The 72089-nt window shown below is 42.0% G+C and overlaps 2 protein-coding genes across 2 annotated transcripts in view; both read left to right on the forward strand.

Moving 5' to 3' along the window:
* Positions 1 to 1151: 1151 nt before the first annotated feature.
* On the forward strand, positions 1152 to 53015 carry tbca (tubulin cofactor a). The gene is made up of 4 exons (XM_078397103.1): positions 1152 to 1308; positions 25518 to 25623; positions 49841 to 49927; positions 52718 to 53015. Exons 1-4 carry the CDS (start codon positions 1256 to 1258, stop codon positions 52796 to 52798), a joined length of 327 nt encoding a protein of 108 aa, XP_078253229.1. The 5' UTR covers positions 1152 to 1255; the 3' UTR covers positions 52799 to 53015.
* A 16723-nt stretch (positions 53016 to 69738) lies between these two features.
* otpa (orthopedia homeobox a) overlaps positions 69739 to 72089 on the forward strand; it is a 9328-nt gene continuing 6977 nt past the window's right edge. The window contains exons 1-2 of the mRNA XM_078397104.1: positions 69739 to 69874; positions 70229 to 70641. Coding sequence (XP_078253230.1) covers positions 69838 to 69874; positions 70229 to 70641 — 450 coding nt within the window. The 5' untranslated portion in view covers positions 69739 to 69837. The remainder of the gene's footprint in view (positions 69875 to 70228; positions 70642 to 72089) is intronic.

The raw sequence follows: 72089 nt of genomic DNA on the forward strand, positions 1-72089 counted from the left end.
ACATTTATCCACATTATACTGCCATGTGCCATGCTTCTGCCCACTCGCCCAACCTATCCAAGTCACCCTGCAGCCTCATAGCATCCTCCTCACAGCTCACACTGCCACCCAGCTTTGTGTCATCCACAAACTTAGAGATGTTACATTTAATTCCCTCGTCTAAATCGTTAATATATATTGTAAACAACTGGGGTCCCAGCACCACGCCTTGCTACACCCCACTAGTCACTGCCTGCCATTCAGAAAAGGACCAGTTAATTCCTACTCTTTGCTTTCTGTCTGCCAACCAGTTCTCTATCCGTCAATTCCATAGCCCCCCCATTACCGTGTGCTCTAATTTTGCCCACAAATCTCTTGTGTGGGACCTTGTCAAAGGCTTTTTGAAGAGAGCTACATTGTTAGACTTTACGAATGAGGCATTAAACTGAGGTTTGGATCAGTTTTTCACCAGTCTGAAGAAGGGTCTCGACCCGAAACGTCACCCATTCCTTCTCTCCTGAGATGCTGCCTGACCTGCTGAGTTACTCCAGCATTTTGTGAATAAATACCTTCGATTTGTACCAGCATCTGCAGTTATTTTCTTACATTATACTGCGGTTGTGCGTATTATCTAGCCTGAGATAACCAAGGCCACTCTTTTAAAAAGTTAACCCATTGTTTTTGCGTACACTCACACACACGGATGACTTAAAGCACATTGTGGTGGGGTGCACACTGTACAGCTGCCCGTAGTATAAGGTGAGCAATGCTACACTGGTGAGGTAACTGTATTATCTAGCCTGAGAAACCAAGGCCACTCTTTTAAAGAGTTAACCGATTGTTTTTGCGTACACTCACACACACTGAGATGACTTAAAGCACATTGTGGTATAGGGTGAGCAATGCTACACTAGTGAGATAACTGTATTATCTAGCCTGAGATAACCAAGGCCACTCTTTTAACGAGTTAACCCATTGTTTTTGCGTACACTCACACACTCAGATGACTTAAAGCACATTGTGGTGGGGTGCACAGCTGCCTGTAGTATAGGGTGAGCAATGCTACACTGGTGAGGTAACTGTATTATCCAGCCTGAGATAACCAATGCTACACTGGTGAGTGTGTGTGTGGTTGCCACTGGTGCCGTGCAGGGGCGCATGGCGCATGCGCCAGCCCGTCTCCCGGCGTTGCTAGGGGAGGTGGCGACGTTTGAGCGCAGGTCGTAGCCGGGTTTCCTGCTCACGCTTTCCTTCTCTTGTTCACCGAACCACAAGCATGGCCGATCCCAGGACTCGGCAGATCAAGATCAAGACCGGCGTGGTGAAGCGGTAAGCGGGGAAAGAGAGGGAGGGGGGAGGTAGTGGGTGGGTTGTTTGCCGGTCGGGGACTCTCTATGTTGCCGCCCCCGCCGCCGCTACTACTCCTACTCCAGGCTCGGGCCTGCTGAGGTCTGACTCAGACTCGAGTGCTGATTCACCGCCCCCCCCCCGCCTCTGCTCTCTGCGGAATCCACCGGGTTGTTCATGACAGAAATATGGGAGGGGGAGGGGGAGGGGGGACACACAGGCCTGACCTGATGAGCTGGTTTACCAACTTACTTTAACGAGAATGAATTCAAATGTAAACCAAATCATTGTGAACGCATTGAAGGACGACAATAAAACACTCGTTTGACGCTTGGTGCAGACACACTGCACCAACAATGTCTGGGTTTCTCTTCTCTTTCTGCCTGGAGTCTGTTCCCACTCCTACTAAACATTAATAGGGTATTGTAGACACAACGTTGCTCAGCGGGACAGGCAGCATCTCGAGAGAAAAGGAATAGGCAATAGACAGACAATAGACAATAGACAGACAATAGACAGACAATAGACAATAGACAGACAATAGACAATAGACAGACAATAGACAATAGACAATAGACAGACAATAGGTGCAGGAGGAGGCCATTCGGCCCTTCGAGCCAGCACCACCATTCAATGTGATCATGGCTGATCATTCTCAATCACTACCCCGTTCCTGCCTTCTCTCCATACCCCCTGATCCCTTTAGCCACAAGAGCCACATCTAAATCCCTCTTAAATATAGCCAATGAACTGGCCTCAACTACCTTCTGTGGCAGAGAATTTCACAGATTCACCACTCTGTGTGAAAATGATTATGGCTGATCATTCTCAAATCAGTACCCCGTTCCTGCCTTCTCCCCATACCCCCTGACTCCTCTATCCTTAAGAGTTCCATCTAGCTCTCTCTTGAATGCATTCAGAGAATTGGCCTCCACTGCCTTCTGAGGCAGTGAATTCAACAGATTTACAGCTCTCTGACTGAAAATGCTTTTCCTCATCTCTGTTCTAAATGGCCTACCCCTTATTCTTAAACTGTGGCCCCTGGCTCTGGACTCCCCCAACATTGGGACCATGTTTCCTGCCTCTAACGTGTCCAACCCCTTAATAATCTTATATGTTTCGATAAGATCCCCTCTCATCCTTCTGAATTCATGTGTATACAAGCCTGGCCGCTCCAGTCTTTCAATATACGACAGTCCCGCCATTCTGGGAATTAACCTAGTAAACCTACGCTGCATGCCCTCAATAGCAAGAATATCCTTCCTCAAATTTGGAGACCAAAACTGCACACAGTACTCCAGGTGCGGTCTCACTAGGGCCCTGTACAACTACCAAAACCTATCCTATCCATGCGTCTGTCTAAATGCCGCAAAAGTATCTGCATCTTTCTCCACGGCAAGTTGTTCCAAACATCCCCCACCTTTTGTGTGAAATGGTTACCCGTCAGGTTCCCATTAAACCTTTTCCCCCTCATCATAAACCTACGTCTCTGGTTCTCGATTCATCTCAGTCCTGACAACATCCTCATAAATATTCTCTCCGTCCTTTCCACGTTGGCAACATCTTTCCTATAACAATGGGGACCAAAACTGAACACAATACTCTAAATGTGTAGGAAGAAACTGCAGATAGGCACAAAAAGTTGGAGTTACTCAACGGGTCATGCAGCATCTTTGGAGAAAAGGAATAGGAGAAAAATAAATGTCTGAAGAAGGGTCTCGACCCAAAACCTCACCAGATCACATTGAATGGTGGTGCTGGCACGAAGGGCCAAATAGCCTACTCCTGCACCTATTGTCTATTGTGGGATTTGAGCCAAACGCGGGCAGGTGGAACGAGTGTAGATTGGGCATGTTGGCTGGCATTAATAAATTGGACCAATGGGCCTTTTTCTACATGGTATGACTCTATCTGGTATGACAAAGGCAAATGTGTTGAGAGGATAAAAACCCAAAATGAGCCAATTGATAGCAATTAAAGTGGAACCAACCAACAAGTTGGGTATTGACTGCTCACTCTAGTACAGAGCTCAACAACAATTCCACCTTTCAATAACTAAATATTGTCTCAAATTATGCATGGCAGGCTTTCAGGATGTTAATAGATTCAAAATTTAAAACCCAAATAGAAAAGAGCAACAAACAATTGGCTGGAGTAACTCAGCGGGTCGAGCAGCATCTGTGGGGCAAATGGGGTTGCCAACGTTTCGGATTGAAGGCTTGGGCTTTATATTAAACTTGCTTTATTATTTCAACACTTCAAGTATTTTCTTAATTCTGATTGCATTTTAAAGCTTTTATTCATGTGCAATACTTCCACGAATGTAACATTATAAGTGAACAGATCATTTGTTTTAGTGATGTGTACGTGTGTGTGTAAAACGCTGGCTTAATTCTTAAAAACGGTGTCCTTGGTTTCTCACACAAGTCAATGCATGAAGCCTCAGTTTAACGTCTCATCCTATGGTCTATCAAAGTAGCTCGCTTCTTCATTGATGTTTCAGCCCAGTCTTTTCCACTCAAGTCTCGTAAGTGGGACTTGAACCTGCAAATTTCTGGCTCTGTAGTGATAATACTACTAGCTTGAACTATTAGCTTTCTGGAAGACTGTTCTATGTGTAGTTCTTTTATGTTCACAAGTTTGTTACTTTGGACCAGTTGGGCCAAAGGCCTGTTTCCATGCTGTATGACTCTGTGACTCTGACTCTCAAGTTGTTCTGATCCAACCACATTGAATGTATGGGCAGCTTGACATGGCAATTGCTCTGCCTCAGACTGCAAAAAATTGCAGAGTTGTGATTGCAGTCCAGTCCATCACAAAAAACAGCCTCCCTCATAAGGCTCCATCTATACTTCACAATGTCTTGGGAAAGAAGACCACATAATCAAGGGCCATTAATACCACGGTCAATCCCACTTCACCTGTTGGGAAGAAGATCAAAAAGCTTGAAAACATATATCACCAGATGCAAGAACAACTTCTTCCCCAGTTATCAGTTTTGAATGGGCTGCTCATATTGTTACCGATGAATTCTCAATCTTCCAATCTACCTTGTTGTGGCCCTTGAGCATTTTTAAAAATCTGCATTGATTGTAGCTGTAACACTATTTCCTGCAGTGTTTTCTCTTTTGCACTACCTGATGAGTATGTATGATATGATTTCCCAGGATAGTATGCAAAACAAAGTTTTCTTCTGTATCTCGGTATACATGATAATAATAATCGTTTGTGTTATAGCTGTAAAATAGTGATATGCAATGATTTTAAATATTAATGGATTAATACAATGTGTTATTTTTGTGTTGCTCTGGAAAGGTAAACTAACCAGTGAAGTATAGTGGAAATTAGTTTAGTTTTAGTTTCGAGATACAGCGCGGAAACAGGCCCTTCGATCCCGGCATATTAACACTTTCCCAGAGACATTTTGTTGGGCTAAGAATATCTTGGACGATCTGGGCTAGTGAAGGGAGATTGAGAAGATTATGACATTTTATAAATTTAATAAACTTAGTTCCCAGCTTAATTAATTTAGGGTAACAGAAATAAACATTGAATCATCAATAGAAAGCCACAACATCTTGTGTTGTATAGAATTGTTAACAAACAAAATGTGTCAAGGAACTTCTTGGAAATAATATCCAACAAAAATTGGATATGTAGTCACAGAGGGAGATGATATACCAGATGTTGATTTCAACTATAATAAAAGGGGGGAAAGCAGGGCAAGGCTTGGAGAGAGAGGACAGTAGAGCATTGAGACCAGACAGTTAAAGGAGTGAAGACAGAAAATCCTGGAAATATGCAGCACATGTGGAGAGAGAAATGTAGTTCTGATTTTGGGTTGGTGACCTTTCATCCGAATCGGTTGTTAACCTGAAACGTTAACTCGGTTTCTTTATGAGATACTGTCTGACCTGCTAGGTGTTTCCAGCATCTATATTTTGCTTTTTGACAGGTGATGGACCGGGTGTTAGTGGTGGAACTATTAGAATCAATGTAGGCCAAATGCCAGTGTTGGAAGAGGGTAACAGAATAGGAGAAGGTGGTCAGGATGGTGGGGGTGGAAATGGTAACAAGGGGAAGATTTTACAATCAATAAGTCACCTGTAAAGGCTATTTGGTGCAAGTCTGAGATAAATGGTAGCAGAGCTTTGGGTGTTCATGTTATGGCACCCTAGCCAGGATAATCAAATCTTGATGTTACATGAGCATGGTTAAGGGTTTCAGCAATGCACACAATCTTGAAATTCCACGGAATAAAGGGAAATTATGCAAGAAATTGTTTCTTAATATTGTTTGATATGTGCCATTTTCCTTTTTCGCCATAGGTTTAAGACTGTTAATATTTTTGAAGGCTGGTTTTATGTTCACATTTCATATCTATGCCGATATTTCTTTTTTTTTCTCTTGTTCCTCCTTTTTTTAAAATGAGTTTTGATTAGCAAGTGGATAGAGAGACGGCATGATAACATATTCAATGAGTTAAGAGAAGTAGAAACAAATTTTAAATCTTTAATAGTTGCGAGGTGACTTTAAGCTCATTTTTTAAGTTGTTTGAAAGGCCACAGGTTGTGTCCTGGTTGTGTATAGTTGGGATCAGTTTTAATTGATCTGGAAAGATTTGGGAATCTATATTGTACACACAAGGCTAAGAATCTGTCAGCCTGGTGCTAATTTAGGCTGATAGTTTAGTGTTGATTAAACCAAACTGACACCAATAGATTAGAATAAGCCTAAAACAATTCACAGTGCAATCCTTTTAGTTTATCTACAACATTCTTTTAACACTCATATTTAAATGTTGTTGGCATACTATAATTACACATCTGAGCCTAGACTATGAAAGAACCTTGCAATACCACTAGTGGGGAGAATGTATTGATTTATAATACAGAACCTTTTGCTATTTGTACCATTATTGCAAGAAATAGGCTTATTTCCTTCAGTCTTTTAGGGGATTACATTTTGCCTCTTTGCAAAGGACATTAACATTGTGTCGTGTGATGCAATCAATAGAAAAGATTAGACTGCTGCAGCAAATCATAACTATCCACAACCATGAGGTGTTGTATAGATCTGCATATCAATTTGCAACATTATGGCTTGGCTTATCTCATACTCTTCTATCTTCAATTTCAAACACGCTAAAGTTATGGAGCTCTACTAAACATGCTTGTCAGTAGCATTAGCCCAATACAGTCAGTTGACAATAACTGTCACTTCCAAAGGTGTCACTTCCACTGTTTCCTTCTCAGTGGGTCTATAACCTTAAATGGTTGGCCACACTTTTGCCATCCATTGTTGTCGAGCTGGATTGAACTGCACTTGACTAGTTCAACTTTCTAGTTTTATCCATGGTTTCTCTTCTTGCTCCAAAACCTTAACTGATAGGTCCCTGAAATTATGATGGTGGCCTGCTACTGCTTCTAATATACATGCTGTTCCTTGCAACATAATCTGAAAGCAAAAAATCCTTTTCTGTATGTGGGTAGATTAAAATGTTGCTCCTGCTTTTGACTTTACCGTTATCTTTCAATGTTGCTTTCTAATGCTGTCCAAATTAAAAATGGAAAGACCAAAATCATTGACTTTGATTCTTATCACGAACATAATTTTCTCTTCACTGACTCCATTTGAATGGATTAAAACCGAACTAAAATGTGCTAACTTAGTAGCACGTTTGACTTTGAGATAAGTTGCAGACGACAACTCCCAATCCATTATTGAGAATGCTTACATTGTTTAAAACTCCACTCGTGTCATGTCATAATATTTATTCATCGGTTTATGCTTGCTGACCTTCATTTTCGACTCTGGACTGTTAAAGTAGGCACAGCCAGACACAAAAACAGCTTTTTTTTCCCACGAGTGGTAGTTCTACTCAATAACCAAAGTCTGTAATCTCTTTTTGGCCCTGGTTTATTTTCACCCACGTGTTTAGACCGTAATGTTGTATCCTTATTGTTTTGATGTGTTTATGCTTTATTCTTAATTGTTAACTGTATGTTTGTGTTGTCATTTGTGAGCGAAGCACCAAGGCACATTCCTTGTATATGCACATACTTGGCCAATAAACTCATTCATTCAAATCTCTCTGGTACACCATTTCAGTCTTATCCAGCACTATAACATTCTGGAAACATGTGCTGTTCTACTTTTGTCATTGAAGTTAACCATGCTATTGTAGGCTGATGTGCTTTAGCTGCCAAGGTCCCAGACTCTGGAATTCCCCTTTTACTTCCTTTAAGATGCTTTCTTTAAAATTGGTATTGTCATGTGTACAAAGGTACAGTAGAAAAATGTTTGACATGTTATCCAGGCAAATCACGTCGTACATGAGTACATCAGAAAGTGCAAAATAAAATAAAAGACAGAGTGCTACAGCTATAGAGAAAGTGGAGATTAAAAAATGGGAAGGGCCACAACAGGGTTGATTGGCAGTGCATGTCTTTATCCTTCAAAGCATCCATCATCGTTCCTTTCCAAAGAAACCAGTAACCTCCTGTTTAAATGACTACCGTCCTGTCGCACTGACATCAGTCATCATGAAGTGCTTCGAGCGACTAGTCAAAACTCACATCGGCTCCTCTCTCCCTGACACCTTGGACCCTCTTCAGTTTGCATATAGACCAAACGGCCAGGGACGATGCCATCGCCATGGCAATACATACTGCGCTCACCCATCTGGACAAAGGAAATACACATGTGAGAATGCTCTTTATTGACTACAGCTCGGCATTCAACACTATTATTCCCTCAAAACTCATCCCCAAGCTCCTTGATCTTGGACTGGAGACCTCCATCTGCGGATGGATATTCGATTTCCTGACGGGCAGGCCCCAGGTGGTGAGAATTGACAGCCACACCTCTTCCTCACTGATCCTCAACACAGGCACACCACAGGGCTGTGTGCTCAGTCCTTTCCTGTACTCCCTGTTCACGCACGACTGTACTGCTAAGTACAGCTCAAACAGCATCCTAAAGTTTGCTGACGACATGACCATCTTGGGCCTCATCACAGACAACAATGAGACGGCCTACAGAGAGGAGGTAAAGGCACTAAACAGCTGGTGCCAGGAAAATAACCTCTCAATGTCAGCAAAACTAAAGAGATGATCGTGGACTACAGGAGGCAGCGGGGGAGTGGACACCTCCCCATCCACATCGGTGATGCTGAGGTTGAAAGGGTCAGCAGCTTTAAGTTCCTCGGTGTGCACATCACTGAGGACCTTTCCTGGACACTGCACACGGACACAATAACAAAGAAGGCCTGCCAGCGGCTCTTTTTCCTGAGAAGACTGAGGAAGTTTGGCATGAAAGCCAGCATCCTCACAAACTTCTACAGATGCACCATCGAGAGCCTGCTGATGGGCTGCATTACAGTCTGGTACGGGAACTGTTCTGCCCACAGCCACAAATCACTACAGAGAGTGGTGAAGACGGCACAGCACATCACTGGCAACTGTCTCCCGGCCATTCAGGACATTTTCTACCGGCGGTGCCTGCGGAAGGCACGCAGCATCATCAAGGACCACAGCCATCCAGCATGCAGGCTATTTTCCTTGTTACTGTCAGGCAGACGATACAGGAGTATGGCTGCCCGTACCAGCAGACTTAAGAACAGTTTCTACCATCAGGCCATCAGGCTTCTGAACTCATAAACACATTTCACATCATATATGTTGATTATTTTAATATTGTTTTTTATCTTATTTATCCTTGGAATATTACTGCTGAGGTGACCCGCTGTCTTGTCAAATACATTTCATTGTACCGTTGACCCTGTGCCAACCTACATATGACAAATAAAATTAAAAATTAAAATTAAAATTAGAATTAAATTAATTATCCATAACATTTGCGAGGTTCAGGAGTTTGAGTGGGGAAGAAGCTGTTCTTGTATCTGGTGGTGTACATTTTCAAGGCTCTTTACCTTCTGAATTTTGTCTTCTCTATATTAACTTTAATTTATATGCTGTAACTGTAATTCTTTTTTTGCACAATCCGCAGGCATTGCCACTTTCATTTCACTGCACATCGTGTATGTGAATGTGACAAATAAACTTGACTTGACTTGACTTGAGAGAGAATGATCATTGTGCGAGCTTCCTTCGTAATGTTTTCTTGACGTGTCAGCTCGAAGAGTAGATGGAGTCATTGGGGAGAGGACTGGGAAGGAAGAGGCTGGATTCTGAGACGTAGGCTGGGTTCAAATCTCTGCAATTTCATGGGTTTCATTAAGAGAAAATCTGGTTTAAAAGATGATTGTAGTTCAACTCATTAAATTACCATTGGGGCACTTTCTGGCGTAACTTCTGGGTAAACACCATTGCTGTCTTAGTTCCGATGTAAACTTGAGTGATTGTACAGTGTTTTGGAAATTACAAATGGACTTGCTTGCACTAGGGACTGAGCACAGAATTGTTTAGTAGGTAAGTTCCTTTTTTTCGTAAGTCATCTATTGTGTACGTCAGGAGTATTGTGTACCACAGAATGAGTCAACGAGACAGGGTTAAATAGCCGTTTCTCAGTCTTTTTTTAATCTCTATTCATTGAGCTTGGAAAATGTTTAATATTGAATTATATTTTCAGGCTATTTTCCATTGATGGGCTGCCATTATTGGTATGTTGCTAGAGAGTACAAATACTTTGGAGTGTACCTGTACATTAAACTGGACTTGTCTAGGAATGCTGAGGCCCTGTACAAGAAGGGACAGAGCGGCTGTACTTTTTGAGAAGGCTCTGCTCCTTCAACGTCTGCAGTGAGATGCTGCAGATGTTCTGCCAATCGGTGGTAGCCAGTGCCATCTTTGCTGCCGTGTGATGGGACAGCAGGGCGAAGGCTGCGCACGCCAATAGGATCAACAAACTCATCAGGAAGGCTGGCTCCGTCCTGGGGGCGAAGTTGGATTCATGGGAGGTGGTCTTGGAGGGGAGGATGTTCCTCAAACTGCGGAGCATCCTTGAAAATACAGCTCACCCCCTCCATGACACTGGTCAACCTGAGGAGTATCTTCAGCAACAGACTGGTTCCACCGAGATGCAGGATAGAATGCCACAGGAAATCCTTCTTCCCAGTGGCTATCAAAATGTACAACTCCTCCCTCTGTCGTGGGGTAGACTGAGACTGATTTTCTCCCTTCCTCCCCCCCCCCCCCCCCCACACAAACCAATCCTTTCCACTCGTCACTTTAATTTCATGTTACTGAGGGAGTTTTAAAATGGCATTTAATCGGTAATATAATGATTTTCACTCCAACCATCACTACAAGGCTGCCACAATTAAGCAATTAAAAAAAAAAGAGTTGTACATAAATTTAGTTAAATGCATATGCCTGCAGAAAGAATAAGTAATGCATTTCACCTTGCTGCTGATAAGCATAGGTTAAAAGAAGCAAACTTTTATAATTTGAATTTGGGACTCTGAAAAATTCTCATTTGCTTGCATGTAAAGTTTTTGAAATTGTTTTGAGAATTAACGCTTGAATGCTGCAGTGGGGATCATTTAAAAGATAGTGGAAAATATTAAATTACATGTTAAATTTAGCATTTTAAATGTTGGAGCCAGTGTTGCTGGTGGCATTCACTTTTGCCGTTCTTCTCTCAAACACCTTGATAAGTTATTTGTCATAGCTTTGTACATCTATTAAATCTTTTAATGTGATTAAGTAGACTTTTGACACTCTCCATCACTGGTATGCCATTGAACTTCTTGAATATTGCCTGAATTGCATTCATTCCAAGCAGGTAGTTCTTGTCTTTGACAGTCAAGAGCTGTAGTAAATCATGCAGAATACCTAACCTCTGTCATATTCTTGCTGTTACAGTCACATTTGTCGTAAAATTTCTTGTGTTAGAAGGTAAAGACGAGTATTGGTTGGCTTGTGTGTGGAAACTGATCTCAGACTTGCAAATAATGTCAGCAAAGGACATCATATACCTGAGTTATTCCTGCAGTATAACATTTTTGTTGGAAATCAGAATTAATGGTGCAATGCAGTAAGCGGAGCTATTACTGGAAATGCTATGATTACATTTTATAGATCAGCTGGAAAGTTGAGCAGAGTGATGGCAGATGGAATTTAATCCAGGCATGGAGGTAATGCATTTGAGTCATAGAGTTATATAGCACGGAAACAGGCCCTTCAACCCAACACGTCCGTGGTGATCAAGATGTCTATCTCCCTGCGTTTGGCCCATTTACCTCTGAGCCTTTTCTATCCAAGTACCTATTCAAATATCTTTTTAACATTGTAATTATATCACCCTCAAAAGCTTCCTCTGGCAGCTTGTTCCATGTACCCACCATGTTCTATGTAAGGTTCCTTTTAAATCTTTCCCCTCTTATCTTACGTCTGTGTCCGCTAATTTTAAATTCCCCTGCCCTGGGGGAAAAAAACTGATCATCCATCTTATCTATGCTCCTCATTCTTTTATGTACTCTGAGATCATCTCTCAGCCTCCCAAGCTCCAGGGAAAACAGATCAAACCTGTCCAGCCTCTCCGTATAACTCAAACTCTGCATCCTGGTTGCAACTTTGTGAATCTTTTCTGCACCCTCTCCAGTTTACATAAGGTCCCAACTCCTACACTCAATGCCCATATGGTAAGGGCCAGACAAAAACAGACAGGGATCTTAGAAGCTTTGATGTGCAGAGGGTGTACATTCATAGCACCCTGGAAATGTTGACAGTTGGATAGGATAGTGAAGAAGGTTCATAGCTTGCTTCCCTCATAGGCAGGGGTAGTCAGAATAAGAATTGGGACATTATGTTGCATCCTTACAGGACACTAATCAGGCCACTATTCACAAAATGCTGGAGTAACTCAGCAGGTCAGGCAGCATCTCGGGAGAGAAGGAATGGGTGACGTTTCGGGTCGAGACCCCTCTTCAGACTGCACTCCACAGTCCACACATGCCACACTCCACACATGCAGTTCTGGTCATCATGTTATAGACAGGATGTGGTAGTGCTAGAAACAGTGCAGAAGAAATTCACCATGATGTTACCTGGAATGACAGCCTTTCGTTGCAAGGAGCGATTGGATTGGCTGGAATTCCTCTGACTGGAGTAATGTAGACTGAGGGGTGACTCTCAGTCCTTCAAAGTGTAAGGGTATATGAAACAAGCCGTCAGAGGAAGTGGAGAGGCAGGTTCAATTTTTGAAAAGCATTTGGGATGGTACATGGATGGAAAAGGAGTAGAGGGATGTGAAAAATAATGCAGGAAAGTGGGGTTAGTATGGATAGGCATCTTGCTTGGCATGGATGAATCCAGCTGAGGGGCTTGTTTTGTACTGTATGTCTCGATGATTCTGAAGAATTAAAAGTAGAATCAAATAAAAGAGTCCATCTCATTCAGCTGGGCGACAAAGGAGGAGTGCTATAGAATGATGTTGACTGCTGAAGGGTATAGAGAGCCAACAAAGAATCTCGGATAGTACATCACGGTTATAGAGGTTATCAATTCTGATTTTGATATATGTTGCTGAAGTGGTGTGAAAGAGTGGGAATCCTGATTGGGTTGATTTAACAAGGAATGATGAGTCTGGAAATCAAAATCAAAGAACTGCAGAAATCTGAAATAAAACAGAAAATATTGGAAAAAGCAAGTCAGGCAGTATCTGAGGAAAGGGAAACAGAGTTGATGTTTCAGCTCCAAGATCTTTCATCATGCATCCCTGGAAGAGAATTGACAGTGAATTCAACAGTAAATGAAAGATCTTGGACTTATAACATCGACACTGTTTCTCTTTCCACAGATGTTGTCAGATCTGCTAAGTTTACAACGTTTTCTGTTTCATTTCATGGCTAGCCTAGTGTCATTTAGTTTGTTGTCGGGTGTAACGCGATCCAGTTAAAGGTTTTTTTTGTTGCTGACTATCTAGTCAGTGGAAAGACTACATGATGACAATCAAGCCATCCACAGTTTACAGATACAAAACATAGGGAATAATGTTTAATGCATGATAACGTCTGATTAAAGATAGTCTGAGAGTCTCCAATGAGGTACATGGTAGGTCAGGACTGCTCTCCAGTTGGTGATAGGATGGTTCAGTTGCCTGCTTAAAAACTAGGAAGAAACTGTCCCTGAGTCTGTAGGTATGCATTTTTCACACTTCTGTACCTCTTGCCTGATGGGAGAGGGGCAAAGAGGGAGTGTCCGGTGTGAGACTCATCCTTGATTATGCTGGTGACCTTGTCGAGGCAGCGTGTAGTGTAGATGGCCAATGGAAGTGAGGTTAGTATACGTGATGGTCTGTGGTCTTGGATGGAGCTGTTCCCAAACCATGTTCTGATGCATCCCGGTAAAAAGGTTTCTATGGTGCATCTGTAGACGTTGGTGAGAGTTGTTGGGGACATGTTGAACTTCCTAAGCCTAAGGAAGTAGAGGTGTTGGTGTGCTTTCTTGGCCATTGCATCAATATGGCTGGTCCAGGACCAGTTGTGTGAAATATTTACTCCTAGGAACTTGAAGCTTTCAACCATCTCTAGTTTGGTTTAGGTTAGAGATACAGTGCGGAAACAGGCCCTTTTCACTCAGGAAAAAGAATCGAATTTCAATTGCATCATGCTGAAAAAACAGTGTTATGCAATTGAATTTCCAGTTGCTGATGTTTGCAAATTTAATCTGACATTTCATTAAATTATATTGCTGCATATGTAACACAATTGATATCAGCAAATCTATTGGACTGGTTTGTAAGATGAAATGGTTTCCATCATATATTTCAATGATGCACTGTTGCAAATGTCTGTTGCTTGAGGTGCATTGGAAGGCTCTTCCACAGATGAGTCTTCACACTGAGGACACGCTCTGTTGTGTGATGTAACATTACAACTGCTCTAGATGGAATGGAATCGAAACAAATCCAACAAATTAAAACTGAGGTGATAGCTGTAGATGTTCCACTGCAGTTTGAAACTTTATACCCTTGGATATTGCTCGCTCTTCAATTATCGACAAGCCATGGGACCTACCCTGATTCTAAGTGTAGAAGACCATCCCAAAAGCTCTATATTAGAAGCATGTATAAAATGTGATTCAATTTTCTGAAGCTACAGCATAGGAATTCATGATTGGCAAACCCCAGAAGTCTTTTGGATATGCATTCTGACAAAAATAACCACTGTACCGTTTAAACTTCTATAGCAGGGGGCAGCACAATGGCGTAGCAAAAGAGTTGCTGCCTTACAGTGCCAGAGACCCAGGTACGATCCTGACTAAGGATGTCTGTATGGAGTTTGTATGTTCTCCCTGTGACTGTGGGTTTTCTGCCGATGCTCTAGTTTCCTCCCACATTCTAAAGACTAAAGGTTTGTCGGTTAATTGGATTTGGTAAAAAAAATTGTTAATTGTTCATAGTGTGAAGAATAGTGTTAGTGTATTGGGGCTGGTTGGCGTGGACTCGGTGTGCCTAAGGCATTTTACCGTGCTGTATCTCTAAAGTATAAATAGCATAAGCCCGTAAACAGTTGTAAATCATGGTGCACAACTAAATGTTGAGGATACTTTGTGCCCATAATCTGTCTTGATAATGATGGTGCTTAGCATATAGTTGGTTGTAGATGATTGCATCTCAACTTCCTCCTGCAGTCAGCATCAACACAGGATTAGTCTTCAGCCAATTCAAGTTAAACCTGATTATCTTAAAAATGGTTGAGAACCTGAAGAGCAGTCAAAGTATGGGTATCAACAATGTCCACGTGGAGATTTATGCTTCTGAACTATTTGCACTTAACAACTATTATCTTTTCAGTTTGGGAGCATCGTTGCAAAGTTAATGAATGAATTGTCCACAGCCCAATCATGTGTTTCATTCAGACTTGGATTGATAATGGCAATAATTATTCCACACAATTGTCAAGAGTGTAATTACCTTATCATGCTTCCAATGGCATTACCGTCGTCAACATTCTGGGAGGCACCGTTGACCAGAAACTGAACTGTGACTTTAAGAATAGGTAATTCGGAATGAGCAGTAAATTCTGGGTTTTGGTGATGGTGTTCACGTGCTGTGAATGAGTGAAAAAATGTCATAAATCTGGTTTAACAGCCTTTTGTGCACATTTATACAGTTACAGAATACACTTTTAAGATCACTTTGTTCAATGTACCTAACAAGTCATAATGACAATTGGTGGTTGATTCCTTTGACTGGATAGTTACTATTGTTGATGAGTCATGGAAATAGCTTAACCCAAAATAAATGCCCCATTTCTAACAGTTACTTAATAGGTTTAAAGAGCAGCTTTATTTTTTAACACATGGTCAACTTTGGTATAAGTATGTATAATCAATATGTAAAAATTAAAATAATTTCTTGCTTTACTAGTTTCAGTAACATGAATGAATCCTATTAATTGGCAGGTTAATTGGCCACTGTAAATTGCCCTTAATGTGCAGGTGAAATGGTAGAATCTGGGGGAAATTGATGAGAATATGGGGAAAATGGAAAAATAGGATTAATAAAAGATTAACGTAAATTGGTGGTTGATGGCCGGTGCGGATATGTTGGGCCGAAGGGCCTGTTTTTGTGCGGTGTCGCTCAATGTTCTGTAACAGAATTAACACATGCTGATATGGCAGAAATGTCAGATCTGGATCCCTGTTCATGATGTACACAACTGATTTTTAGTTTAACAGTTAATTTTGTAGTTACACCTTGCTGCATTAAAAGACCTGTGCGATTACACAATTTTGTCACGTATTATCATTAAATATTCATAATTGTAATGAAATAGTTTATACTTATGATTTACATTCATATTCATGTAAGCTGGTTGGGAAAATTTATGCTATAAATCCATCTTTGTGTCAGTTAGTGCTGTGGTGTTTCAATTTAATGTGTGCAAGCTTCACAGTACCCATGAGAGAACATTGTGAACTCCAAACCTATTCTAGTTTTTACATTGTCATCCATTTTGCTTTTCAACTTCATAATTACATCAACTAAAAATATGCGTCTTAAATGTTGTAATATTTGTAAACATTTTGTCCCTATAATTAAATTATTTTGCGTTATTCATTTATTTGTCATAGCTCAGCTGATAGCAATCTTATTTCTGAGAGAGGAATTTGCAGATTCAGGTCTCTATTCAGAAATACAAACACACACAAAATGATTTCTATCTGACACATCAGGGATGACAGGAATAGGTTACTGTTTTCTGGTGAGATCACATCAGTTCCCTCAGATAGAATGTAGATGAACGCCAAGGTACCATTTCAAAGAACACAGGATTCATCTTTGGTGTTTCCACAAATATATACCCCGACCACTTTTCATAAACGGGTTACCAGTTCATTAGCACTTTGCTGTTCATGGGAAATTGCTGTGCCTAAATTGGCTACCTTTTTCCCTTCCAAACAACGATACACTCTCATTGGATACAAGATGCTTCTGGATGCCCTGAAGTTGAGAGAGGTTTCATTCTGAAATGAAAGTCTTTCTGAGTTTTGAATTTGTTATTTTGAATTTTTGTAAAAAAAGACATATTGGCAACAACTGGAGTAAAAGTCATAGGAGCAAAATTACGCTATTCGGCCCATCGTCTATTCCGTCATTCAATCATGGCTGATCTATCTCTCCCTCCTAAACCCATTCTCCTGCCTTCTCCCCATAACCCCTGACACCTGTACTAATCAAGAATCTACCTATCTCTACTTTAAAAATAGCAATTAACTTGGCCTCCACAATCTTCTGTGGCAAAGAATTCCACAGATTCACCACTTTCTGACTAAACAAATTGCTCCCCATCTTCCTAAAGGAACAACCTTTTATTCTGAGGCTATGACCTCTAGTCCTAGACTCTCGCACTAATGGTAACATCCTCTCCAAATCAACTCTATCCAAGCCTTTCACTATTCCGTAGGTTTCAATTAGGTCCCTCCTCATTCTTTTAAACTCCAGCAGGTACATTCCCAGTGCTGTCAAACGCTCATCATATGTTAATCCACTCATTCCTGGGGTCATTCTTGTAAGCCTCCTCTGGACCCTCTCCAGGGCCAGCACCTCCTTCCTCAGATATGGTGCCCAAAATTGCTCACAATATTCCAAATGCAGCCTGACCAACATCTTATAGAGCCTCAGCATTAGATCCCTGTTTTTGTATTCTAGCCCTCTTGAAATAAATACTAGCATTGCGCTTGCCTTATTTACTACCGATTCGACATGTACCTTAACATTATGGGAATCCTGCACCAGCACTCCCAAGTCCCTTTGCATCTCCGATTTCTGGATTTTTTCCCCATTTAGAAAATAGTCTACGCCTTTATTCCTACTGCCAAAATGCGTAACTCCACCTTTGCTACACTATATTCCATCTGCCCACTCTCCCAACCTGTCCAAGTCCTTCTGCAGAGTCCCTGCCTTCTCTGCACTATTTCCCCCTCCACCGATTTTCGTATCATCTGCAAATTTGGCCACAAAGCTTTCAATCCTCATCCAAATCACTAATGTACAACGTGAAGAGTACGTGCGGTCCCAGCACGGAACCCCTGCAGAACTCCGCTAGTCACTGGCAGCCAACCAGAAAAAGCCCCCTTTATTGCCACTCTTTGCTTTCTGCCATCCATGCTAGTATCTGCCCTTTGATACCATGGGCTCTCATCTTCCTTAGCAGCCTCGCATTTGGCACCTTATCAAAGGCTTTCTGAAAGGGCCAATTCTAGCTACTCCACTTACGACCACAGAGAGTGTGAAGAAAGGATTTTATTTAACTTCAAGTAGCCCTTGCTCTCTCTTCATCCCTCTCTCTCTCTCCATCCCCTCCTCCTTCCCAGTTTTCCCACCAGTCTTACTGTCTCCGACTACATTCTATCTCTGTACCGCCCACTCCCCTGACATCAGTCTGAAGAAGGGTCTCGACCTGAAACGTCACCCATTCCTTCTCTCCAGTGATGCTGCCTGTCCCGCTGAGTTACTCCAGCATTTTGTGTCTACCATCCAGGGTTGATCGCTTTGGTTTTCCCGCTCAGTCCCAAGGGGCTCGCTCTATCATCAGCATGAAGCCGGTCATCTCCCCCAGACCAAAATTTTAACGCCCTTCTTCCACGTATACGCTTTAGGATAATTACTTCCAGTTCCCTCGACATTTACTAAGCACGTTCCAAACATTTGAAGAAAGGATTTGCCAGATTGACAGGTGGGTTGAGGACTTTATGTGGATAGACTGGAGAAACTATTGATTATTTGCCTTGAAGCAGAAAAGATTGAAATATGAGAAGGGCCAAGAATTAGAAGACATTGGTTTAAGGTGATTTGGAAATGAACTGAAGGTGACCCCTACGTCACAGTGGGATTGTGCTACACGAAAACAGTTTGGATCACAATTTTCGGTAACATGAAACCCAAATTCCCATTGTATATCCTATTATATATAATTATATATCCCATTCTCTAAGTGGAGCTTCTGTGGGATGTTTTCTCTCAGCAGTAATGATGCTAGTACTACAACTGCTGACTCGCTGTGGAGGGCTGCTTGTGAGATTTCCTTGACAGTTTCCAAAGTGACTGGAAAAACAAACGAAGATGATAGATAGATAAGAAATTCACCAATCTCTTGTTCCATTTATCACCTTCCTTACCTTTCAGATTAGAGCATCTGCAGCCTTTTGTGTCTCCACTTCCGGTACTGTATTCTCTTTAGGTTTACAACTTGCACTTAAACTTGTTGGCCCTGTTTCAGACATCTTGATGGTAAATAAATGGGAAACTCCTGAAGAAAAACTGCGAGATAACAAAATGAACTTGCTGCGCTACAAACGTCTGCAACATAGTGTATGCCCCCAGAAATGCTAATTGGAAAAAAGTTGACAACATTTGTTTGTTTGGCATTTCGTTTATTTAATTATTAGCCTTGCATGGATTTCTTTATAGTAAATTTTATTCTATATCTCAGATTTTTGGGTAGTGATTTCTGCTTGGATGATATTTTGTATCCCAAATGGCTGTAGTACAGATCACCTGTACGCAGAACAACACCTTCTATGCAGTGAAAGACAAACTGCTGGAATAACGCAGTGAGTCAGGCAGCATCTGGAGAAAAGGAACAGGTGACGTTTCGGTTCAGGAAACTGGTTGAGTCTGAAGAAGGGTCTCGACCCAAAACGTCACCTATTCCTTTTCTCCAGAGTTGCTGCCTGACCCGCTGAGTTACTCCTGCTTTTTGAGTCTGTCTTCAGATGATAAGAAACATGGGTAATAGAAAGATGCAGATTATGTTGTGCTGTTTTTGGATGACTCATGCTTCCTATTTCCAGTACATTTTCTTATTTCAGATTTCTACCATTTGCATTGTTTTAACCTCATTGTCATTGCATACTAGAGGAAAGACTATGGATGAGAATGAGTTGGAATGATTTGGTGTGCTGTGCCAAAGACGGTAGAGGGATCAAAAATCATGAGAGGGGACATTTTATTGCAGTCCCATCATTTGTGCTATGATATGGGATATTTGATCTGTAGGACAATGAAACAGAAGCATTTTTGCTCATGGTGGCATTTCTGGTTGGGATTCTTCTCCTAGACTGATTGTGATGGAGAGGGAGAAAGCTGGAAGAGGTGGAGGCAGGACAAAGCCTGGCGAGTGATAGGTGGACACAAGCGATGGGGGGTTTGATAGGCAAATGTTTGGACAAAGGCCAGAGATGAAAAGATAAAAGGTGTAAGAGGCTTTGTCCTGCCCCCCCATCTCTTTCAACTTTTTTTGTCCCCCCCAATAAACAGTGTGAAGAAAAGTCCCATTCCAAAACGTTACCTATTCATGTTCTCCAAAGATGCTACCTGACCCACAGAGTTACTCCAGCACTTTGTCTATTTTTTTGTAAACCTGCATCTGCAGTTTCTTGTATTCACTTCTGTGCAGTGGGTAGTTATAATTGGAAATTCATTGCATGGGATAATGCTGACAACAGAGTTAGGAATAATTTGATGAATGAATTAGATAAGAGCGTAAAAGAAAACAAATGCAGGGCTTCAGTGAAGGCCAGAGGTTGGGCCTAATTGGCACATCTTGAATGGGCCACATGATTATAATTGGTGTTGTAAATATTTGTTTATATCTGAGCTCTATATGTGAGGTTTATGGATACATTTGTAATTAAATTTATGGATCTGCAAACGCTAAATATTTTAATATTGTACATTCTTTGAGCTGGACGAGAATTGAATATAAATAAAGAAGAAATCTTTCTCAATGTAAAAGTGTAATGAGAAAGATGAGTACCATTTAGATCATAGTTGGTGTAGGGCATTTGAATAGAATGCATGGAATTTATAATATTGGTGAATTACAATCTGGCAAATTATCTTACTCAAATCATCAGTAAAGTGATAGAAGATGTGGTCAACAGTGGAATTTACTCATCGTAGTTTGAGTTATTTTCATGTTGATACAACAGGTCACAGGTTGCCGCAGTTCCAGTGTGGCAACAGTGTCTTTCAGTGACAGTGTCACAGCCACCAAACCCTGTTTGGAGGAATGTGATGATCTTGAATACATGGATTCAAGAAGAAGTTTTAAAAAGGATTAGGGTAATGCCCTGGAAAGATTTGAAAACAAGATTTAGAATTTTTTAAATGAGAGAGGCTATCGTAAGCAATCAATAATTGTAATTAAATTGCACTTTCATTGCCCAAGTCCTATCTGAAAAAAATACAGAGCATATTTTCTCCCATGTTCTTAATTTTTTTGAAGTTTGAGATCGCAGTCTGGTTTTGTGGACTTGGGTAATAAGAATCAGCAGCCCCTGTGGATGTTTTGCCATTTGGTTAATTTTAATGAAGGCATTTTCTTCAAATGTCTACGTGGGATTTTTCTCCTCCATTGCCACTGCTTGCTGAGTATCACTAACGTAAAAAAACAAGGTTGCATAATTTGAGAATCCTCGCCAATGTGTGTAAACTAGCTGGTTACCTATTGTGTTGACGACATATAATCCCGGCCAAGAATCTTCAGTTTGTGCAACATTAAAAGACGGGGAAAATAACTTAAGTGGATGAAGAAAGTGGAGAGGTGTTTGGAGCAGGTGTAGGATAACTGAAAAATGGTGAGAGTTGCTTCAATAGGATAAGGGGGAGCGGTGGAGACCATGAGGTGGAGGAACTTGGTGACGTGAGAAAGGAATGAGAATAACAATCTTGAACATGCATTGATAAAAATGCCTTTCATGTCCTCTGACATATCAAAAAGCTGCAGTCGTCTTAACTATTTTCAGCATAATCTAAATATTCTAACAAATGTTTAGTAACCATTTGTGGCTTAATCCTGTGGTGAGAGCTGTGATCATAATAACCAGGTGTTCTGTTTCAGCAGTGCTGGACTGATGGTGATTCTGAGAGAATATTCCCTTCATATCCAATTGAGAGGGCAGAGAGACTTTGGTTTAACATCTCATTCTAAATGCAACACTTATTGGTAGCCTAAATTTAATGTACTGCTAAATCTGGAACACGTAACTGAAATAATGGACCAGATCATTGTTGATATCCTTTGCCCTGTGTTCTCACGCTTATCTTTTGTGACCTTGTGGTTCCCAGCAGCCTCAAACCTTGCTGCTGCAGCTGTTCTGTGCGATGCTTGGGCAGATCACACTGGCCTGTTGGCAAAGTTCATCCAGGCCTGACAGGACCAAACTACATGTGTCACACGTGGGGTTGGGCTATCTGTGGATGAAAATTAAGTCCTCAGGCTTCCGTCAGATTGGGTCAGGCCTGCTGTTTATCAATGAAGCTGCATGATTTCATTGTTGGGTAAGATTGTGTCCTAGGTAGGGGCTCTTTGCACTGATAAGCTGGAAGGGAACATAAAGAAACTGAAGGCGGAATGCAGATCTGAGCCAGGCACACTGAGAGTGGCAGTGGTGGCCGTCCAAGAGGCCAGTGCCCAGTAAGACACGTGGAAAGCTGAAGAATTGCTGAGCATGAGCCTATCCCTGAGGGCCTGGCTGCCCAACTCCAACACTTTATATTTCTGAAGTTGTATATCAAAAAAAAAATTAAGTCCTAGGAATCACGTTTGGCTTGGCTAGTTGGATTCAAAACAGTTTTAATATTCTAAATTTTAGACTTTAGAGATACAGTGTGGAAACAGGCCCTTCAGCCCACTGAGTCCCTGCTGACCAGTGATCATCCCCTACACTAGCAATATCCTACACTTTAGGGGCTATTTACAATTTTACCAAAGCCAGTTAACCCACAAACCTGTACATCCGTGGAGTGTGGGAGGAAACTGGAGAAAACCCACGCGGTCTTAGGGAGAACGTGCAAATTCCATACAGACAACACCCGTGGTCAGGACGGAAGCCGCGTCTCTAGTGCTTTGAGGCAACAACTCTACAGCTGTGCCTCCCTGCCACCCCAAACAATAGAATATTTCCACTGATTCTAAGAGACATTTAGAAACGGTGGAAATACATTCAAATATAAATTACCAAAGGGAAAATTAATTGAAAACAGCATGAATGTTTTAAAAGTACCTTCACTTACCTTTTTTAATGAAGGTATACAATGCAATTCAAATGAATGAGACTGCACTGCATGTGGCAGGCCTGGCTCTTGTAAAGCTAAAGAGCCATATGTAAGTTGTTCTGTAGCTCAGTAAACTTGGGTATCAGCTGTGAATTCTGTCTTGAGAACAAAGTGGAGTTAAGTGTCCTAGTATCAGACCTTCAGTGCATTCCAAGTGGCAGTGCACAGGTGCTGAAGGCTAAAATGTGGGGACATTAGGAGCAGGGATCCAGCAGGAGAATGCTGTGTGTTAATGTCAGGCAGCACCACGCGGTCTGATGAACATTCTCTAAAGGTTTTCTGGGAGACATCTGAGATATGGCCTCAGCCTTTGGATTCTTTGGGTAGGCGAGTGGTGGGTGTGTGAGTGGTCTCCTTGCAGATAGCAAGGAGCTAATGGGTGGAGATTGGGGAGCTGTGGGAGGATTGAGTGATGGGGAATCAAGAGGTTGAAGGAAGAGGAAACAGGCAAACTGAGAAAGAGATGAGCAAAGAAGGGAGGAAGCTGAGGAAATGCACCGTGAGGCAGGGAGGCAGTCGAGAAAAGGGGTCGGAGGGAGGGGGGGGCTCAGTGTGAAGGGTTTGAATGAGGGAGGGGAGCCCATGCATGAGTGAGTGTAACTTCTTATCATTGGATCATATCCTCGCTCTGTCGAATCACTGTGGTAGCTAGTGTGCAACACCTATCCCATGTTGGAAGAAATCACACATGGATATGTTACACTCCTCAATGGAAGCTAATCAGCCTGCATCTTAGTGATATATATTGTTCCTGCACGATCTCCCTGTTTTTAATTCTTTACCATATCTCCTTATCAACTTGCCCAACCTACTCGTGTACTAGGAACCTCCTACCTTTTATTGAATATTCCTTGCCTTGTTTATCCAACCCAAATGAATTACTTTCATTAAATTAAATGGATTAAATTTTACTTGCCACTTTTCTGCCGACATCAATGCACTCATTTAACTTTTCCTCGTAATATTCTCGTCATTTTGTAGTATCCATTTTTCCCTTTTATTTCTGTTTAGAGCCTTGGGATATTTTATCATATTAAAGGTCTTGCTCTCTCTCATTATTTTATTGTATGGTTGCTGTCCCAATCCTCAAGGTAATTTAGCGTGTGGAGCTGTCATTTACAAAGGTTACGTCCAATGATCGAAAATTTGGTGAATACTGACGCTGACTTTAGAGTATCAGTTTGCTTTGAAAGTTTAATTCCGAGATAATCCAAAGTGCAGAACTATCAATGCGTGTGTGGCTTGCCCAAGGCATGCAGTCATAGTGCAAAGTAAAATTAAGCGTTGCTGCACTTTCCTGTAGCTGTTTGGTCACTGAAAATACTGTGCATGGTTTTCCTGCGATTTTGCACATTTGAGTCCGTGCCAGATACAGCGGATGCTCTTAATAAAATGACAACAGTAATTTAGTTTTGTCATTTGAACTGGCACTAGCTGCATGGCTCAAAAATACAGTATTAAAGCAGTTGAGTGTGTGTCGAGTCTAATTCTTTTTCCCATTTTCCACAAAGCTGCATTTCCATTAACTTTGGGGAAAATACACTGGCAGATTCATTTAAAATAAGTTCAGCTCCACCCTTCATATGAGTGGCTTATCCTTCCAAATACAAATTAAGGCCACGGGATGGCTTTTCATTAGCTTGATGTTTATTTATATCTTTGCACTCCTAAGACAGCATGACCGAACACAAGCATAACTGTAAGTCAAATGATCTCAAAGAAACTAAAATTTCTCGCTGCAGCATATGCTAACCATTACAAGATGCTTTGATGGAAGGATATTAAAATTACTGGTAATTGACATAAAATATGACAAAGTGTTTTAAGCTTTCTGAGCAAAGCAACACACATTACGGAGGAGCGGCCCCATAATGTAACTGATTAATGAAGAATTGCTCAGGCACATGCAGTTGATGTTATGAAAAATGAATTCTTTGTTGTCTTGCCGACTACCAGGCAACAGCAGCCGGAAGAAACTATTAATGGGAATCATTATCAATAGCAATATTTTCAAACTCTATTATGGCAATCAGGCAGGAATTTATTCAATAGATTTAGTTCATTTGGTCGTAATTGACAAATAATCAAAATTTATCAATGTACTTGCACACATTTCACTAACAATCAAGCAAAAGTGGTCCATTTACTACCTGACTTGATCCAAATTAGGACTAAATTGATGATCAATTAATCTTAGAAGGGGCAGCGTTGTATTTTGTAGAGCAGCAGCAGCAAAAGTGGCAAATAAATGGAGTAAAGACAGGAGATTAGTGGAATGAGCAGAAAGAGGCTGAATGCGCCACGGATCGCAGCTAATGAGCATGCAGCTGGATTACAAATAGCTGGATTTATGGAGTCTGTATAAAGACGACAACCTAAGGAAAAGATGGACTTTTTTTTTTCACGCCAGTCAAACAAAATTTATGTGTATTGACTAATCCTGGTGTTAGCACCGATAAATAGGTAAGCTTGTCTTTACAAGTTAATATTCTACAGGAGGCAAAATATCAAACATTTGTGTGATAGGTCATGACCTGATGATACTCTATTATTTTTAAATGTAAAAAATATCCTAAACTTTGAGTTTGTGTACGTACTAGAAAATGCACAGGTTTTAATTTTATGAATCTTAGGATGTTCATAATTGTTTCTCACAGGCTGGTAAAGGAAAAGCTTATGTACGAAAAAGAGGCAATACAGCAGGAAGAAAAAGTTGAGAAAATGAAAAATGAGGGGGGTGATCATTACGTGGTTAAAAAGCAGGTAAGTTTGCTTCTTAGCTTGGTGTTGTATTTGAAAACTGCTTTGTGTTCATAAGAAGCCTAAATATTCTGTCACCCTGATCACTTTCCTGATAATACTAATACTCTCGGGCAAGTGTACAGAATAGCTTAATGGTTTGTATGGTGGTCAGATATTGAACCCTGCCACCTTAAAAGCCAACAAGGAAATTATTTCAGAATATTGTGGTTATAGAAATCAGGTTCGGTGGACCCATTTCACTGTCAAATCAATCAAATTTCTCCCCATTTCAATTGCGTCCAATTTTCCAAATGCAAATAATTAAAAATATTACGATTTATGTTTTCAAGTTGTTGGTAATAATAATTAAATATTCACCCAAAAGCACTTTTTTTTGTTTCCTTCTATTGACATTTCGATGTTTTGTTGATGTGTACCTTTTCAGGTGAAGAACTACTTTTAAAAAAAATAATCTGTTCGAATTTGTGGAATCTGGAAGCTGAAGGATGAAATAGGTTATTCATTTAAAAACAATCTTCAGTTTGCTAATGGGTTTACTTCATATTGTCCCTGTATAATATACTATCTGCCATCCTCACGGCAAAATAAATCTAGTTTATATAATGTTTTGCAATATAATTGTGCCTGAGCGTCAATGAATTTTACAACCAAATTTCTATTGTTGCAGGTCTGTTATGCAAGTTTACAGTAGTTGAATACAAATTAGCAGGCTCACCTGGAGTATATGCTCTTCAAGTGGGTTTAGAAACTTTGGAATTGATTCTAGCTCACTCCATTTTCAGTGAAGATTCCTGTTGTTCATTAACATGTGTGAAATTTGAAATCAATTCTGAAAAGAATGCTTATAACTATACCAAATTATGTAATTTCCCATTTCACAATTTTGGGTGGTCAACAATAAACATAAGCCTGCGATATTTTGCATGTTGGTATTCTTGACGGTGATGGTACATGTACATTAATTTCAACGTTGTACAATTTTTGTGTGAACAGGTTTCCTGGCTCTCCTATTGCTTTCACAAGGGTAATCTGGTCTAGTAAAGGACAAAGATTACAGAGCAGGTGCTATTAGGAATTTCCACTGGAAAATATATCGAAATCTTGATAGTAGAACCAAGTGTAATTGAGATGCGAACATGTATGAAGTGGTGTGTGGGAGAGTGTGTTTCGTTGATAGCATAGGCCAACAGGAAAGGAATTGCACCCTAAATGCGTTTTACTACTTGAGTGGAATATTTTATAAAGAAATAGCTTCCTGACAAATATAAAGTGCAGAAAAGACATTCATTCCCACAAGGTTTCACTATTAAATTGCTTAAGGAAATTTAATCTTCTTCTTCTTGCGTATGGCGTGCACAGCCTACAGTTGCAGGTCAAGGGTAGACATCCAGGCCAGGGCAGCATCAGTTCCTGAGTGGATGGCCTTGATGCCACCAGGGAAAAGCCTCAGTGAGCAGTTATTCGCGATATGTGGGATGGTCTGGTCTGGATATCCGCAGTCGCAAGCAGGGCTGTCTGTCATCCCCCACCTGTGCAGTTGATGGGCTGTTCTTGCATGACGGGTGTGGATCCTGTTCAGGGTTAGCCATTGCTTGCGATGGAGGACAAATCCCGGTGGTTTCACTGCGGGGTCTGTGATGACCTCTCTGTTGTTGGTGTTGGCATATTTCCAGGTTCTGTGCCACTCAGTCTTGGGGTCAAAGTCTTCCAGGGATTTGGCTGAAGACCAGAAGGGTTTGCGGGACTTCAGGCACATGTTGGGCAGATTGTTCATGTCAGCATGGATGGGAAGGTCAGGGTTAACTTCGATGGTGCACCAATCTTTCAACATCATCTCCCTTCTGTGTCCGTTAGGAGGGGCGATATGAGAGAGGACAGGGAGCCACTACAACGGTGTTGACTTAAGCGTCCCTGTGATGCCCCGCATTGCAGAGTTAAGGACAGTGTCAACTCATTTGGTGTGGCAGCTATTAGCCCAAGCTGTTGAGCAAAACTCGGCTGTTGAGTAGACTAGGGCTAAGCTTGTGGTACGGAGGGTGTGTGCATTGGATCCCCAGCTGTTACCTGCAGGTTTCCTGATGATGTTGACTTTTGCTTTCAGTTTATCAGCCACCCTCTTAAGGTGTTCATGATAGGTGATGGTGTGGTCCAGGGTGACTCCGAGGTACTTGGGGAATTCCTCATTCTTCACTGTTAAATTTCCTATGCACAATCTAATAGGAAATTTAATAGTTACTGTTCTCTGAAGAGCAGAATTTATAACTAAGAATTGCATGGTCACAGTAGAACCTCTAATTGCAAACAATTCCTGGCTCCTTCCGTTAAGCTAATGGCTTGAAATAAACAGAAAATGGTGGAAGCAGTTAATAGATTTGGCAGCGTCTTGAAAGAGAAATTTAGTTAATTTTTCTGGTGGAAGACCTTTCATTAGAATTGGAAAAGTTCAGAGTTTTCCAGTTTGATGAAGAATCTTTGAAATGTTAATTGTTTCTCTTTCCATAGATGCTGCCTGACCTGCCATCTGCTTTTATTGCTTTCTGTTTTTACCAGATTTCCAGCATTTGTTGGGTTTTTTTCATAGTCGGGTTGATTTCGCAAAATGGTACACTCTTTTTCATATCAATCCGCCTCGTTTTAGCTTCTCCATCTGAAAGTTGGCTAACAATCATTGGCTGATCTACAATCGAGTGAAGAATTTGTGAACAGATAATATGCTATTTTCAACAAGGCAGGCAATTTTGTCAAGGTCGATTATTGATACCAACCATATATCAGAATTTTTGAGAGATTTAGTTTCCAAGTACAACTTCTTGGTTTGATAATCACATCTTTCAATCAAATATATGGTGGTAAATGACCGGTAAAGGCAATAAGTAAAATAATTATCATGCACACCTGTCAATATTGCTGTCTTCAATACATTACATATTCAATGTTTTCCCAAAGATGAAATGCTTCACCGTATTATTTTGTGGAGAAAATTCTACTTCTAACGCATGTAAGTCATGCACCTTGATGAACTGAATGAGGATGGATTCCTCCATTTTAAGTTCTGAACTTCATAGTGTGCAAAATGTGTCCAGGCATTGTCTTTCATGCCAATTTGATTCTAGGGCTAAAGTCAGATAGTGTTAACGTTTAGATAGAATGAACTGTTCAAACTGCAACTTAGAATTTCAATGTGTATGAATTTTGAGATATTGCAAGTTTTTGAAGAAATAAAATGATTGTAAAGAGATAAATTGATAGGAAAGGTTTTGAGGGGAATGGGCCAAATGTGGGCAGGTGGGACTAGTGTAGATCCTTCCACTTTACCACCTTTTACATATACGTACACCTTTTCACACTTGGATATGGGAGTGCATGGTCAGTGTACTAGATTTTTAAACCAGAGGGTGGAAGTTTAGATTCCACGATGGACCCGCATTCTCTGTGTTTGGTCATTTCTGTCTGCCACTAAAAAAAAAAAAACCTTCTGAATTATCATAAAATTTCAATCTGGTCGATTAATATGTTTTAGTTGATGAAAATAGTCATGTCTGGCATGTTAAGTCTACATGCAACTCCAGTCCCATAGTATGTGTGTGATATTTCTAATGGCTGAGGTGGTAAAGTAAACCAGCCAACCATAAGCATTTGTTGCAAATGAAACCTTTAGCTTGTTTTTGCCACATCATGAGCAGAAGCAATGCAGAGGGTTAAAAATGAAGCCCAAAATGCTATCTGCCATAGAGTGGAGCATTTTGTATATTAAAAATAAATACTATGCGGCGGCTCCCAAGGGCGGGCCATACCACTACCGACCCCTCGGCACGGGAATGGACCGGTCCAGGGGGCGGGTCTTTGCTACGGTTATAAAGGACGAGGTTTTGGGCGCGATCGTTCTCTGGCAGACTCGACTGGTCTAGCAAACGTATTAAATTCATCCCTCCCGAAATACCTGGCTCCTCGCCTTTATTTCGGGCTTTTTCGAAGCGCCACAACTAGGTAAATAGAGATGGCAAATAGTTGTGCTTAAATACCTGGAACAAATTATTTTTAAGGATTCAAATTTTAAAAAAGGTAAATTCTCATATCTCCGTTGCCTCTCGCACATACTAAATTTTAGTTGCACTGCCATGGCTAACCTAAGGTCTGTAGTTCCTTCCCTAAACAACTTGATGTCCCTTCTTCTCCATGTACATACTTCTCAGAACCTGATTGTCATCTACCCAAATTGATGTGACCTACTGTCAGGTTTTGTTTGATAGCACTTGTATGATGCACCTGAAGGTATATTATCACACCAAGGGTACTACATAAATACAAGTTAATTTAATCCAAATTGGTCCCACCTAGTCAATGCACTTATTTAGATTCCTCTTCAGTCACCTCCATTGATGCCAACACTTGCTCAAAAAGCTCTTTGCTGAATTTCAGTATTCTTTCTAAAGAAAACCACACAACCGTACATATTTAGCTCTGTCCTGTCCAGAATATGAGAGCGTTTTTGTCATTGCTGTACAGCAGAAGTTATATGTGAATTTGATTTATTTTATTTGCTGTATCACACCATCAGCTGAAAATTAGCTAATTTGGTTGATTGCATTCCCACTAACTTTTAAATTCTTATTTGTTGCTTAACAATCTAAACCTACACCATGTGTAGGAAGGAACTGCAGATGTTAGTTTAAACCAAAGACAGACATAAAATGCTGGAGTAACTCAGCAGGACAGGCAGCATCTCTGGAGAGAAGAAATGGGTGATGTTTCGGGTCGAGACCCTTCTTCAGACTGAAGACTTCTTCAGTCTATCTAAAACTAAACCATCCTGCATTTGATTCTTCCTTAAATCCCATAGTTACCAAAATATAAAGATGCCTATAATCTTATTTCGGTTATAACTTAAAATAATGCTTCATGCTTTTGCATCATGCTTCTTTCACTTAATGTCGATCTGATATTTTTTTCTGAAACTATTAAAGTTAACACAGATTAGAATGATAAAAATCTAAATCTGGAATGCACTGACATAAGATTGTATCTGGTACATTAATTTTTTTCCCTAAGGAACTCATTCAAGGCCCAGTGACAAAGCTCCCTGGGTTTCACCAGCCTCGAAGGACATGGGAGGTTTAAAACAGAATCCAGTTAGGACATGAGCGATGTGCCCACTTAATGAGTAAGTAGCAAATCAAACCCTCCTTTGGCTGTAAACCGCATCAAACAATGGACCATATCATTACATCCTGCCCATGTTACAATTCCGAAGGGATAGGTTTCACATAAACTCCCTCTCTGGGAAAAAAAAAGTACAGCGATTTTATAGACCTTGAGCTCACTTCATCAATGTAGCACCAATCATGCACATGAAGAATGTTTCCCTTCTTCATGAATTCACATGATCTTCTGGGAGTTTCATATGTTTTCTATTTGTTAATGAGCTCTCTTTTGCAAAACATGTTGAAATTTCTAATCGTTACTTTGAAATCTCTCCATTCCATCCCTTTGCTATTTCTGTAACCTCTATTTCTCCAAGCTTTTGAAATCTTTGCTTTTCTTCAAATCTGGCCCGTGCACAAAATTTGAATCTATTTTTTTTCATGGCTATGCTTCCAGCTGCCCCGGGCTTAAATTCTGTAATTCCCTCCCTACATCCCTCTGCCTCCCCAGCTGTTCTCTATTCAGCTTTTTGGAAGTTTTAAAAAACTTTATGGCATTAAAAATTCTATACCAATAATAGTACATAACTTTTTTTAGCAAATGAATCGTAGGATACTGGATGTTTTATGCATGAACTTCAGTAAAGCTTTCAATAATGTCCTTCATGGTAGACTTGATAGATTGGTTTGGCCATAGAATTCGGAAGAGAGTGGTGGTGGAATATTATTCTGACCGGAAGTGTGCGACCAGTGGTTTTCTGCAGGGATCTGTGCTGGGACTTAGATTGTTTAATCTATGTATAATTGATAGGATGAAAATGTAGTTAACTTATTAGTAAGTTTGCAGTTGACGCAAAAATTGGCAGAGTTGTGAATAGTGCAGAAGGTTGTCAAAGAATACAGCAAGATTTAGACCAGTTGGAAATTTGGGCAGAGAAATGGCAAAAATGGAGTTTAATCTGGACGAGTATGAGGTGATGCATTGCGAGAGATCAAATATAAGAAAGTATATGGTTAATGACAAGACCCTTAACAGCATTGATGTGCCGAGGGATCTTGAGGTGCAAGTCCGTAGCTCCCTGAAAGCAGGAAGGCACACGGCATAATTTATTGGTTGGGGCATTAAGTATGAAAAGTCAGAAAATCAGTTACAGTTAGAGTCATAGAGTGATACAGTGTGGAAACAGGCCGTTCGGCCCAACTCGCCCACACCGCCCAACAATGTCCCAGCTACCCTAGTCCCACTTGCCTGCGCTTGGTCTATATCCCTCCAACCCTGTCCTGTCCATGTACCTGTCTAATAGTTTCTTAAACGAAGGGATAGTCCCAGCCTCAACGACCTCCTCTGGCAGCTTGTTCCATACACCCACCACCCTTTGTGTGACAAAGTTACCCCTCGGATTCCTATTAAAACAGGCAGGAAATGAAGGGGTATAGACAATGGGCAGGCAGATGGTATTAGATTAAATTGGCATCATGGTTGGCAGTGACATTGTGGGCCGGGGAACCTGTATCTGTATTGTACTGTTCCATGGGTCACTTTGCTATCACCAAGATAGTAGATATGACAAAGTGACTTAGTAGCTTTGTGAGGAAACTACTTGGATCAAATAGTTGATTGCATATTTTTATTAAATAATAGTAACTTGTTCCTCAAAATCATCCCCTCACATTCTGTTCCTCTTTTAAATTTATATTGCCCACTCAGTATCTAATCCCAACTGCACATTTGATAATTCCATTCTGTATTAATCAGCTTCTTGATTCTTGATGCCTTTTGAGTGGGAGCAATGGAAATCTTGCTGCTGCTTTCAATTCTGAATGTCTTGCAAGTCTGAATGTGCAGCCATCGCCACTTCCTCCAGCTCCATCCTAGTTAATATTATCAGCCTCTGTATCTGACCTCAAGTGGAACCTCTCGCACCTCTCCTGCTAAAGCTATCACAAAGAAATTCGGATTCCTCATTCATGCCAAACACTACTTTACTCCTCAATTTAAATCCATCAACAACAATTTGCATTTATATAGGATCTTCAACATAGACAAACATCCTATTGAGAGAAAATGGAGCAGATGCCAAGGTTCTGATTAAATGAGTTAGGTGATGACTGAAAGCTTGGTCAAAGGTATGCCTTTAAAGGCTAGCAAAGCAAGGAAAAGCGGATTTGGAGATAACAAAGCTCCATCACTGAGAATGAAGAATAGAGGTTGATTAACAGGAGGCAAAAGTTAGGAGATTGGAAGAATTTAATGAAACGGAGGGAGCTGTGACTAGGTAGGGATGTGTATTGTATACATTTACATGTATTGTATACATATAAGTAAGAGTTTTTTAATTTATTGGCGACACCTTATATGTGAACATAAGTGAAGGTGAGCAAGTATGATTGTTGTACCACAGTATGTTAATGTTATAGGAAGTTTTCACAGTCAAGTTTTGGAAAAATTAAAGTTTATGGAGGCTGATGAGTAAAGGATCAAATGGAGAGATAGGCAGTGATATCAGTGGTGATAAGCCATATATAGAAGCTGAAAATATGGATTTGAACTCGACAATATTGACTGTCCAGCCTTAACGATTATATCTATTGGGATTCGAAGATATCAGGCAGAAAATATGCGGAGTGGTTTTTCCGTTTGTTATTAACTGCAAGAGTATTGTTGCCTAGAACTGAGCGGCTACAGGGAACTCTAATATTTATCACATTGATTATAAAAATATTCAGGACGGTGAGCAGCTGGTGAGCTTTCATTACACTCAGAAAACTGAAACTTGCCTGAATTTTTCAGGAGTTTGGTGTGTACACTCTTATTAATAGATTTTTATTTTAAATCAGAGCTTTGTAAGCAATGTAATAGTATCGCAGGTTTCCTGTCCACTTGCTGAACAATTGTACAACCATATTCTGATCTGTGTCAAACACAAACTGCTTGAGGAACTCAGTGGGCCAGACAGCATCTGTGGAGAGAATGGACGTGAGATATTTCAGATGGGGACCCTTTTGCAGACATTGTAGTAGTGGAAGGAAAGTTGGAAAAACGAGGTTGGACAGAGCCTAGCCAGTGATAGGTGAGGAGGGGGGGTGAACTTTGGCAGATGGGTGGAGTAAGTGGCAAAAGAGATACAAGGATAGTGAATAAAGAAATATGAGGGGTGAAATATGAAGCCAGAGGGAGGGATATAGTTGGAAGGGGACAAGGGGCAGGGGAGAATAAAAGGGAAATGAGGGACCCTGAGTTGGAAGATGAATGTATGAAGGAGGGGAAAGGAGCAGAGTGACGTTGGGGGGGCGGGGAGGATGGGTGCACATCGGGGTGGGGGCACAGGATAGAGAGAGGGGGTGGGTATTACTTAAAATTGGAGAACTCCTAGTTCAAACCATTGGGTTGTAAGTTACCCAAGTAGAAAATGAGCTGCTGTTTTTTTCCAGTCTGGCCTCTGGATTGGAGGACCATGGATAGAAAGGTCGGTATGGGAAAGGGAGATGAAATGGTTAGCAACCTGGAGATCTAGCAAGCCTTGGTGGACTGAGTGTGTTCATGCTGCAATTGCACACGTACTTCCTATGACTTGTAACTTATTTAAAACCAAGATCAAACATCTGCAAATATTTTTTGTTTTTACAACAGGATAAGCTAAATATTTTTTAATTTTTTAACTTTAATCTTATTAGCAAAGTACCAATCAGAAGTTATTCTGCACTGTTGTTTTTCTGTAAATATATTGGGTATATATTAGGAGCATCATTTTGTGAACTGAAGGGAGTTATAACGTGATATTTTTATGTTATCTCTCAATCTAGCAGAAAACGAGGACCCTTTATTGATACAAGTGTAGCATTACGCTATTTTGTTCTTCAATATTGATTAATATGCATATTTCAGGTCATTTTGATGTTTTTGTTGCAGACATATCACAGAAACAAATTACAAAAATCCTGTGAAATTAGTGAAAAATTGCTTTTACCAAATGAGTTTGAGCTAGATTAGTAGTGAAGGTAGACATCAGTTATTGACCTTGGCAGCTAAATGTCTGTAATCTGTCTTCATTACTACTGTTTGCATAATGTCATTACACTCTTAGAAGATTTTTTTGGTTGAATTGCAGATATACATTGCCAATTTTAAATTTTTTTAATAAAATATAATTGTGAGACCAAGTGTAGCACTTCTGTAAAGAGATCCATTTGGTTTAACATTATGCGATATAATTGATCAGTTGCAACCTAAAAGTCCTACTGCTCCATTATTCAATTGAGTCAGGTTTATGCAGTTTACATTTTGCTCCTAAAATATACACATGTACACATTGATGTATGTAGCATTGCAGAACCAAGTGCAGGGATGAGAAGGGAGTTATAAAAGGAAGTGTGCGCATGCTGCTTTGCTTTATAAATTTTATTACTTTTGACACTTTGTCTGCATCCAATCTCTCAATATCTCTCTCTCTCTCTCTCAATATCTCTCTCTCTCTCTCTCTCTCTCTCTCTCTCTCTCTCTCTCTCTCTCTCTCTCTCTCTCTCTCTCTCTCTCTCTCTCTCTCTCTCTCTTTTTTTTCATTTTCAAAGACTTTATTCAGCACATTCACATGATACGTCACATCAAAACCACATTCAGAGGTTACAAGTCATCAAATAATCATTATAATACAATGTTGCCTTCATTATTTACAATGCTCTCAACCCCCCGCGGTGACCAGCGCCCACGGAAAGCCTCCAGAGTCCCCGTGGTCTCCGCGTGTTCCCTCTCTAGGGTCACACGCGCACGGACGTAGGCCCGGAAGAGGGGAAGGCAGCCGACTCTGGCAAGACCATCGACCGCCCGCTGCCTGGACCCGCGAATGGCCAACTTGGCCAGGCCCAAGAGCAAACCGACAGGGAAGTCCCACCCCCCCGAAAGACCCTCCCCACCCCCTGCCTTGTGTCCAAACACTAGAATCGTAGGACTAAAGTGTAACCAAAACTTGAGGAACAACCCCTTCAGATATTGGTACAGGGGCAGTAACCTCTCACATTCCATATAGACGTGGAACACGGTCTCTTCGTCACCGCAGAAAATACAGGCGGTCGGCGAGCCCGTGAACCGGCTCAACAGTTTATTACACACCACCGCTCTGTGCAGCACTCTCCACCCCAGGTCCCCGATGTAAAGGGGAACGACTCCCTTATAGAGAGCCCCCCACTGAGGACCGTCCCCGTCTTCAGGTGGTAACACAGACCGCCAAGATGTGTCAGGGCGGTGTACGAAGACAAGGAGGTGTAGAATGTGCAGGAGCATTCTGTACAGTGTGCGTCTCTTCGCATCACGAAACAGCACGCTGGGCATCTCGGAAAGGCGGCTCAAGTTGTGCGGAGCCGGCGCCCGGGAGAAATCCCGGAGCCTAGGCCCGATGAGCAAATCTGACGGAGCGGGGGTAAGCTCAGTCAGAACTACTCTAGGCACACGCCTCTCCTCGACACCCGCCATGACAGGGTGAGGACCGGCTGCCCCCGCAGCCACGACGTCCCCCTCCCTTTGTGGAGCAACACGTCGGCTGAAAACAACCAAATTCCTCACTCTAAGCACGTCCCGATAGAAACTAGGCAGACCCCGTAAGGCGGGTCGACTGATGCCCGCCACCGGCAGCCGCGAAACCCCCCGTAGGCAACAACCCCGACGAAAAAAATACGTGGCCAGAGCGTGCCACCTGGGGGGGTTCTCTGTGGCGGGGAGCCGCCACCTGGGTACGCACGCATACCAAGGACTGGCCGCCCTCCTCCAACGGGAGACTCAGGACTGCTGCGGTAACCCAATGCTTCCTATTTCCCCAGAAGAAGTGCACCAGCTTCTTCTGTAAAGTAGTTGCAAAGATGGAGGGCGGGACAAGAGTAGCCAGCCGGTACCACAACATGGAGGCCACCAGCTGGTTTATGACCAGCACCCTCCCCTGAAAGGAAAGGACTCCAAGCAGGCCTGACCAGCGTCCCAGCCGGGCGACGACTTTCATCTCCAGCTCCTGCCAGTTCGCCGGCCAAGCATCCTCAGTGGGACTCAGGTACACCCCCAGATAGAGGAGGTGCGTGGTGCTCCACGCATACAACGCCATCTCCTCCGGCAGGGCGTCTACCTGCCACTGACCCACTAATAGTCCAGAACATTTACTCCAATTAATCCTGGCGGATGATGCAGCCGAGAAAGTCCTCTGGCAGTCACGCATCCTCCGCAGGTCACCAGGGTCAGTGAACGTAAGGAGCACATCATCGGCATAAGCTGAAAGAACCACTTCCACCCCCGGACCTGGTAGAGCCAGGCCTGTCAGCCTCCTCCGATGAAGACACAGGAATGGCTCTACACAGACCGAGTACAACTGACCGGACATGGGGCACCCCTGACGAACCCCCCTCCCAAAATGAATGGGAGTCAACAACACCCCATTAACCTTCACAAGACACTCCGCTGCAGCGTACAAGAGCTGGACCCTGGCTACAAAATGCGGTCCAAATCCGAACGCTTGCAGCGTCCCGAGTAGGTAGTCGTGGTCTACCCTGTCAAAAGCCTTCTCCTGATCAAGAGACAGAAAGGCTACTGACTGACCAGTGCCCTGAGATAGATGAATCAGGTCCCTAACCAGGTGGATGTTATCCTGAATGGACCGACCAGGGACTGTATAGGACTGGTCAGGGTGAATCAGTTGAGACAGCACAGAGCCTAGGCGATTTGCCATCGCCCGTGCAAAGACTTTGTACTCTGTACAGAGGAGAGAGACCGGGCGCCAGTTCTTCAACAGGCGGAGTTCACCCTTCTTGGGCAGCAGGACAACGACTGCTCTGCGCCACGAGAGGGGCATCTCCCCGGTCGCCAGGCTCTCCCCCAGAACCTTCATGTAATCATCCCCCAGGACATCCCAGAAGGCTCTAACAAATTCCACCGTCAACCCATCCAGCCCAGGGGACTTGCCCCTCCTGAGCTGGTGCAGGGCACGTGTCAACTCCTCCAATGATAAGGAGTCATCCAGAAGATCGGACACTTCCCTATCTACAGTCGGTAGACCCTCCCACAGGACCCGCTGAGCCTCCCCGCTGCAACCATCTGCGGAGAACAGGGTCCCATAAAAGGACCGGACTAAAGCACTGATCCTCTCTGGATCTGTGACAGAGGAGCCATCATCCGCGAGTAGCTCTACGAGCTGTTTGCGGGCTCCCCGCCCCTTCTCCAGAGAGAAAAAGAAAGGTGACGCTCGGTCCAAATCGTGCAGCATTTGGACCCGCGACCTCACGTAAGCTCCTCGGGACCGCTCAAGCAGCAGGTTCCTCAAGGCTTCCTTCTTCCCCTGAAACTCTCCCCATTCACAGGAGTCCTCACCAATCCGACCCAGGCGAGACTCCGCCCCCGATAGCTCCCTCTCGAGCCTCTCAACCGCTGAGTCCCGCTTTCCGGTCGACCCCCACGTATATTCCTTACAAAAGAGACGGATGTGAGCTTTCCCCACATCCCACCACTGCCTAAGTGAAGAAAAGCTCCCCTGCCTCCCTCTCCACTTCACCCAACTCCGTCTGAATGACTCCCGGAAACACCGATCCTCCAGCAGCTTGTTATTGAAATGCCAGTAAGCAGACCCAGCCCGCGTGCGCCCCGGATTGAAGTCCACGCGCACCAGACAGTGGTCCGAGCATGGCACCAGCCGCATTGAGGCCGCTGAGACACGGGAGACAAACGCACCGGAGATATACATACGATCAATGCGGGAACCTCCCCCCTCAGACCTCCGCGAGAATGCGTTTGAGTCAGGGTGGAGGTTCCGCCATGCATCCACTAGCTCAAAGGAATCAAGCAAGCCTCTCAGTTTCTTTGCTACAGCAGGGGCACACTGAGTACCAGAACGATCTCGCACCTCAAGTGTGCAGTTGAAATCTCCCCCCAGAAAGACACACTCTCCTCTTTCAATAGTGCTCAGCAGAGCAGTCACCTCCTGAAGTAGGCAGGCCTGCATCGTGCCGCTGCTGGGGGCATTCACGTTAACAAAATGCAACGGCATGCCATCCAGACTCACAGCCAGATAGAGCAAACGACCTGGCACCACTTCCTGCACCTTCAGGATCTCTGGCTGAAAAGTCGGGGCCAACAGAAAAGCCACCCCGCTCGAGTTTGTGCTGGGATGGCTCATGTAAACCCCCCCTTCCCACTCCAGTCGCCAGGTGGGTTCGTCACTGACAACAGTGTGCGTCTCTTGCAGAAAACACACCGCATATTTCCCTTCCCTCAGGACTGATAAATGCTGAAATCTGCGAAAGCTCGCTCTACTACCATTTAAATTTAATGTAACTACTGTGAATGTGCAAACACGTTAGAGTTATTTCCTCACATTGCTCTTGGTCGCAGAAACTTCGCCCTTGAGGAAACTTGAGAATTCCCCAAGCTGAAGCCTCACAGACGCAGGAATATCACTTTCCTTGCTGCCAAGGATACTATCAAGATCCTTAGTAAATCCTGGCAGCTCTCCCCACCGCCTCCGCGCTGTTTCAACTTTAGTCCTGCTACATTTAGGTGTTCTGAGAAAGTCCTGAATCTCACGGATAAGGGCTGCGTTAGACACAGCCCTGGAGTCTGGGCGCTCCGCCAACCCACTCACACCTGGAGCAGCAGCCTCCTCTGCACATCGCTCAAGGCCAGTGTCAGAGTCCGTGGGACTACAGCTTGCCGAAAGCTCACTCACCCCACTGCACAGGCCGAGCCCATCACCCTCCCCCTCCTCCGGCATGACACCACCCCCAGGATCAATGCCGAGGGAGGGTCCCGATGCCTCTGACAGCAACAAGCTGTCCGGTAAAAGGCCAGGCTCCTGCACTCTCCCATCACACCCCACATTTGGGTCTGGGGAAGAAAAAACAGCAGGCACCCCCGGGGTCCCGGGTGTTCTTGGAGTCTCCCCTATTACCTCAACCGGTGAGGCATCACACTCCTCATCACCTCCACTGGTTCTAATACAGAGCACAGAGTGGAACGTTTGATCTCCCGCTCCTCCCCCCTCAGGCTGACTCTGCTCATCCCCCATCCCAGGGGGCACATTTCCAGGGGAGTCAAACCCATCAACCGGTGTGCCATCACCCTCAGAAGGCCCCTGAAACGAGGGGATCTCCTCCGACCCAGGGGACACACTCCCAGGGGCACCAACCCCGCTACCCGATGAGATGACTCCCTCGGAAGGCCCCTGAGACGAGGGGGCCGCCACCAACCCAGAGGACACGGTTTCAGGGGAGGCGGTCCCAGTAACTGATCTGGTAACACCTGCAGAAGGTCCCTGAACCAGAGGCTCATCCTCCGGCCCACAAGTCACCAGTCCGTGGTCACCACCCTCGTCAGGGGTGGAAGGTCTCGAAATATCCGTCCCCCTTAATTTGGGCCCACGCTCATGCTCTTCCTCGCTTCCTTGCGACAGCCTTCTTTTTGTCCCGGTGACCGGGGGAGGTACGGTGACCTCCATAGAGGAAGGGTCCTCCGCCTCCGCACCACCCGCTACCCCCTTTCTACTCCCATGTTTGCTCCCACCTGCCCCCTTCCGGTTCACCTCAGCTCCTTGCTGAGCCACACCAGGTGCGCCCTGGACTTCACTGGGCCCACTGGGCAGGAGCCCATCTGCTATTGATTGACTCCCTTGGAGGGACTTATTCTTCTTCTTATCCTTATCACTTTTCTTCCGCTTCTGCGTCTCCCAACCTCCCTCCCCCCCTTCACCCTTCCCCTGCGCCTCGCCATCTACCACCTCCACAGGTTCAGGGCATAGGGGGCGGGGGCCCTCACTGCTCCGGGTCACCAAGGCAGTACTTGCAGCCTCTGATGGGTTGGCAGTGCCGTCCCGGGTCACCGAGGCGGAGCTAGCAGCCCCAGCCGAGTCAGCAGTTCCACCCCGGGCCACCGAGGCATGGCGGGCCGCCCCGGATGGGCTAGCACTGCATTCCTGGGCCCCTGCGTTAGAATTTCTCGCAGCGGCCCGGCTCCTGGGACACACTCTACGGAGATGTCCAAACTCCTTGCACGCATGACACTGTGCCTCTCCCCAGCTCCAATACACGCGATTGGAGAGACCCTTATGCTCCACAGCGAAGCTCCCCTCGGCACCCAACCCCACTTCCACCTTCATAAACACGCGCCTCTTGAAGCTCAGCACCCCTTTCTCATACGGGTCATTCCCGGGGTGCATGAGCTTAGTAAGCTTAGACCGCACCTCCCCAATCTTCACCAAGTGTGGAAGGAGTTTTGCATCCCGGAGAAACGTGGGACAATTCCGTAGGAGAACCGATTTTACATTGGACACCCACGGTTCCACCTGTAGATGGACCCCCTCCACCGTGAGCCCCTTCTCCAACACTTGGGCCACATCCTCCCGGGACTTCAGTATCAACTGAACCTTCCCTCCTGCACTCTCGGAAGAGGCAATGACATCCCTCTTGAACAGATCATGCAAGCCCTTTGCAATTGCAGCCCTGCTCCACATGAACCCGGTTTGAACCGAGATCCCATAAATATCCCAGTCCAAGTCAACATGAGGCTCATCCATGAGTGGCCTCGAAGCCGCCGTCGAAGCCGCCACTGCGTAGCTCTGAACCTTAGGCCGAGCCCCCGCCTTCATGACAGTGGCACACCCCAGCTCCTGGGACAGCAGCACCTCAGTCACAGTCTGAATAAGCAGCAGAAGCAGTTTCCTCCAGCCGAAGATAGGAAAGTCCCCAAGCTCACCTCCACAGTCCAGAGCAGCTTTTGGAAGGCTCTTCAAAGCCCTGACAGAAGCAAAAGATACCCTCTTCACGTTAAGCCCAGGCAACAGCACTGTGCAAAACGGTATTGGGGCAGAGAGTCGGTGCTATAATTATCAAAGACACCGAAATCATTCCTACCCACGATCTCCAGGCACTCTTGGCAATCCGCCAGCCACGGCTGCTCCCACCGCGGTGCAGAGGAACTCAGGAATTCCACACGAAATGGAGAAATCCTTAAACAAAGGAAAGTTTCCACAGTCCGACGTTCGGTCAAACTATGAAATCTCACTGCAACTGTTCCTCCTCCTTCGACAAGAACCTTGAAAGGTTGCTTCAAAACTTCTCAGTCGCCGGAGCAGAGAGAAACACGACCTCTCTCTCTCTCTCTCTCTCTCTCTCTCTCTCTCTCTCTCTCTCTCTCTCTCTCTCTCTCTCTCTCTCTCTTGCTCACTCTCTCTCGAGATCTTAACCAATACTCTACACGACAAAATGAAACAAGAAGCAGGTAGATGGACTACTTTTTTAACATTGGCTCAGAAGAGAAAAATGTCATTGGAAGGAAGTTCCTGCTACACAAATCCCACCTATTGCCTAAAACTTTCATGCTACACAAATTTGCCAAAATATAATCTGAATAAGGTTTTCAGAGAATGGGGAGTGGTAGAGAATTACTAGTGGTAAAGAATGTCAAAAGCTATCAAAATTGTATGTGAATGCGCATGTTCTTTCCCTATTTAACTTCCTTATCTCCCCTCGTCTCCTAATCTGCTGTATTTTCATAAATTCAATATGTGTGTTGTATAATCAATATACGTTTATGTCGATCAAACTTATTCTGACATGCGTTTTTTAGCATCAACTTTTGGCTAAGTCTAACATTAATTTAACAGATGTTGAGGTCTTGGTCGTTGGAATATATACACTAGGATGAATACAAAAATCACCAAATGCTCTGACTAGTGACGCCAATTGTGTAGCTCAAATTTTAACAAAAGTAACATTGAGTTGTACCATGACTCTTAATCACTGCCAAAATAAAGAAAATAAATCCCTTTCCTCCAATAATATGCAAATAATATTCTGTACCAATTGATTTTTGAGTGACTTGTGCAGAAGAAATGCCAACAGTACCCTTTGAAACTGCTGGCTTGTTTATATATATGTGCCACAAGTTCATGTTCGATGCTGATAGGCAAAGTGGACCGCACAATAATCATGGATTTCTTGTGAAGTCTAATGATACGATTCACACTTAGGCACTTTCCCAGCACCTATAAGGGTAGAAACCTCACTGAAACAATAAATAAAGTAAATTGACTACCAAGGGACAATGTTATTAGGAAATGTACACTTGAATTAATTGACCTCATTTATGTCATTAAGCTGGAAAGAGTGCAGAGAAGATTTATGAGGATGTTGCAAGGACTTAATGCCCTGAGGGAGAGGTTGGGTAGGCCGGTACTTTATTCCATGGAGTGCATATAAAACTGAGGGGAGTAAATAGGGTTAATGCACTGAGATTGTGGAGGGGGGGGGGGGGGGGGTGGCTATAAGCCAAAGATGAGTCTAGTACAGATAGACATCTTGGTCGGCAGGTTGTGCCAGTGGGTCTGTTTCTGTGCAGTATGATGTTTTGATCATACTTTCCTGGTGAGGATTATTCTGTCCTCTCCCCTCTTTTGCAGAAACATGTTTTTCTTCAGCAACATTGCAGTCCTTGTGAGTCTTCAGTGACTGGTCACAGCACGCTCCAATTTATGTTCCTGCTGCTGTTCCTGGTTTCATTGGACATCCATGTCGGAGAACATGAGGGAAACAAAAAAGAATTAGGAGGAGATCCTTCAGCAGCATGAGCCCTTGCAGCCTCCCCATGACTCTTGAGATCCTGGCCACAACTCTACTTTATTGCCATTCTCCTGCTGTTTAAAAATTTGTCTACCTTAGTCTTGGATATATTCAATGACATTCTCCATACCTCTCAGGAGTAGAGATTCTTCAAGATTCATGGTCTACTAAAAGAAAAAGAAATCCACATCCAAAAATCCAAAATCCAAATCCAAAATCCAAAAGTCTTAAATGGGGAACCCCTTGTATAAAAGCAGAAAATGCCCCAAATACTCATCAAGTCAGGCAGCATCTGTGGAAAGAGAAACCAGAGTTAACATTTCAGGTCAAAGATGCTTTATCAGAACTGGGAAAATATAGTTTTTAGTTTCAACTTAAAATTAGCTTGTATTCTCTCTTTCCCTAGTTGTGATGAAGGACTTGGTTCTGAAACTCGTTCTCTTTCCAAAGATGTTGTCTGACCTGCTAAGTGTTTTGAGCATTTTTAATTTAGTTTTCTGGGTAACCCTGATTCTGAAACAATGCCCTCTGGTTTACTATTCGCTGGATGTATTCAAGATAGAGTTAGATATAGCTCTTGGGGCTAACGGAATCAAGGGATATGGGGAGAAAGCAGAACGGGGTACTGATTCTGAACGATCAGCCATGATCATATTGAATGGTGGTGCTGGCTTGAAGGGTCAAATGGCCTACTCCTGCACCTATTTTCTATGTTTCTACTAATCTTAGCTTCTAAGCCCCCATGGAATCTTGTTTCAATAGGTTATCACTTGTTCTTCTACCTGCCAACAAATATCGGTCCAACCTTTCTTCATCCATCAACTCCTCCATCCCATGAATCAATGTAACGAATGTTGTCTGAACTGTCTCTACTGCCAGTATATCCTTTATACTGATAAATGTGAGGTTATCCACTGGCGGCAAAAACAAGGAGGCAGATTATTATCTCAATGGTGTCAGATTAGGTAAAAGGGAAGTGCAACGAGTCCTGGGTGTCCTCCTACACCAGTCACTGAAAGTAAACATGCAGGTACAGCAATCAGTGAAGAAAGCTAATGGCATGTTGGCCTTCATAACGGAAGGATTTGAGTATAGGAGTAAAGAGGTCCTTCTGTAGTTGTACAGGGCCCTGGGGAGACCACATCTGAAGTATTGTGTGCAGTTTTGGTCTCCTAATTTGAGGAGGACATCCTTGCTATTGAGGCAGTGCAGCATAGGTTCACATGGTTAATCCCCAGGATGGCAGGACTGTCATATGAGGAAAGATTGGAAAGACTGGGCTTATATTCGCTGGAATTTAGAAGGATGAGAGGGGATCTTATAGAAACGTATAAAATTATAAAAGGGCTGGACAAGCTAGATGCAGGAAGTATGTTCCCAATGTTGGGGGAGTCCAGAACCAGGAACGACAGTCTAAGAATAAAGGGGAGGCCATTTAAAACTGAGGTGAGAAAAAACTTTTTCACCCAAGAGTTGTGAATTTGTGGAATTCTCTGCCACAGAAGGCAGTGGAGGCCAATTCACTGGATGAATTAAAAAGAGTTAGATAGAGCTCCAGGGGCTAGCGGAATCAAGGGATAAGAGGAGGGCAGGCACGGGTTACTGTTTGTGGATGATCAGCCATGATCACAATGAATGGTGGTGCTGGCTCGAAGGGCCAAATGGCCTCCTCCTGCACATATTTTCTATGTTTCTATGTTTTTTTTAACTATGGAGACCAAAACTGTCTATTGAACTTCAGGTAAAACCTCAACAGAGTATTGTAAAGTTGCATTAGAACTTTCATTTTGTATTTCTGTTCTTTGCTATAAAGTTGCCGGCCCTGATTGTTCTGGCCTTTTCCTACCTTCAGGCCCTTACTTCAGTCTGAAGAATGGTTCTGACCCGAAACATCACCTATTCCTTTTCTCCCGGGATGCTGCCTGACCCGCTGAGTTGCTCCAGCATTTTGTGCCTATATTCTGTCAGCCTTCCTAATTATTTGTTATACCTGTATGCTACTCTTTTGTGTCCATATACAAGGACTCCCAAATCCCTTTATACCGCAGCATTATGCAGTGTCTTTCCATTTAAACAATTTTCTGTTAATCTATTCTACCAGAGGAGATAACTGCATTTCTGTATATTATTATTCCTTGCAGCATGTTTTTGCCCATTAACTAAATATATCTATGTTTTTACAGACCTTTTATGTCATACTCAAAATTTCCTTCCCTGTATATCTTTGTATCATCAGAAAATTTGTGACAAAAATAGGATTGTTGCCTTCATCGAAGTCAATAGTCAAAGAATGGATTGTGAGCCTCCTGCACTAATGTTTGTTGCAGTCCAAAAGGCATAGCTAACTAACTTTAAAAAACACATTTACTTTGATTTGCTTTTCAGTTATGGAGTCGACAGTTGTGCTTCAGTTATCAGCATTCAGTTGGATGCATACAATGTTAGTTTTGTCCTATAACTAGCATGATTCATTTGAACACATCTTATTTAAGACTGTGTGCAACCTATGCAATCCCTTAGATTAAGTTGAATTTAATAATGATACCATCTCATGCCAACTGAATAAATTATTCAACTGTTTTAAATTCAGATTAAAGACTTGTTGGCCTTGTTAATTTTAGCAGTATGTAAGCGAGTTAAACATTATCCCTTTGAATCGTCAAATCGCAGACCAATTGAGGCAATTTCTCTCCAAAGGATCCTGAAGAATTATAGAAATGAAAGTTATTCATATATTTAGATGGACTGTGCCAGATAATTGCTTCATCGGAGTTTGTTGGATGGTCTTTGTGTCATATGCTACCACACCAGTAGATGGCAATTTTCACACCATGTACCATCTTACCAGATTGTAGTTTATGGTTTATTCCTTATCAGTGAAGGACATTTTTCATTGTTAGAAACATCGTACTTTTCTTGACAAATAAACTTGAAAAATGGTTGTTTCCAAACTGGGTACAATATTATGCACATATCCTTTACTGCTTGCTGAATTACTTTAAAAGAGAAACTGTCTTTGTGGACATGGTGTACGGAATCCTAATTACCTAATCTAAACCATGTGTTCTTTATCATGCAGAATACACTCTTGTAATAAACATATTAATTCTGACTTCTGAATTTTAAGGTAGTTTTCTTATTTTATTGTTTCACACAGAGGGTGGTGGTATGTGGGACGAACAGCCGAAGAAGGTAGTCGAGCCAGATACTATCACAACATTTAAAAGGCAGGCTTGGAGAGATATGGGCCAAATGCGGGCAGATGGGACTAATGTAGGTGGGGCATCTTAGTCAGCATGGACATGTTTCCATGCTGTACGACTCTATGACTAGCCTTCATAAAACTACAAGATCATTAATTAGAATGAACCAGACCAATCCCAAGGGGAAGGCACTTAGAAGTTCTCAATTTGAATCTTTTGAATAATAACTATTGTTTTACACAGTCTCGTCCATCTGGCAATTATTGCATATGGACTCTGAGCAGTTTCTACGCATGGGTACTTAATTGGGGATTGTCATTATGTATGGCCATAATCACACTGATCTATATGCAAAAAATGTATTTTACTGTACCTTTGGGGTTACGCATGACAATAAAAGAACCATCTCCCTAATCCTATGCATGAGCCTAGCTAGTCTAGTCATTAGGCTAGTCTAGTCATTGGCGTGGGCTAGTCATTAAACTCTGGCATATCCCAGCTTCCACCAAAATATGTTCAGCAGCAAAAAAAAGGTATTAATCACAAGTTTTTCATTCTGTAACTTCATCTAATAATTGTAATATCTTGCGTTGGATGCTCTAAATGATCACGTAATTAGTCCTGAGATAGTCAGCTATCCACAATTGTACATTTTCCAGCAGCGGTCATTCGGCATAAATGACAAAAAATAACATTGTTCATGAGCAATTAAAGTTCTTCAGCATTCCAGAAAATCATTGTACCTCCATTTTACATAATAAAACTTCCCAGATGATTTTGAGAAAATTTTGACTCTAGTCCTTGTATGGGGAAATTGGGTAAATAACACAGTTTAGCAAGAGAATTCCAGAGCCTACAAAGCTGCAATCATGCCAACTATGCGTGATTAACATCAGTGATTTACAAGAAGGCAGAATTGAAAATGCATCAGAAGGCTGAAGGGCTGGAGAAGTTTAGAGAAACAGAGAAAAGGCCATGAATTTTACAATTGAGGTACGGACAGATGATAAGAAACATCGGCGATAAAACGATGCAGATTACTCGTGTTTTGGATGACTCGTGCTTCCTATTTCCAGTACATTTCTGATTTCCATCATCTGCATTGTTTTCACCTCATTGTCATCACATACTGTTGAACAGTAGAGGAGAGGCGATGGAAGAGAATGATTTGGTATTCCTGTGCCAAAGACTGCAGAGGGATCAAAAATCATGAGAGAGGACACTTTATTGCAGTCACATCATTTGTGCTATGATGAGGGATATTCAATCTGTGGTACTTTGGATAACTGCATCTGTGTTATAGGATGCAGGACAACAGAAACCTTGTTGCTCATGGTAAATCATTATATTGGCGATCTTCTGTCATTTAAAATTTAATCTGCTGATGGATGTAAGAATGTACATCTTCTGTGGTGGTGGTAGGAACAAGTGCTTTGGGCTTGATCAGCACTGTGCTTGGCATAGTTGGTCTTCAATTATTTCATCAGTTTTGTTGGTGCATACGTATCATCTGTTGAGACTTTCAATTGAAATGCATTGAAATCCAAGTGAAATACTATTTCTCATTTTTACTCTTTTTTTAAGTTCATAGGCTCATGAATTATAAACTTATAATAAAGTTATTAACTTGTAAATAAATATAATAAAGTTCATATGTTCATAAATTATGAGCTTATGTTTTATTATGACACGGGATGTCATTTAGCTGATGCCAACTCTGAGCTTCCCATTCGTCCCATCACCCCACTTATTTCCTTTTTACTATCCAGCCACACATGTCCACAAATGCCCACCTGATTCTCCTGCCATCTATCTACATTAGTGGGAGTTTAGAATAGTCAAGGGAGAATGTGTAAACTCCACAAAGGCACCGTGCAAAGATTGAACCAGAGCCACAGGAGCTAGTCATAGGCACTAGTGTGCCTATTTGCCAATCCATCACCTACAATAGGCTTACGGGTAACGTTCAAAAACCGTTATATGATCCATTGTACTATGTTATTCAGTACAACGTTTACAGCTGTCACTTTTCTGCCACTTAAGAGTAATTAAGCCTGTAATTAATATGCATATATAATATCTCATTTGCTTTTATTTGTTTACTGTTAAGAAATTTGTTTTGCATTTAATACCATTAATCACAGACTAGTGAAAATCCGAAAACTACAGATGTTGTTAGCAACTTGAAATAAAACCCATAAATGCTGGAAACACTCAGCGGGTCAGGCAGTGTATGTGGAAAGAGAAGCAGTTAATGTTTCAGATAGTGGATCTATCAGTCAGAATTGAGGAAGAGAGAAAAGTTAGTTTTCTACTGCAGAGGAGATGGAAAAGGAATGAATGGGGAAATCTTTGATAGGACAAGGCCAGGATTGCCCAGGGGATGGGTTTGCTGTAATTGGGGGTGGTCAGAGCGAGAAAAAGTGCAAAAAGCTATACTGGTTGAACTAATGAACAAAAATTGGGAGATTACACTTGCGGATATGTATTAAAGACCGTCCAACAATAATGGGGAAATTGAAAGCAGATTTCTGCTAAGTTTAAAAATGCTTCAATAACAGTGGTATATTTTAATTTTCTAAATATTTATTGGAAACAATCCACATATGCAGCACAAACAAGCCATTTAGTTAGGCATTCATTATCATGGCATGATGACATTTGTTATTTCAATTCATACTGAAGTGATCAAAATGATATGGGCTTGGCTAAAATTTGATGTGCAGTGTTTGAAATAACGTGCATAATAAAGAGCATGAAAATGGACCTGCTGGTCTCTTGTCTTGTCTCTGAGCTCCTATAGACCTCTGTCTTTCACAGCTTAAACCTCCTGCAGTGAGCACACTATGCGATCAATAACTCAATAACATTTTTCATGCAGTAATTATCTGTGTGATATTACTTGAGCACAGCATTTCTTTATTACCTCAGAGATAAAAGTTTTTTATGTCAACTGCAGATCCATTTGTTTAAAAGAATAAAAATAAAGCATGGTTTGTATCTGAACTATTATGAATGTGAATTGGGGAAAAAAACCATTCAATTACGAATTAATTCATGATGAAAAATTTATTGAGCTTGTTCAACGTTTTTAATTGTGTTTCCATATTATGAAGAGACTGTGGAAATCAAATTATTGACAACATTTTTGAAAGTGGAGAGAAGACGAGATTTTATAAGCCGACAATGTCTTGATGAAGCTATACAGTATTGCAAAGTTCAGCTCAAAACATTAAGTCAAATAACTCTCTCTTGGTTGGTTCCAGCCTCACTCTTTTCTTATTTCCTTTTCAGATAGAGGTTTTGCAAGAATCACGGATGATGATTCCAGACTGTCAACGCCGATTGGCAACGGCCCACAGTGACCTCTCACAACTCTTGGTGAGAAGGCTTTATTCTCAGTTTGGCAAGTTCGGTATAGAGCTGCCTTCTCTTTTTCCAGTATATCTGTTCAGTAATGGATTAGATATGCTACATATTTTATTCACCAAATCATAGACTATATCATATATGAAAATGGTGAAAAGTCAAGCAAAATGTATAGATTGAAAAGATTGAACTAGAGTTTCTAGAATGGTGTTTTGTTTGCTATACTTTGAAGCATTTTGCTACATTTTACTTCCGTTTGAATCTATGAACTTGATGCACCATAATGCTGATTTTATTAACGCCTTTCTGCTGAATATGAAGTAGTAGTTTCATTGTTTCTGAAACAAATAAATGTTAATTTTTTTAACTTTATTTGTCTAAGTAAAAAATGTATGATGTTCAGACGCTGCTTAATTTATGGTTGTGCGGCTTCATTTGTATTATCTAGTTATCAGTTAACATTTAATGAATTTGCCACAGATGTTCAAAAATAAAGTTGCAATAAGATGCATTTCATTATTGAAATTGTTTAGGGAACATGCATGTTTAACAAAAAATAACCAGTAGATTCTTCTTGGCATGTGTGAGACGATGCAATTTATATTAATTTTGGAAATTTGCTGTTAAAGTACTTTATAAAATAAGTAGATATTTAGATATTTTGTGAAGTATAATTTTAATGGAGGTGTAAATGTTATGGGAGTTTAGTCTATTAAAGTATGCTTGGTTGGATAAAAGCTCTGAATTTATAATAAATACCGGATTAGGGAAAATGGATGATGCCAGCTGTCTCTAAATATTCTAGTTCCCTAGAATAATTAGGTTATCACATACATATTTTAAAGAAATTGGACTACAATCATTTCAGCGCATTTATTCATTTGCATTTTTATGTAAAATTAGCCGGAGAGTGTCTTTTAGCTATATTGATATCTTTAAAGTCACTTTTGCTTGTTATGAGTAGCGGAATTGGCAATTTTTGGAAATGAACAGTCACTTATTAATTTGTAATGCATTTTGCTAAACACTTTGGGTAGGAGGGAAAGAAAGAGTTCCTTTTCAAGTCCAGTTTGTGCATAATAGTGTTCTTCAAATTTGATGAAAATCAAATTGCTAAAATGGATAAATCTAGTTTTAATGGCATGTTTTGATTTTCATCTTTTGCACTAAGAATATAAAAAGCATCTTTATTTGGCATTATATTCAAAGATTGTGCACAAACCACATTCTGTTTTAGTATTTAATTGTGCTGAACTGAATGCCTGTGACAATCTCTAGTCTACCCAAAGGAACTGCCAAGAGTAGAAGAGGAACATACAAGAGTTAAGAGTGTTTAATTGTCATATGCACCAACAATGGAGCAATGAAATTCTTACTTGCAACAGCATAACTGGCCTGAAAACAGAATACACATAGATGATATATAGCATACAAAAATGCAATAAATTAATAACCACAAAACCCCAAAGTCCTTAGTGCAATCCAAGACAGTCTGTTGAAGTTCATAGTTGGAGTTTGGAATTGTTTAGTGTTCAAGAGCCTGATGTTGTTGGGAAGAAGTTGGCCTTGAACCTGGTGGTCACAGTTTGCATTGGTCAGGAAAAAGATGAAATTACAGCTGTAGCACTGCCTTACAATGATGTGAACCATGGGTTATGTGTCATTGACTCAGGGAACTTAAAATTACCCAGAGCTTTTATGTACTCCCATTGTTCAAAGCATAACTCCATGTTTGGATTCCAATAGAGGATTGTGAGCATGACACCCATTTTGACTCTTGTTAAAATTTAATTTACTGAATTGATAAGTTATCAGTGGCCACAATTGTTCACTACCAAGGCTATGTGCAATCTTGGTCTCCTAATTTGAGGAAGGACATTCTTGCTATTGAAGAAGTGCAGCATAGGTTCACCAGGTTTATTTCCGGGATGGCGAAACTGACATATGATGAAAGAATGGGTCGACTGGGCTTGTATTCACTGGAGTTTAGAAGGATGAGAGGGGATCTTATAGAAACATGTAAAATTCTTAAAGGATCGAACAGGCTAAATGCAGGAGAAATGTTCCGGATGTTGGGGGAGTCCAGAACCAGGGGTCCCAGTTTAAGAATATGGGATAGGCCATTTAGGACTGAGATGTGTAAAAACTTTTTCTCCCAGGGAGTTGTAAATCTGTGGAACTCTCTGCCACAGAAGGCAGTGGTGGCCAATTCACTGGACGTTTTCAAGAGAGATTTAGATCTGGCTCTTAGGGCTAACGGAATCAAGGGATATGGGGAAAAAGCAGGAACAGTACTGATTTTGGATGATTAGCCATGATCATATTGAATGGCAGTGCTAGCTCGAAGTGCCGAATGGTCTACTCCTGCACCTACTTTCTGTGTTTCTATAAGATCACCCCTCATCCTCCTGCGCTCCAAGGAATAGAGTCCCAACATGCTCAACTTCTTCCCATACCTCAGCCCCTTGAGTCCTGGCAAATCCTCGTAAATCTTCTCTGCACCCGTACCAGCTTAACGTGTAAGAAACATTTAGACAGGTACATGGATAAGATGGTTTGGAGGGATATGGGCCAAATGCAAGCAGGTGGGACTAGGGTAGATGGGACATGTTGATCAATATGGGCAAGTTGAGTCTGTTTCCACGCTGTATGTCTCTATGACTCTATCACATGGTATATAGTCTTCTGTTGTCGTATGTCTGCATTCTGTTCGCTGGTGTATTATAGATTTCATACAAAATATTTACACAAGTACATTTGTGATAATTAAAACAATCTATATTTTATATCTTTTTTGTTTAGGAATGCGAGAAAGATTTAGAAGAAACTGAGGAATACAAGGAAGCCCAGGCCACAATAGGATCAATTAAATTAGAAGCATAGAACCGATTATCAATGATGAGCTCTTTCGTTATAAATATTGAGCACCATTCCATTTCCCCATTTATTTCTGTTTTAGGCATTATGATCCTGCTATTATCAAGCTTGGGCTGTTTGTATAAATCCTGTGATCCAAGTCCTCTTACATTGGACAGCAGACTAATTTTGTGCCACATCATGGTGAACTAATGAAACATTAAATAAATGTACTTGATGACAATGAGTTGTCCTATTTTTATGTGTGCGTCTGATGTTTGCTAAGACATTTCTTCCATTCAGTTTATAGAATGAAATTAATATAAATTGTAGTCTGGCAACTTGCTGGTTGTATTTCAGTAACTACTACATCACTCTTTCTGCTGGCTGGTTAGCACGCAACAAAAGCTTTTCACTGCACCTCGGTACACGTGACAAATAAACTAAACTGAAAAACATACTGGCACTGTTTATTTATAAAACAATTTATCCAAAAACCTCTTTGCTCAAGTGATTTAACAATTGTTGTACGACAAACGGCACTTAGCATTGAGATGAAAGCGTTCTGTAGCCCAATGGGCTGATCTAAATCTGGAGATAGTAACTTTATCGAGCGGGTCTCGTATAGCTTGGCTTTGTATCACTGGTTGTGGCACATCTCGCATCTGATACAAAACCTAACTTTGAAAAGTGCCTGGTGAACTATATGGAGTCTCCATGAATCTTTTCACCAGTTCCCTCTTAAAGGGATTAAAAAAATAAGCCTCTTGAAAGTGGCCAAAAAGTTGTTGCAAGAAGAACTGAGCATAATTTGGACCTGTTGGTTTTGTGCTGCGTTATACCTTTATTGATGATTGAGATAAGATAAAGGGCAGCACGTGTAGCACTATAGTTGGATTTGTGGTAATAAAAGCAATGGTGTCAGTGAGCTTTGAGAGTTCTGTTTTATTAATGTTCAGTTAAAAAAAAAACTGTTCAGTCATTCCATGATTCACTGGTAAACTCTCAGTGGGATTAGGTACTCTGAATTTTGTGATCCCAACATAATTTTCTAAATATGGTATAGGAAGGAGGAACACCACCCAGTGAAATTGTATTCACCCAACCTACTGAGATATTTTGCTTTACATCATAAGGGATAGGAGTAGAATTAAGCCATTTGGCCCAACAAATCTACTCTGCCATTCAATCATTGCTGATCTATCTCTCCTTCCTAACCCCATTCTCCTGCCTTCTCCCCATAACCTCTGACATCTGTACTAATCAAGAATCTATCTATCTCTCTGCTGTAAAAATATCCACTGACTTGGCCTCCACAGCCTTCTGTGGCAAAGAATTCCACAGATTCCCCATCTCCTTCCTAAAAGAACGTCCTTTAATTCTGAGCTATGACCTCGAGTCCTAGACTCTCCCTCTAGTGGAAACATCCTCTCCACATCCACTCTATCCAAGCCTTTCACTATTCTGTATGTTTCATTGAGGTCCCCCCTCATTCTTCTAAACTCCAGCGAGTACAGGCCCAGTGCCGACAAATGCTCATCATAGTTTAACCTGCTCATTCCTGGGATCATTCTTATAAACCTCCTCTGGACCCTCTCCAGAGTCAGCACATCCTTCCTCAGACAGGGTGACCAAAATGGCTCACAATATTCCAAATGTGGCCTTACTAGTACCTTAGAGCCTCAAAATCACATCCCATCATACTTATTTTTTTAACATTTTATATAATTGACCAGACAAATCTATAGATAACATGTGGGAAACAATTTAAATAAACCTCCACATATTGTAGTAGAATTGACTTCAACAATTTTCTCAAATAAAAGTATATCATAGCAAAGTATGCACCTTGCAGCAGCTACTTTACACATTAAATCATATCTCTCTGAAAAGCTCAGCTAATTTTCAGATTATTTCTGTTTTTAGTATCTGCATCGGTCAACTCGTGCTCTAAATTTATTCACTCTGATTATTTTCAAGAGTTTGATTCTACATAGTTAAAGCAGGACCTTTACTCATTGATTATTGCCAACCTGTGTCACAAAGCATAGCTAAAGGCATTGGTCGCATCCTCCGAGCTTCATGTCTCAGAATTATAAAATGGCCACTAATATCTGGTTCAATTCAGTGATATCTGTAACTCTGGAGAGTATTTTTTTAATAAACATTTTTGTTTTGTTAACAAGTTGTTTTGGAATATTTATTGTTTTCTTTAGGATAGCCTTCTTGCTATTGAGGACGTGCAGCGTAGGTTTACTAGGTTAATTCCCGGAATGGCGGGACTGTCATATGTTGAAAGACTGGAGCGACTAGGTTTGTATACACTGGAATTTAGAAGGATGAGAGGGGTTCTTATCGAAACGTATAAGATTATTAAGGGGTTGGACATGTTAGAGGCAGGAAACATGTTCCCAATGTTGGGGAAGTCCAGAACCAGGGGCCACAGTTTAAGAATAAGGGGTAGGCCATTTAGAACAGAGATGAGGAAAAACTTTTTTAGTCAGAGAGTTGTGAATCTGTGGAATTCTCTGCCTCAGAGGGCAGTGGAGGCCAATTCTCTGAATACATTCAAGAGAGAGCTAGATAGAGCTCTTATGGATAGCGGAGTCACGGGGTATGGGGAGAAAGCAGGAACGGGGTACTGATTGAGAATGATCAGCCATGATCACATTGAATGGCGGTGCTGGCTCGAAGGGCCGAATGGCCTACTCCTGCACCTATTGTCTATTGTTGGTTGCTAGGTTTAAAAAAAAGAACTTGTACAAGAAATTAACACTTTCTGTGTAAGCAAAGTGTTTTGTGAGGAGAGCAGCGGTAGAGTTGCTGCTTTACAGCGAATGCAGCGCCGGAGACTCAGCTCGATCCTGACTACGGGTGCTGCACTGTAAGGAGTTTGTACGTTCTCCCCGTGACCTGCGTGGGTTTTCTCCGAGATCTTCGGTTTCCTCCCACACTCCAAAGACGTACAGGTATGTAGGTTAATTGGCTGGGTATGTGTAAAAATTGTCCCTAGTGGGTGTAGGATAGTGTTAATGTACGGGGATCGTTGGGCGGCACCGACTTGGTGGGCCGAAAAGGCCTGTTTCCGGCTGTATATATATGATATGATATGATATGATAACTGAAGAACCTTATTCCCACATGAGTAAATATTCTGTGCAACTGGGACATAAAGTACAAATCTAATTACAATTATTTTAGAGTTGGGTGTTTTGTGAGGATGGCATAACTAAATAGGCCTTGATTCTTGATTAGTAGGTCAGGGGTTATGGGCAGGAAAATGGGGTTAGGAGGGAGAGATGGATCAACCATGATTGAATGCCACATGGCCCAATTCTGCTCCTATCACATATGACCTTATTGACTTCTTCCAACATAAGTAAATATTTTGTGTAACTAGGACACAGAATACAAATCTAATTACAATTACTTTAGACATATCTGTTCTGAATATAAATAATTAAAATGTTTGGAACGTGCTTAGTAAATGTCGAGGGAACTGGGAGTAATTATCCTACGTGGAAGAAGGGCGTTAAAATTTCGGTCTGGGGGAGATGACTTCGGCTTCATGCTGATGATAGAGCGAGCCCCTTGGGACTGAGCGGGAAAACCAAAGCGATCTACCCTGGATGGTAGACACAAAATGCTGGAGTAACTCAGCGGGTCAGGCAGCATCTCTGGAGAGAAGGTATGGGTGACGTTTCGGGTCGAGACCCTTCTTCAGACAGATCTACCCTGGATCTGTGCTCAGTATTTACCGGGGTTGTGCACCTTGCAAGTGGAGTCTCTTTTTAATAAAAATATCTAGAGAGTACAGATTATTCCTCAGTTTGTTCCACCACCAACAACTCTAACTGGTGGAAGAGACAAAATGTGCAGTACAGCAACGGAACAGAAATTCTGAAAATGAAATTATTCCCGACTGGTGTATGCGTAGTGTAACTGTACCCTATAACACAGGAGACAACGTGGACGGCTTAAAGTTGAGGAGCTTGCAGAACTCTGGATATCTGACCAAGTTTATTTTGGAAAGTTAAAATTACTAAAATTGAAAATTTTGTTTTAACAAATTTTTGGTGTCGATCCAGCTGTTTTCTCTGCCGATTTCTGCTTCTGCCTCGAGTTTTCAACATTATGTCTTACAAGGATTCGTGTTTGCGTGTTGTCTAATTAAGGACCCAAGGAATATTTTCGATGGTAACATTGGTATTTAGTATTGTAATGACATGAAGTGACAAGGAATGTTCAGAACTATCTCTGAATACGCATCAGCTCCATAACTTGTAAATAGACGGGAAGTCAGACGACCAAACAAACACTCCATATATGTACAAACAAAACACTTCAGAATATCTTTTCAAGTTTGAATGTGATTCGTATGGGAAACTATATACATTTGACTGTTTACTTTAATGTTAGAACGCGTTAACATCCATGCGCTAACTTTTTGCGCGCACGTTATTCTGATCATAATTTTTCCATGTTAATCCCACACAAGCGCTGGGCGAAAGGCGGTTTTGCAACGCGGCGACTTTCAGAATGCCCTCACTGTGTAGTCGGGCATTTAACGGACAGTCCTCAAATTATATTGAAGAACATTGTTGCTGCCCACATTCAATGAGAAATTCCATTTAAAAATAAGTCGTAAAAATTAAGCAATGGAAAGAAGTGACCCAATGACAGACGGACCATCGGTGTACAGAGCAACAAAGGCATTATTTCTAAACTCTTGCCCACCCTGACTCGCAGAACGTTCCTTTCACCCATCACTCCAATGCTCCCGAGTGAATTGTCACCGGGTCCTCGAACGCATCGATTGTGAAATGTCCATCCATATGTTCAACCTCCCCCCCACATTGCCTCATCCTGCCATCCTTTATCTATGTCTGCTTTGTTCTAGCCTTCAGTTTCATCCCCTCTACTTTCAGTCTAAAGAAGGGTCCCGACCCAAAACGTATCCCATCCTTTTTTTCCAGAGATACTGCCCGACCCACTGAGTAACTCCAGCACTTTATGTCTATCTTGGGTCTCTGAGAATTTTCCACCTTTCAATAGATGCACAGAGTCTCTTACCCAGAGTAGGTGAATTGAGGACCAGAAGACATTAATTAATTAATTAATTAATTAATGTTTATTGGCCAAGTATGCATATACAAGGAATGTGCCTTGGTGCCCCGCTCACAAATGACAACACAAACATACAGCTAACAATTAAGAATAAAACATAACCACATCAAAACAATAAGGATACAACATTACGGTCTAAACATGTGGGTGAAAATAAACCAGAGCAAAAAAGAGACTACAGACTTTGGTTATTGAGTAGAACTATCACTCGTGGGGAAAAAAACGGTTTTTATGTCTGGCTGTGGCTGCTTTGACAGTCCGGAGCCGCCTTCCAGAGGGAAGTGCTTTGAAGAGTTTGTGGCCAGGGTGAGAGGGGTCAGAGATGATCTTGCCCGCTCGCTTCCTGGCCCTTGCAGTGTACAGTTCGTCAATGGGGGGAAGGTTGCAGCCAACAACCTTCTCAACTGTGCGAACGATCCGTTGCAGCCTCCGGATGTCGTGCTTGGTGGCTGAGCCAAACCAGACCATGATGGAGAAGGTGAGGACGGACTCAATGATAGCAGTATAGAATTGGACCATCATTGCCTGTGGCAGATTGTGTTTCCTCAGTTGCCGTGGGACGTGCATCCTCTGTTGGACCTTTTTGACTGTGGAGTCAATGGCGGCCCCCCATTTAAGGTCCCTGGAGATGATGGTTCCAAGGAACTTAAATGACTCCACAGATGTGACTATGGTGTTGTTGATGGTGAGTGGGGGGAGGGGAGGGGGATCTCTTTGAAAGTCTACAATTAGTTCCACTATCTTGAGAGCATTGAGCTCCAGCTCAAGGCATAGGTTTAGGGTGAAGGGGAAAAGGTTTAATAGGAATCTGAGGGGTGACTTTTTCACGCAAAGCGTGGTGGGTGTATGGAACAAGCTGCCAGAGAAGGTAGTTGAGGCTGGGACTGCCCCAACGTTTAAGAAACAGACTGGTACATGGACAGGACAGGTTTGGAGGGATATGGACCAAACGTGGGCAGGTGGGACTAGTGTAGCTGGGACATGTTGGCCGGTGTGGACAAGTTGGGCCGAAGGACCTATTTCCACACTGGATCACTCTATTACTCTAATATCTTAATTTGTCTTTCCCTGGAGCCTGCTTTTTGACCATATGTCCTGGTGGGTCACATAGAAACATAGAAAATAGGTGCAGGAGGAGGCCATTTGGGCCTTCGAGCCAGCACTGCCATTCATTGTGATCATGGCTGATCATCCACAATCAGTAACCTGTACCTGTCTACTCCCCATATCCCTTGATTCCGCTAGCCCTTAGAGTTCTATCTAACTCTCTTTTAAATTCATCCGGTGAATTGGGCTCTACTGCCTTCTGTGGCGGAGAATTCCCCAGATTTCACAACTCTCTGGGTGAAAAAGTTTTTTCTCATCTCAGTTTTAAATGGCCTCCCCCATTATTCTTAGACTGTGGCTCTTGGTTCTAGACTCCCCCAACATTGGGAATATTTTTCCTGCATCTTGCTTGTCCAGTCCTTTTATAATTTTATAAGTTTCTCTAAGATCTTGTCTATCCCCTCTCATTCTTCTAAATTCTGGTGAATACAAGCCTAGTCTTTCCAATCTTTCCTCATATTACACTCCCACTATCCCAGGGATTAACCTCGTGAACCTACGCCGCATTGCCTCAATAGCAAGAATATCCTCAAATTATGAGACCAAAACTGCACACAATACTCCAGGTGCGGTCTCACCAGGGCCCTGTACAACTGCAGAAGGATCTCTTTACTCCTATACTCAAATTCTCTCATTATGAAGGCCAACATGCCATTAGCTTTCTTCATTGCCTGCTTCACCTGCATGTTCACTTTCAGTGACTGGTGTACAAGGACACCCAGGTCTCGTTGCACTTCCCCTTTTCCTAATCTGACACCATTGAGATAATTATCTGCCTCCTTGTTCTTGCCACCAAAGTGGATAACCTCACATTTATCTATAATATACTGCATCTGCCATACATCTGCCCACTCACTCAAACTGTCCAAGTCACCTTGTAACCTCCTAGCATCCACTTCACAGTTCACACTGCCACCCAGCTTTGTGTCATCTGCAAATTTGCTAGTGTTACTTTTAATTCCAACATCCAAATCTTTAATATATATTGTAAACAGTTGCAGCCCCAGCACCGAGCCTTGCAGCACTCCACTCCCAACTGCCTGCCATTCTGACAGGGACCCATTTATTCCTACTCTTTGTTTCCTGTCTGCCAACCAATTCTCTATCCATGTCAATACCCTACCCCCAATACCATGTGCTTTTATTTTGCCCACTAATCTCCTGTGTGGGACCTTATCAAAGGCTTTCTGAAAGTCCAGATACACTACATCCACTGGCTCTCCTTCATCCATTTTACTTGTCATATCCTCAAACAATTCCAGAAGATTAGTCAAGCAGGATTTCCACCTCATAAATCCATGCTGACTCGGACCAATCCTTTTACTGCTATCCAAATGCGCCGTTATTACTTCTTATTGACTCCAGCATCTTCCCCACCATCGGTGTCAGGCTAACTGGTCTATAATTTCCTGTTTTCTCTCTTGCTCCTTTCTTGAAAACTGGGATAACATTAGCTACCCTCCAATCCACAGGAACTGATGCTGAATCTATAGAACATTGGAAAATGATTACCAATGCATCCACGATTTCTAGAGACACCTCCTTGAGTACCCTGGGATGCAGACCATCAGGCCCTGGGGATTTATCAGCCTTCAGTCCCATCGGTCTACCCAATATTATTTCTCGCCTAATGCAAATTTCTTTCAGTTCCTCTGTCTCCCTAGATCCTCTGTCCTCTGCTACATCTGGAAGATTGTTTGTGTCTTCCTTAGTGAAGACAGAACCAAAGTACCTGTTCAACTCTTCTTCCATTTCCTTGTTCCCCATAATAATTTCACCTGTTACTGCCTTCAAGGGACCCACATTTGTCTTTACTAATCTTTTTCTCTTAACATACCTGAAGAAGCTTTTACTATCCTTTATATTATTGGCCAGCTTACCCTCGTACTTCATCTTTTCACCCTATATTGCCCTTTTTGTTACCTTCTGTTATCCTTTGAAAGTTTCCCAATCCTCTGGCTTCCCACTACTCTTTGTTATGTTATACACTTTTTCTTTTAGTTTTATTCCATCCCTAACTTCCCTTGTCAGCCACGGTTGCCTCTTACTCCCCTTAGAATCTTTCTTCCTCATTGGAATGAAATGGTCCTGCGTCTTCTGGATTACACCCAGAAATTCCTGCCATTGCTGTTCCACCGTCATTCCTGCTGGGATCCTTTTCCAGTCGACCTTGGCCAGCTCCTCTCTCATGCCTTCATAGTCCCCTTTGTTCAACTGCAACACTGACATTCCTGGTTTAACCTTCTCCCTCTCAAATTGCGGATTAAAACTTATATTATGGTCACTACCTCCTCGCAGTTCCTTTACTTTGAGCTCCCTTATTAAATCTGGTTCGTTGGACAACACTAAATCCAGAATTGCCTTCTCTCTGGTAGGATCCAGTACAAGCTGCTCTAAGAATCCATCTCAGAGGCACTCTACAAACTCCCTTTCTTGTGGTCCAGAACCAACCTGATTTTCCCAGTCTACCTGCATATTGAAATCTCCTATAACCACAGTGGCATTACCTTTGTTACATGCCAATTTTAACTCCTGCTGCAACTTGCACCCTATATCCAGGGTACTGTTTGGGGGTCTGTAGATAACTCCCATTAGTGTCTTCTTACCTTTGCTATTCTTCACTTCTATCCACAGTGATTCTACATCGTCAGTCCTTATGCCACCCCTGGCAAGGGACTGAATTTCATCCCTCACCAACAGAGCTACCCCACCTCCTCTGCCCACCTGCCTGTCCTTTCTATAGGACGTATAACCCTGAATATTCAGTTCCCAGTCCCGATCCTCCTGCAGCCACGTCTCTGTAATCCCCACAATGTCATACCTACCAATCTCTATCTGAGCCTCAAGCTCATCCACTTTACTTCTTATACTTTGCGCATTCATATATAATACTTTTAATCCATTACTCATCTCAACTTTCACATCGAATCCTATTACACTTGGCCATACTCTCCTATCCCTTTGTGAGCTTTCTGCTCCGTTAATTCTGGTGTATTTCTTAACTTTCCCTATATTCTCTTTCCCTTTAACTCCATCCTTGTATTTCCAAATTGTCTCTCCCCCCCCCCCACTATCTAATTTAAAGGCGCGGTGTAGCAGTCACCAGATGACCTGACTACGCTAGTTCTCTGATAGTAAAGATTTTAAAACGGGTCTCTGAATGGAAACTTTCAACTCATCCCAAAACCTTAATGTTTTGATGTGCCAGGAAAGGCAGCCAATTATTCCCGATGTAAACTCCCACTAAGAGACCTCTAGTGATGTTCTCTGTAATATTGAATGCAGGACTCCATTTAGTGTGGCACAGAGAGTGGAGCTGCTGCCTCACAGCGCCAGATATACGGGTTCGATCCTGACTTTGGCTGCTGCCTGTGTGGAGTTTGCATGTAAAAGCAAGGAACTGCAAATGCTGGTTTATTAAGGAAAGACACAAAATGCTGGAGTAACTCAGTAGGCCAGGCGACAGCTCTGGAGAACATGGATAGGTCATGTTCCTACCGTGATAGGTAGAAGGAGATGTGATATCTATCCTACCGTGATAGGTAGAAGGAAGAAACGTCTCAACCTGAAACGTGGGCTATCCATGTTCGTCGTGGATGCTGCCTGACCCGCTGTTTTACTCCATCAGTTTTGTGTCTTACCATGGAGTTTGCACGTTCTCCATGTGACCGTGTGGATTTCCTCCGGGTGCTCCGGTCTCCCCCCACATCCCAAAGACATGGGGATCTGGAGGTTAATTGTTCCCTGGCGTGTAAAGGAATTAATGTGAAAGTGGGATAACATAGAACTCGTGTGAACGGGAGATCAGTGGCCGGCATGAACTCGTTGGGCCGAAAGGCCTGTGTCCACGCCGTATCTTCCAATCGTTTAATCAAAACCTCATACAAAAGGCGACGCCTTTGACAGCGCAGGACGTCTTCAGTGGACATTGGAAGGATTTTCTTCTCAGATCGCTGGGCTGCAAACTCTGACCACATATAGATGCGTTGTAGCACAGCACATTTATGAAGTAGAAGCAAAGAACTGCAGATAGACACAAAAAGCTGGAGTAACTCAGCGGGTCAGGCAGTATCTCCATGATCTCCATGGTGCTGCCTCGCCGGCTGGGTTACTCCAGCTTTTTGTGCCATTCTTCTACTTTGTGCCATGCCTTGCCTTCCTAAACGAGGAACTGCAGATGCCAAAGATCGACACAAAGTGCTGGCGTGGCCAGTTGCAGCTGGGACTGTATAATGGTGCCTCTTGCATTCAGGCTCAGCGGGCTGGTGAAGACATTTCGTTCCAACTGGGGGATTGTGCTCATGTATTGGGATGGTCTGGCAGAGTTGTCTGTTAAAAAAAAGTATTTGACTATTCCTGGGTACAGGTGACAATAAACATTTTATCTATCATTCCCATACTGACCTTTCTGTCCTGGGCCTCCTCCACTGTCTCAAATTGGAGGAACAACAAATTGGAGGAACGGCACCTCATATCTCGCTTGGGCAACTTACAACCCAGCGCTATGAACATTCTACTCTCTAATTTCAAGTAACCCTTGCTTTCCCTCACTCTCCGTCTCTCTCCCAACATAGTTGTCCTGCTAGTTTTACTGTTCGTATCCCCTCGTTATCACCCCCCCCCCCTCCACAGCCATCAATGGACCATTGTGGGCTCGCTGCTCATCGCTGCTGGCTCTGATTTATTCTATACATTTTCATACCTCTAGTTTCCCTCTCCTCTGACTCTCAGTCTGAAGAGGTGTCTCGACCCAAAACGTCACCTGTTCCTTCTTTCCAGAGGTGCTGCCTGTCCCGCTGAGTAATTCCATCATTTTGTGCCCACCTTCGGTGTAAACTAGCATCTGAAGTTCCCTCCCACTCATAGACAATAGACAATAGACAATAGGTGCAGGAGGAGGCCATTCGGCCCTTCGAGCCAGCACCGCCATTCAATATAATCGTGGCTGATCATCCAAAATCCCGTTCCTGCTTTTCCCCCATATCCCTTGATTCCTTTAGCCCTAAGAACTAAATCTAACCCTCTTGCAAACTGCAAGAGGAGATAGTTGAGGCAGGGACTATCCCAAAGTTTAAAACACAGTTTGACAGGTACATGGATAGGACAGGTTTGGAGGGATATGGGCCAAACGCGGGCAGGTGGGACTAGTGTCATGTTGTGGGACATGTTGACCGGTGTGGGTAAGTTGGGCCGCAGGGCCTGTTTCTACGCTGCATGACTCTAATGACTCCATTGCCTGTCGCCCAATACTTCGACCAGTGCCAGGAAGTGAGCCACTTGGACAAACACTGGTAAATTGAGTCAGTCGGCAAATCATTGGCAACGAAAAAACCTTGAAGGTAAAATGTGCAGAGTTGCAAAATTCAAGGTGGGGATGGACGCCAAAGAGTCAGGTGGCACCAAGACCTACAGATGCAAACAGGAGGAACACAAGAAGTTCAATCCTCCAGGCGCCAGAATTTCCCAGTTTGGAAAATGGAACTAGTTTCTATTCATTATTTGAAACCTCCTTAAAAGAGTGTATAACATCAATCCCAGTGTGTTTCTGAAATTAGTATGGTGTTAATATTCCTTTACCGAATCGTCTTTCTCTCTCGCACTAAACGGTGGATTAAAAAGGCAGATTTTTGTAAAAAAACCCTCCTGTTCTGCTTCATCTACAAAGCCCAGCCTCATTACCAGCGTTTAATGAGACCCCTTTACTTCGTGACATGCGGCCGCTCCATCTCATTAACGAAATCGCTCTTCAATGCTGATTATTTTATTTGGTTCCATAATTATATTTCTTTTGGCTGAATCACGATTTAATAGAGCACGCGTTCGAGGGCAGAGCGACCCCTTAATTGAAGGCAGGTTTGAGGCTGCGAAGACTGGGGGGCGGGCAGAGCGGCGGCTTGAAATGTGTGATCCGGTGAAACCAAGCCCCCTACAGCTCTCCGCTCCGTTCTCTTGCTTCCTCGGCAAGGAAAAAAAAACAAAAACATCGACGCAAACAACTTATTACTTCTAATTCATGAACTGTCCGCGCTCTCACAAAATCACCTGCACGAAACAAGAATCTAATTTGTTAACCTGGCATTTCTATAGATGGAAGATCGATTTTCTCTTTAGAATTCTCTAATTGAGTGAATATAGACGCCCGAATTAGCTTGGTTGGGAAAAAAGTCAACAAAAATCATCCTTGTAAAATAACCCATATTACCTCTGGAATAGCCAAGTAATAAACGCACGCGGATCGAAAGGTCTCTGATTGAATGACAGTCATATTCTGGAACTAACTGGGTTTTAAAAAGCGGAGCGGAGCACGGCGTTAGAATACTAACTAGCCGAGCGGGATTACATTTGTTTTCTTGTGATATTATTAAAAGTCTATCCTCATCTCCAGAGTGCGTGAAAATATCTACTTTCCACCCAGATACACCGCATTAACTTGTTCGAGGCGAATTTGTTTGTTTGTCTATTTTTATTTATTTGGGGAAAAGATTGATGTGTTGTTATTATCAGTACCTTGTTAAGAAATAAATGGAGGGGAAAAGACGTAACCGACACTTTGCCCAATTAAAGTTTGTTAATTTTATAAAAATACACATTTTCTTTTTTACCATTTGTTTTATTTGCTTCTTTGCTTATTACCCTTATTTCCCTGTCTTTGCATAAAACAAATAACAGCCCCCCAATCACTGGCTTGTTTTATATAACTGAATGACACAGAAAAGCATTGCTCTAATTTGCCAGCGAATTAAAATTGATTCTTCTCATCAGGCAAGAAAATAAGAAAATGTGCGATCGTTAATTATTGCAGTGGGCTCTTCATTTCAGACGCCAGGGGTCGGAATAAGCATTTAAAAAACACACACACACACACACACACACACACACACAAACCGGAATCAAACTGGGCGAATGGGCAAAGTAGATGAAGAAATAGCTGACTGGATACATCGACAATTTCTGATACAACAGTTTATCAGTATGAATTATTTGCAGGACATTTATCAGTAAGACATAGCCAATGCACTTATTTAATCAGAGAATACATGTATTATATACAACGCGGATATCAAATGGTCAATATATTTACACTGGTCGCTTTAATTGCATGATGTTTTTATATTACATTTAGCCAATAACATTTCAAAACTAGAAGTTTCTTGAATATGTGGTTCCCCATTTGCAGGTTTGCAGCTTGTTAATGTTTTTTACTCTAAGTCTGATATGCCCGTGCAGATTTCACACAATTTAGTTGGGTGGAATTTTTCAATCATTGAGGTTTTTGACTGTTGTCGGCGTTATAGGAAATTACCTCAAATGATTGGAATAACTTACTTACAATGCAAGTTACATCTTTTAATTCTTTTATGAGACAGATATATTTTATATCGCAGATAGGGACACGAGCAAATGTATATATATATATATATAGTTATTTATTGATAAATGTATATTGTATATTATTTTTTGCATTATTACATTATATATAATATTACATTATATATAATGTAATGTAACTGTATATATAAATATATTTATAAATATGTAACTGAACGGAAACAAAGATATATATATAAATGTAATAATAATATAAATAACAAATGTCCAGTTTCGTCCGTTTAATACAATAACGACGCGAGTTAATGCCTGCGCTCCGCTTGGCTGTTTATTTCCTCGCTACGTTGTGCTCGTATACAATTGAATATTTTTGTTCTGTAACAGACAAACTCAATAAATAAATTATATTACCAACAACCAATATGTTTACAGACACCTACTCCGCTGTTCCTTTTGGTCTGGGCGACAATCTGAAAGCGATTTAAAATGTAGTGATCCGTTCCATAGACAAAGCCTGTCTTTACGCCGCTTGTTTAGATTCTTATTCTGAAAATCAAATTTTTACTCATTTTTTTTCCCTCCACGCTGCGCCTGAGAGAAAGATTGCTGCACGACATATTATACAGAGTGAAAAATGTTGGCCATTCTTTGTCGGTGATCATGGATCAATCTACCCCGAAGAGGTACCCGCAAATTGTGGCAATCGGTAAGGTGTTCGTTTTGGTTTTTAAAAAAAAATGTTATCCCCTGGCTCAATATCTGCTCGGAAACTTTGCTGCACTGAGTACAATTTTGCTGACATCCCTGGCCATCAACAAATTATAACTGCCGCTCCCTCCCGCCCGTTAACTTGAGAGGGTGCAAAACATCGGTGAAATTTGAAACTAATCTTTGCTCTACATGAATGAAATGGGTGAAGGAGAACTAAACTATTCTATTTGGACGGCGCTTGTTCATTCTTTAAATTCGTCTGCTTTCGTGCACATTCTGAATAAACTTGCAGAGAAATCTTCCGTTTGGTTCTTGATTTAAACTTTTTGTTTTTGCTCTGCTGTTCCCAATTGTTTACCATTTTGAATCCCTACTCCTTGCCGGCGCTAGATTTATCAAAGTTCCCCTCCATCCCAATCCACCCTTCCCCTTCCCCTCTTTGCCTCTGCAGAGAGTATACAAACCTATAGAAATGTCGGTGCGTCTGATCGTACGGCTGTATTAAGAAGTCATAAATGCTGCGGGTTATCAATCATTCGACTGCCATTACCAGTCCGCAGTAAACAGCGAATAATAAAACCAATGATCTCTCTATAACACAAAACATACTTAGCCGCGGCGATAAGTCGATACATTTTAATGCCCACATACCATCTCAATTCAAACTCACCCGTGAACAGTGAGCAAACAGATAGTAGTCAAGTGCTTTTACAAAACTAAAATACACCTTCTGACATTCTGTTCCATTAACGATGATTTTTAACAAACCGCTTTTAAAAAATGCAACTGAATGGAAACATTGAAACGGGTCTGGTCAACACCTGAGTCCCACTCTCTTCTGTGGAGATGCAGCTGCCGAATTTGCAGAATTGAACTCGGTGATGTTTTTGTTTGCGGTTTTGTGTGGGTTTTTTTTTTGTGTGTCTTGTGATGATAACACTTTTATTAACAGAAGACCCGTCTCCTCTCCCATGTTTAAGTTCACCTTCGTTTTGCCAGTGTTATTGACGCGCACACGCACAAGATGAGCTTTGATTTCAGCCCGGGGGTACTCACATTTAGCAGGTAACCAGCGCGTCAGATCTGGAGACACAAACTAGCAGCGCCGAGGTCCCCGGCCGAGATCAGGATTGAAGCGCTCTGCTTCTCGTCGCCAGCAAATTCATCCCGAGCAACTCACGTGCCTAAAAGCGGAATTGAATAAATCTAGCCAAAGTGCTGAGAAAAGAACAAAAATGTACAATCTGCGCCTCGCCGCTTCCTTTGTCTGCCCGGCGTGTAAAGAGCTTTTTAAAATCTCACTATTGCATCTGCTCTAAGCCTTATCAATTGTTATGTAGGGGGTTATTAACCTGCTCCAAATTAGTCCTTTGTGCCTTATTCTAACCGACTTTACAGAAAACCCGTTCTGTACTTTTATTGCCACTTAATAAATACTCTTAATTGTATCTATTTTGTTTAAAAATCAATCAAAATCGAGATGAATTGTATCAATGAAATGTATCAGCCCACAAATTGTATCTTGTTGCTCATTCTTATCTTGTGTGAAATTTTAAAAAAATCTTAAAAGGAGATACAATCTCTTAGACAAATGCCATTTAAATAGACTGGTCCCTGCACCCATTCATTACATCTTCAACATAATCTGTTCGCTGCTTCCAATGATCAGTCACAACAGCAGATTCTTTCGGTTGACAGTCAAGGCTAAACCAGTAGTAAATTAGTACACATTTATAATGATTTTATTTTAATAATCGTAATAAAAGCTTATAGATTTGGCACTAATTAGATAAATGCCTAATGATCTTGAAAATTACTCTGGTTTGAAATATATTACTAACAGAAACTTTGTTGTTGGCTGATTTTGGAAATCAGAACATTAGAAACGGATGGCTTCGCGTGTTTTTACAGTTCTGTAAACTGTTCAAGCGAATATAAAGTTGCTAAAATCTATACTATTGATAACTTCCCGATTTCCCTCTAATTCCGGGGGTCGAATTCGTTCTTATTGCGTAAGTTTGCGACGAAAATATTCCGCGGGTCGAATATTTGTGACGAGTTTAATAGCAAACATAACGTTACAATAGTATAATCACTGAAACGCTACAGTGTCGAACGCATGTTACAAATGAACACTGAAACGGTAGGCACATCAAACTTCAAAAAAAGTTAAGTCCGCCACCAGATTGTCTTATAAAAATATATATAGTTTCAACGCCTTAGCGTTGCGGGAAAACGTTCAGACTTTATTGTATCATCCTATTGTACGATCTGCCATAAAATTACGAAAACATCAATATTTAACCCCGAATTATAATAGAGCACATTAAGGGATGGGTCCAGAAATGAGCAGATAAGGTATAGTTGGATAAATATAATTCCTGTAATATTTCCTTTATTATGTTTGGTTTGTATCTATTATCCAAATTAGAACAGGTCATTTAAAGGCATAATATTTGACGTTGAAAGCTAATAAATCAGATTTAGAAAGCAGAAATAGGATTGTAAATGCTCTGAGTGGCTTCTGAGTGTTTGAGGAGGGACTGCCTTAAGGCATGCGTAATGGAGTCTCACTTTGCACTGACATTTGCAGCGTTGAGTTTTGATTGGCCCTGATTTGGGGCTGCTCATGGGCTCATTCAACTGTTAAGCACCACCCCGTCCCTCTAAAGGAGATTATAATGCAAGAGACCCCCTTTTACAACAAACAGAAATTTGTAATTTTTTTTTTTAGTATTTTTTTTAAAACCTCTCCGGTTTTTAGGGGGAATCTCACCCTGGAGCGGTGCGCTATGCTCTCACACGCCGACCTCCTGGACGCCCGGCTGGGTGAGTATCCGAGCTAAACTCCGCTCTCCTCAAAAAAACCTCTCTCCAAGAACGTGTCACTCGGGGCTGCAAGATAACAGCTTTCGTTCACAGGCTCCTCGTTACTCCGCTTTAATGCAGCGAAAATTAGTTAATTCTATCTAAAATTAATTATTTTAGTTTCAAATTACTGCAATAATTTGATTTAGAATCAATCTAAGGGAGTCGCATTTGCTGTTTGAGTTGGGGGAATCTATCACTGATGTTAACAACTGATAGAAAGTTTTTTTTTCTCCTTCCCCACATCTGTCTGTTTCTTTTATTTTTGGATTTCTACCTGATTTGTGTTTGTTTTTGCTATGTTTTGTTTATTAGGAATGAAGGATGCCGCGGCTGAATTGCTCGTGCACCGGGAGGCGGTGAAGTGTCGGATGGGACCCGGTGGCTCCGATTCGGGCCACCCAGGCGACTGTCCACCGGGCTCAGACACGGTGGAAGGAGCGACCCTGCTACCGGGAGAAAGCATCGCCTCGGCCGGATCGAACACGGGAGGCGGCGGCGGCGGCAGCGGCGGCGGCTCGGGCAGCGGCAAAGACACTGACAAGCAGCAGCAACAACAACAACAGCAGCAGCAGCAGAGCCAACAGAAACAGAAGAGGCACAGGACGCGCTTCACCCCAGCCCAGCTCAACGAACTGGAGCGCAGCTTCGCCAAGACACACTACCCGGACATCTTCATGAGGGAGGAATTGGCTCTGCGAATCGGGCTCACCGAGTCCAGGGTACAGGTAAGAAACAAGGCGACAAAACACAGCGGCGAACTGACCCATTTCCAAACGGGATAAAAGCGGCTCCCTTAAAGTTAACCTTAAAGAATATATTCAACAGATTTTGGATATTTCTAACAAATTCTGAAAGTTAGTATCAATAACTTCGAAAGTATCTTTTTTTTTGTACGACTGTCTCAAATGTTGCATGCAAGCATGCAAACGCAAAGAGTGAATGAAGGGGGGCATTTTAGGTTTCACTTTTAAACTGGATTCGATTTTTTAAAAAAAATCTAAGGTGTTAGATTTTCTTTCGCTTTCTTCGTAGACTCTGGTTAGTGACGAAATTAATCTATCGGTTGTTAATTCTGCATTGAGTGGATAAATGTGGAGACTTTCGGAAATGTTCAATATTAGGCAGGATAATTAGATCATCGGATGGATAAAGGTCTTTTGAACGAGCGGGTTGCATCCTGCAAACCTCAAGCGGTTAAAACTAAAAACGCGTAAAAATAAAAAGCAGCCCGTGCAATTCTGAAAAAACGCAGAACATAAGAGATGACAGGAGAATATGACAAGGTTTCGGGTTATTAACAACCCGTCATCAAGTCTGGATGAAGACTGGCTTTTGAAAGATAGAAGCTGAAAGGTATCCGGTCTCTGAACAAACACGGCATCAGGATTTGGGGAATCTTTCATTCAGTTCACACGCCATCCTCAATAATATCATCTAGCAGAGCATCAATTCAATGCACTCTCAATATATATATATATATAACCGTGAAATATAAGACATGAAATAGAATATGTGAAATGTAGGTGAGGTGAAATATAGGTGAGATCAGTCCATCAGGGGTATTGTAATACTAAAAACAATCATAAACCACAGGTAACTTTAAGGAATGATTGCTACATTATTCGTTCTTTATTCGGTATTACTTGGGTCTTTGTGAGTTGGCATTTGCAAAGCGGTTCTACTGTATATTTCGTTTATGATACTATCGCCAGGAATGAATTTTTTAATGATTTTAAAACTTTTATAAATATTCGAAGATGAAACGAGGGATGAGAGGCAAAGTTTCACGTAGACCTGGAGTAGCGTAAAAGCACGAAGCAAAACTAACAACTGACGTAAAATAAAATTGAAGTTTTAATTCTAACGATGTGACTCTTCTGAAAATGTATTTTAGAATTTGGAAAACGGTAGTTACGTTCATTGTGGAAAATTCTGATTAAATTGCCGGATAATTGTCATACAAAATAAAGGAAATCAGACAGAGTTCGAGTCCGTAAACGAAATTCAGCATTTTCTGAAGTTGCAGGATTTTCTAAAGATGCAGCCGGCATCTGGTTTAATTTTAAGATTTATGTCCGCGGTGTTAAGAATTACAGATACGCTCAAACCACTGCGGCTGCTAAATTAACGCAGGCCAGTGAAACTAATCTCAGTGCGCTGGGAACAGTGAGAG

This window comes from Rhinoraja longicauda, chromosome 3 (assembly GCF_053455715.1).
Source record: "Rhinoraja longicauda isolate Sanriku21f chromosome 3, sRhiLon1.1, whole genome shotgun sequence".
NCBI classification, from domain to species: Eukaryota; Metazoa; Chordata; class Chondrichthyes; order Rajiformes; family Arhynchobatidae; genus Rhinoraja; species Rhinoraja longicauda.

Coding starts and splice junctions, on each gene's coding strand:
- tbca (XM_078397103.1), top strand. CDS start 1,256: ATGGCCGATCCCAGGACTCGGCAGATCAAGATCAAGACCGGCGTGGTG. Junction 25,624..49,840: donor ATTACGTGGTTAAAAAGCAG/GTAAGTTTGCTT, acceptor TTTCCTTTTCAG/ATAGAGGTTTTGCAAGAATC. Junction 49,928..52,717: donor GTGACCTCTCACAACTCTTG/GTGAGAAGGCTT, acceptor TTTTTTGTTTAG/GAATGCGAGAAAGATTTAGA.